Source organism: Schistocerca piceifrons, chromosome X, assembly GCF_021461385.2.
Source record: "Schistocerca piceifrons isolate TAMUIC-IGC-003096 chromosome X, iqSchPice1.1, whole genome shotgun sequence".
NCBI lineage: Eukaryota > Metazoa > Arthropoda > Insecta > Orthoptera > Acrididae > Schistocerca > Schistocerca piceifrons.
The window spans coordinates 326,726,785-326,798,873 of NC_060149.1; positions in this window are offsets into that span (position 1 = coordinate 326,726,785).

Consider the following 72,089-nt stretch of genomic DNA (forward strand, 5'->3'; position numbering starts at 1 on the left):
GCTACGGGCTCCTCTTTCTACCGGTGAACGCTTACTGGGTTGCAATGCTCTCGGCAACAAAATTGACGGGAGAGGCCCTTTCGTCCTCACTTGCTTGCAGTTGTTAGGACGACGGTTCAAAACGGTGTCCAGCCATCCAGTTTTAGGTTTCTTACGGTTTCCCTAAATCGCTTCAGGCAAACGCCGGAAAGGTTCCTTCTAAAGGGCAAAGCCCATTTCCTTACCCATCCTACCCAAATCCGGGGTTATACTCCATCTCTAATGACCTCGTTGTCGATGGGACGTTAAACTCTAATCTCGTCCTGTTCGTCAATGGCTGTACGAGTAAACAGAACGCTCGTTTATATTGCACGATTATGGCCTTTGTGCTGTCCTGCAACAAGACTTTTCTGTGTCAGGCACGTGTTATTCCTAAGTGAGCAGTATCCGATATTTTGATTGTTTTTTTTTTGTGGTTTTCGGGCGCACAACTTCAGTGGTCATTAGCGCCCTGACTACTCTAAGAATGCACCGCGAGGCACAAGTTGACAACAACAACTAAAAGGGAAAACACAATAAAAGACAGACTGACAGGCATAGGACTAAAAAACATCATCAAATGTCCTTAGCGAAGTTTGTCAAATTGATAAAACAAAGAACACGAGCAGCTGCTCGTGGGTCATCCGCTAAAATGGCATCTAAAGTATTAGGCAGGTTAAGATCGAGGCGCAGTGTGTTAAGATCTGGACAGGACATTAAAATGTGTCTAACCGTCAGCAAGTGCCCACATGGGCAGAACGGCGCCGGCGCAGCCGTCAGCAGATGGCGATGGCTGAACCGGCAGTGTCCAATTCGTAACCTTGCTAAAACGACCTCCTCCCGCCGAGAAGGGCGTGAGGAGGACGTCCAAGCCACGGGAAGAGGTTTTAAGGCCCGAAGCTTGTTGTCGGTAAGTGCAGCCCAATCGGCATGCCACAGCGACACAACGCGCCGACAAATGACCCTGCTAAAATCGGACGAAGGGACACAACAAGAAGCTGTCCGAGGCTGGAGGACCGCAGTCTTGGCCGCGGCATCTGCAGCTTCGTTCCCAGGGATACCGACATGGCCAGGAACCCACATAAAGCTAACCGGCGTACCGACGTCCACCAGCTGCTGAAGAGAGCGTTGGATCCGGTGTACGAAAGGGTGAACCGGCTACGGATCACTGAGGCTCTGGATGGCGCTCAGGGAATCTGAGCAGATGACATAAGCAGAATGTCGGTGGCGGCAGATGTAAAGAACAGCCTGGTAGAGGGCAAAGAGCTCAGCTGTGAAGACCGAACAATGGCCATGGAGCCGGTATTGGAAACTTTGTGCCCCAACAATAAAGGAACACCCGACCCCGTCATTGGTCTTAGAGCCATCTGTATAAATTAAAGTCATGTCGATGAACTTCGAACGAAGTTCCAAAAAACGGGAGTGGTAGACCGAACTGGGGGTGACCTCTTTTGGGAGCGAGCTGAGGTCGAGGTGAACGCGGACCTGAGCCTGGAGCCAAGGTGGCGTGCGGCTCTCGCCCACTCGAAAGGTTGCAGGGAGTGAAAAATGAAGGTGTTGAAGGAGGCGACGAAAGCGAACTCCAGGGGGTAGCAGGGCAGAGACATACAACCCGTATTGAAGGTCAAGATAGTCGTCAAAAAAGGAACGATAAGACGGATGGTCGGGCATTGACAGTAGCCGACAGGCATACCGACAAAGCAGTATATCGCGCCGGTAGGTGAGTGGCAATTCGCCAGCGTCAGCATGAAGACTCTCTACGGGACTGGTATAAAATGCTCCGATCGCAAGTCGTAAACCCCGATGTTGTATGGAGTTGAGGCGGCGTAACATGGATGGCCGTGCAGAGGAGTATACGAAGCTCCCATAATCCAGCTTGGAGTGGACGATCGACCGATATAGACGAAGTAGGACGGTTCGATCCGCTCCCCACGACATACCACTGAGAACACGGAGGACATTTAAAGAACGGGTACAACGGGCGGCCAAATATGACACATGTGGAGACCAGCTAAGTTTCCTGTCAAAGGTAAGGCCTAAAAATTTGATTGTCTCCACGATTGGGAGAGCAACGGGACCGAGTCGTAAGGACGGTGGGAGAAACTCTTTGTAGCGCCAGAAGTTAATACAGACCGTCTTCTCGGCAGAAAAACGGAAGCCATTGGCGACACTCCAGGAGTAAAGACGGTCAAGAGAACGCTGAAGACAGAGCTCCAGGACACGTGTACACTGCGCGCTGCAGTAGATGGTAAAATCGTCCACGAAAAGGGAGCCTGATACATCAGCTGGGAGGCAATCCATTATTGGATTGATCGCGATGGCGAAGAGAGCGACGCTCAAAACTGAGCCCTGTGGCACCCCATTCTCCTGGCGAAAGGTGTCGGACAGGACAGATCCCACACGTACCCGAAACTGTCGATCCAGTAAAAAGGAACGAATAAAAAGAGGGAGGCGACCGCGAAGGCCCCATGTATGCATGGTGCGGAGAATGCCCGCCCTCCAACAGGTGTCATAAGCCTTCTCCAAATCAAAGAACACAGCCGCGGTCGGGCGCTTCCGCAAGAAGTTATTCATAATGAAGGTCGACAAGGTAACCAGATGGTCAACAGCAGAGCGGCGCCTACGAAATCCACATTGTACATTGGTAAGTAGGCGTCGAGACTCGAGCAGCCAAACCAATCGAGAGTTAACCATTCGCTCCATCACTTTACAGACACAGCTGGTAAGCGAGATAGGTCGATAACTGGAAGGCAAGTGCTTGTCCTTCCCCGGCTTAGGAATCGGGACAACGATAGACTCGCGCCAGCATGCGGGAACATGTCCCTCAATCCAGATGCGATTGTATGTACGAAGAAGAAAACCTTTACCCGCAGGAGAAAGGTTCTTCAGCATCTGAATATGAATAGAATCAGGCCCTGGAGTGGAGGACCGTGATCGGCCAAGTGCGGTTTCGAGTTCCCGCATGGTGAATGGGGCATTATAACTTTCACAATTCGAGGAGCGGAAGTCAGGTGGCCTAGCCTCCTCTGCCTGTTTGCGGGGGAGGAAGGCAGGGTGGTAATGAGCGGAGCTCGAAACCTCGGCGAAAAAGCGGCCGAAGGCATTGGAGACAGCCTCAGGGGCCACAAGGACGTCATTCGCGACCTTCAAGCCAGAAACTGGGGAGTGGACCTTAGTGCCAGATAGCCGGCGCAGGCTACCCCAGACAACAGAAGGAGGAGTAAAACTGTTGAAGGTGCTTGTGAAAGCAGCCCAGCTGGCTTTCTTGCTTTCTTTAATAATACGACGACACTGAGCACGTAATCGTTTATAATTAATACAATTCGCCACTGTAGGGTGGCGTTTAAAGGTGCGTAAAGCACGTCGACGAGCACGTAAAGCGTCTCTACATGCTGCGGTCCACCAGGGGACCGGTACGCGACGTGGAGAAGAAGTAGAGTGAGGGATGGAATATTCAGCAGCAGCGAGAATGACTTCCGTGAGGTGTGCGACCTGACGATCGCAGCTTGTGAAGGTTTGATCCTGAAAGGTCGCCCTGGAAGAGAAGAGCCCCCAGTCTGCCTTGGAGATGGCCCAACTAGAGGAGCACGGAGAGGGAGTACGCTGCAGGAGATGGATAACACACGGGAAGTGGTCGCTCGAATATGTATCAGCAAGTGCATACCACTCAAACCGGTGTGCAAGTTGGGGAGTACATATAGAGAGGTCTAAATGGGAATAGGTGTGAGATGTGTCCGAAAGAAAAGTAGGGGCGCCAGTATTGAGGCAGACAAGATTGAGCTGGGTGAAAAGGTCTGCTAACAAGGAGCCCCTCGGGCAGGATGCTGGAGAGCCCCAAAGGGGATGGTGGGCATTGAAGTCTCCAGTTAACAAAAATGGTGCAGGTAGCTGAGCAATAAGTTGCATCACGTCTGCCCTGGCAACGGCAGATGACGATGGAGTGTAAACGGTACAAAAGGAAAACGTAAAAGTGGGGAGAGTAATGCGGATGGCAACTGCCTGCAGGCCGGTGTGCAACGTGATGGGATCGTAGTAAATATCATCCCGGACCAGCAACATAACCCCTCCATGAGCTGGGATACCTACCACAGGGGGTAGGTCAAAACGCACAGAGGTGTAGTGTGCCAAGGCAATTTGATCGCATGGGCGTAGCTTCGTTTCCTGGAGGGCTACGACAAGCGGACGGTGCAAGCCGAGAAGCAACTTCAAGTCCTCTCGGTTGGAGCGAATGCTGCGAATATTCCAGTGAATAAGTGCCATCGTAAGAAAAGAAAGATGAGAGAAGTGGTCACCTCGAAGGCCGCTTAGGGCCTGGCTTCGAGCGAGCACTGCCGCCGCTATCAGTAGGCGGACAGTCATCGTCCATTGGGTCTATAGGGTCATCGGCCATCTCGGGAGGATGGCCGGGAGGGGGAGCTTCCTCCGCCAGTGAACGGCCAGATGTACGGCGACCAGCTGTGCGGCCAGGCGAAACGGATGACGGCCTGGGGCGGCAGCCGCTGGGTGGCGCAAGAGAAGAAATGCGCCGTGGCGGGGAAGGAGAACTGTGCTTCCTATGCGCCTTTTTGGAAGGACGTGTAGTGGAAGTACCGGTCGAAGGCTGTGAGGTCGAGGTACGGAGGTAGTCTGCACGGGATGGTTCCTTCTTGAAGGCCCGTGCATCTGACTTCGGTGTCTTCGTCTTAGCAGAAGCTGAAGAAGGTGCTCGTGTCTGTGGGGTGATGGGAGGAAGAGGAGACGTCGACCGCGCGATCTTAGCACTGGCCGAACGGACGACCGTGGTGCTGAAGGTCAGATATTTTGATTGTAACAGACTACGTTGCTTTTCTGTGTGCGTGCTTATGTAAATATGTGCAATATCGTATGAGATCTGTCCGACTTCTGGTCTACAGAATTCCCGTGTTGCCTTCCACAACGATTTAATTAATAATCCGAAACCTTGCTAGAAGTGATGAATTCTGCTTCTGGCTACAGACAAGACAGTAGAAGATTAGCAGTTAAAGTTAAATGTACCTGTCGACTGGACACCGGAAGTAAAGCAGCATTTTAAGTTCTACTACCCCTGTCGCCGTGTTCGTTCTTTTAAAAGAGAACCGACGGAAGCCGCAACATCTACAAGTGCTGGTCCCTTGGGATTTAGTTTCTCTGACAGTTCCCTTAAGGGTCGAGTCCACTACAGATGTGCCTACCATATGACACTGATCTGCCTCCATTTTCAGAGTTAATCTAATAGCGCACCGGCGTTAACGGCTCGCAGCACCTGAAGGTAAAGCAAAAACCGCCCGGTCACAACAATACAGAGGTTGCTAAAGCCACAGTTTTTGCTGTTTCTGTGGACATTACTAAATCTACAGTCTAGTAAAATCGCAGAAACTCACTGCTAAAAATGCATGAGAATTTTCTAATGAATAAAGAACTCTATACCTGTCAGATATCAAGGGGGTTGCATACATCCCGTATTGCCCCTTACCCCCTACCCTCCGTGCCACACACACACACACACACGTGTGGATGCGGGACACACACTGCCAGACACCTATCAGACATACGGACCAACTGAATCTCAGACACACAGACTATGGTGCAATTGAGGACAAATGTTTCGTTTTGATTTCATTCCTTAAATTATGTTCATTTCGAAGCATTTCTTTACTTTGGGGAAACCATGCAATTTTTGGAGCTTCATGACATTGTAAAAGGTGTAAGTGAAGCGAGATTTTTTGTGATACAATGGTCAGATCCCTCGGTGACTTCAAATGTTCCCCTAGCACCTGCAGGGCGCACACGTATTTATTCACCTACGCTATAACACTAGTACTGACGGCAGTTTGACGCAGAACAACGCCTCCAAGCATGTATACTGTCACTGCTAGTCTAAAAAAAGGTTTCATTCATAAAGATTATCTGTTTCCCTGTTGTAACAGCCCAGCTTTCTTAACACCACCGCCAACGTTGTTGCTGTTGTGGTCTTGAGTCCGAAGACTGGTTTGATGCAGCTCTCCAAGCTACTCTATCGAGAGCAAGACTCTTCATCCCCGACGAACTATGGCAACCTCTATCCTACCGAATGTCCTTGCTGTACAATCACTTGGTCACCCTCTTCGATTTTTAACTCCCACACTTCCCTCCAGTACCAAACTGGTGATCCCTTGGTGTCTCAGAATGTGACCTACCAACCGATCACTTTTCGAGTCGGGTTGTGCAACAAATTTCTTCGTTCTCAAATTCTATTCAGTACTTCCTCATTAGTTACGTGATGTAACCACCTAATCTTCAGCACTCTTCTGCAGAACCAATATGGATGTCAATAGAAAGATATGTAACTGTTTCTGGAATGCTAAAGTTCCTTTTGACAAATGCGTGGCAGTTGTATGGATAGAATAGTTTCGCTTTCAGTGCGTTGATGGTACACAGGGAAGTAGTTACATTCATATCAATTTCCTGAGAGATAAGCCAATGCTCTACTCTGATGATCGAGAGTCGAGTTACCATGCATCAGTACCGTTACGCATCCACTCTCACTTCAGAGGCTGGTTTGAGCTCCCTATATGCTGGGAAAGGCGCCGATTGACTAGCCTACCGAGTGCAGTGCACTGATGAACTTATTCAAAAAAAATTGATGGTTACAAGCTACAAGCCCACAGTCTCTGAAAAAAAAAAAAAAAAAAAAAAAAAAAAAAAAAAAAAAAAAACTAAGATTCTGCAAAGATCGAGCGAAACTGGTTGAATACCTGTGCGAAATGCGAAATGTGACCCCATGCAGTCTTTAGCAGCAAACGCATCACTCGGTTTTTCAACTATGTTTGCGTCTAGCTGGAGAACTTACTTCGAACCAACATTTGGTGTTAATATTCAAACCACTAATGGATTTTCACTTGAGCCTGGGGATTCCAATGTTGCAGCAACATCATTAGACTAAGATGAAAAGTTCACAGTCCCGTGACAAGGAATTAATAATAAATCCGTTTCTTTTTCAGATTTTATGTAAAATGTCAGTTACAGAGAAGATACTCGTACACAAACACCCAGTGCTCTGCATTTTGCAACCGAAGTTCATGAGAAACAAATTTCTTAGCAATCGTAAATAATAACCGAACTGTTACTTTAATTACTTTATTTATTTACTAATTCTTCACTCAGGCCTCATTTATGATATTAAATGATTTATCAATGTGGCAGAATGAAAGTAAACAGCTGAAAAATTCACATACACACAGAATATATAACTATGCCGTTGGAGGATAGTAAAAGTAGTCGGCTGAGCTCTAATGAAGGAAATACATCCGCATTTACCTGAAATTGTTTAGGAAACCCTCGGAAAACCTAAATAAGTATGGATAGACAAAGCAAACTACATCCTTCCGAGTATGAGCTTAGCGCTTTAACAACAGCACTGCCTCGTTCAGTTGTTCCCTATTCCTCTATATTCTTTGTTATAAAAATCGCTTTTCTCTTCATCGCTGCACATATCAAGGACATCCGTTGGTGACTCCGGAACCACAAACTTCTTGATGTGCCTTACGCACTAACTCCAGTCGGTTCAGAAGGTTGACTGCACGGCCGTAAACATGCCGTTATTCCACAAGCACGTCTCATGCTCTACTGTCACGCCATTTGGAAACTGAATCAGCTTCCCCTCATGAAGAGTGATATATTGAACTCAAGAGAATGGCAACACATTACTGTCATACACTACAGATCTGGCGAATTATTTTCTTGCAAAAGCATTACAATATGGTGATATGACAAGCAGTTTGTTTCACTAGTAGCAACTATTCTCAAGTAATGTCTGATTATGTACGAGTAGTATTCATTGTACATGATGAACGTTTTAATTGCCTTTTTAAATAGATGCATTTTAGTAATCCTTACCGTCTGCTTTGGAAATTCATTGTAAAATTTTATTCTTTGCTGTTTGGAACTTTTTTATTATTTTTCCTAGCTAAATATGAGCCCAAACTGGCTCTTGTCCCATGATTATGGGTAAACTATTAGTGAAGTACATAGAAATGCTTACCCTGATATGGAGATCAGATTGGTAAATGTACTCACTTTGTGCAATAAAGATACAATTTTGACAATGAGCCTGACCATTAGTTACTATTATTACGGCGATTTTCTGCAGTTTAAAATTTGTATCCGTGTTTTGTGCCTTCGTTCCTCAGGAAAGAGTCTCATAGCTAAGAACAGAGCGTACATAGGAATAATATGTCACCGAAAGACAGTGACTGGTACAAATTTATGATCGGGATCTAAGAGAAAAACACACTGATAACATACATTCTGCCACCATCCTTAAGTGCTCATTTCGTGTCACTCGACAATTAATATTTCTCTCTAAATGCTGTTTGTTTGTTACACAATGTAAAAATTTATCGTTTATGCTTAATGCGACAGAAATGTGTTCCTTTTTACGCTGCAGTGCATACTGTTTGCTTTCTTTGTATTATACGTTAATTTGTTATATACTTCCCAATCGCAAACATCCTTTAGAGTAGCTTTTGCTTTCTGTAGTAAAAGTTCCGGGGTTCCATCAGTGACTACGGTATTACCGTCAACAGCAACAAGTAAATTTTCCTTATGACTAATAATGTCTCGAAAGTAATTGATGTACAGAGTGATTCAGCTGCCCCTACCTATGTCGTTTTATACAACTCGCAATGTTATGTCTAGCCGTCAAAAAGCACACGCGAGGTTTTCATATTCTCTCAGCTCGCTAGGTGCAAAGCATTAGTCCTACAGAAAAAAGAAGTGGGACGTGGACCTGTTTTGGTCTTCATTGATTGGTCTCACAGTCTTTATCAAACATTTACAAATCGTGAAATTGTTATTTTGGTAAATTTTACATAAGATTTTTTTTAAATTTTAACAGCATAAAATAATCAATTACGTCGTTGTATTAGTCAGGCCTTCTAACTACGGAACTACCGTGCTTTCAAGGGTTTAGTTGGGCTGAATTGTCAACTTAATTAGTTTTCGCATAACGTTCACGAAAATCTTTTTTCATTCTTTACTCTCAGGGCCATTTTTAAATTAATAATGTTAGCGAAATAGCCGATTATGCTAGTGGCGTAATACGCCAGTCAATAAAGACCAAAAGAGTCGAATATCGGCAATAGTTCATGTAGTCGGAAATTTTCGTACGGAGGTAAGAGGGAATGCCATGAGTGACATACTACAAATACTGGCCGGTAACGGCTGGGTATGGGAGTGGGGTCTGAAATTTATTTTTGTACGTCTTTCTTGAATAACTCGAAAACAACGGCATCTGGAGTTTTTCGTGAGCAAGTTGAACACTACGGCCTTACGCGAGAGCGTATACGAGTAAAAAAATTAGCCACATTATATTTCCTATAATAAAGATCATGTTAATTTTTTTCCGTATGACTAATAGTTTGCGCGCAGCGAGCGAGAGAATATGAAAAATCTCGCACGTGATTTTTGAAGTAAGACGTTACATTTCGGGTTGTACAAAACGGCATCGGTAGTGGCAGTTGAGCCACTGTGTATATTAAGGAAAGAATTAGATTCAATCGACGCACTTGAAGAACGCTTTTATTTATATAATTCTTGTTTGTGTCGCAAAAAATTTCTCATCTGCGAATGAGTAAGCTACCTCTGCCGTTTTCCAAGTAAGGATGGAATCACTCGTCTGATGTTCTTCTTACATCTACTGCTTCTAGTTTGTTTGGTAATATTTTATGGTCAACAGTATCAAAAGCCTTTGACAAGTCTACGAATACGCCAGTAACACAGTCACTGTTGTCAAGAGCTTCTGGTAACACTCTTGTAAACACTTTAATGGCGATGTTGTACCTCTCCCATTATGGAAACCAAACTCTGGTTCATTAAAAAGTTTGCATTAGTTAATGTAACTGATTTGTCTACTTACTATGATTGGTTGAAATATTTTTGAGAATGCACACAGTAGTGAACCTAGCCTATGGTTTTCAATACTTTCTGCACTAAGTTTCTTTAGTAATTGCACAACTGAATTAACGGACTTATTTTTTATGTTTATTAGTTGGTTTTGAAAGCCGTCTAAGGACGGCTTCAGAACAGAGACTGTTATCTCATTAATAAAGGCTGATATCTTATTTCTTAATTTCTGCATTGTCTTCCGGACTTCAAGTTCTACCGTACGGAACTACACCATTCTGCTTGCTGCACAAGCCATTGTGGATGCTACATATATTTTAGGAAGATTATGTTGCAATTCTCTGCAATATCAGAGAAATAGTTGTTTCAGAAATTTGCCAGCTCCTGAGGGTTTCTATTATTCTATCATCATCTTTGATTAGTATATTACTGTATTTGCGTCTGCCTTTTCCAGTCACATGTTGTATGACATCCCGACCATTTCTGCATTTATTCTCTGCATAACTTAATATTTTGTTACTGAATAGCTTTCTTACAGCAAGCATTACCCTCCTGTACAATTTATATATGTGTCATAGTAATCTAGGAACTATGGATAAGTATACTGTTTTTGTAATGAACTGAGAAATTTAATTGACTGCGAGGACTTTCCAACACCCGCAGTTATCCATTTACTTACCTTAGCTGCTGCTGTAGTGGTAGCTTATTTGGAAATGTCTCCGGAAGAATTAATTTAAACAGTTTGCAAAATTAGACACTTTAGCATTCTTATTGTCTTTCATATACATTTCATCCCAAGTTTGATTTGTCAACGTCCTAGAAAACTCATGTATTTTATGTTCTGAAAAGAATTTTCTGTAGGCGTGCAATTTTGTGGGTTTTACCAAGCCTGTCATTAGCTTTATTATCTTACAGTAATGATAAGACAGGTCAAGATGTCTTGTTAATACTTTACAATTTTCCCTGTCAATATCTGTGAGTATATTGCCTAATACTGATGCTGAAATCTCTGATATCCTAGTAGCAGTGCTTTCAATTTGTCCCATGCCGAAAGTTCTCATAACACATGTGTCAATTGTTAACTAGGTGTCAAAGTAATGTTATGTTAGTTTCGGGGACTTCAATTAATTTCTTTCAGAAACTTTCTACATTACCACTACGTGAGCGGCACACACACACATAATGTCTAACCTCTTGCAAATGTCCAGCTTTGTTAGTTCAAAATGTTTACCTACATCGATTTTGATTGCATATTCTCTAGTTTTCAAACGTGTGCCACGTCTGATATAAGTACATGATACGTTAATTCTGCAGTAACAACTTCCACATTCATGAGACGATGACTGTAAACACTGTATACCATTACCTCTGCACTGGAGCTAGTAACGCATACCGTCATGCTGTTCAAAGACTGAAATTCAGCTTCAAGCTCGTGTATTATATTTTTAACAGAGACTGCATTTTTATGAAGAATAGGTAATTACGTGCAAATTTCTGTGGTATTTGAGTGAAGAGATCTCTATTCTGGTTGAGATCCTTTTAAGGGAAGAGAGCCTCTTGTCATGGTTTATCCTAAAGAAGGCCTAGGTTTCCTACCCATGACAACAGCTACATTTGACAAAATCATGTCACTTGCCAATAAAACTTTGAGATTTCAATCAAGTAAATTGATGCAAAACCCGATTCTACATTCTTTGCCAATCACAACCTTTAGTAAGAGTCAGACTTTTTGTTATACCTTTGTAAGTTAATAGTATAGGGAGACATCCAAAACCGGCATACCAACAATTTTATAAGATTGAAAAGTGTTTCAATGGCAGACAATATAGATTACGAATAATGTTAGATGTGTAAGGGTCGTCAGCTCAGACTGATTCTTATAAACAAATATTAGGTACTATTTTCACTCTCTACAATTTAAATTCTCGCTTTATTTAAATATTTTCTGCAATATGTGTCTAAAGCATTTGGACAGCATGACGATTTCTATCAACGAAGGTCTGTATACAGGCTTCGTACAACGGTGACAGAGTTACACTAATTAGTAACAACTGCCAGATCATTTATTGACGTAACACAGAAATTTTACTTGTCGGACCACGTGAGGTGGCGCAGTGGGGAGACACTGGACTCGTATTTGGGAGGACTGCAGTCGAAATCTCCGTCTGGCCATACTGATTTATGTTCTTCCATGAATTACCTTAACCATTTGAGACAAAGGCTGGTATGGTTCCTTTGAAAAGAGACGGTATATTTCCTTCTCCACGCTTTCGCAATCCGAGCTTGTGCTCTGTCTTTTACGATCTCCTTGTCGACGGGACGTTAAACCCCAAATTTTTTCTTTCTTTCCTACTTTCTACTTCTCGGGGAATGTCTCGCTGTCTGTACCAATACTTTCTGGTAACCATTTGTTTAACTGTTACGCTGAAAGATTAAATAAATGGGTCAGTAAATACTGGTAGTGTTTATTCACGAATAGAGATCGCAGATTGCAAGCTCCCGCAACGCAAATTCATCAAATCAAAATACCTTATCGTAATTTTTTTTCAAACTAGCCAAATTTTCGATTTTATTGTTAATGTTGGCAGCCATTCGTCCTCAGTTGCTACATCGATGCCGTCTATTTATGAATAACAGTTACTGTTTTGCATTGTTTCCAACTTAGTTTTTGATGTTATGAACAGCAGTATTAAGCGCACTGCAGAACAAGGTTACGAAGTGAGTTGATTAACAACTGCTTACGCAAGAACTTACAGTAGTTATTGCACCCACGACTGTTAAAATTACAGATCTTCTGTCTTTTCCTTTAATTTCAATAAAATAAGAATCCACCGATGATGACACAGATGGATGAGATATTTGGGCAAGAAAACTGAAGTATGAATAAACTGTGACTTGCAAAACAGGCGAAACCAATCTGATAGTGCCATTTTTATACTCGGCTGCAACTCAAAGTACATACAAGGAATATTTTCAGGCAGCAAGTGACCTACCTGGGTTATCTCTTCTGTAGTGGTCAATCCAAGGATTGGTTTGCAACAGCTACAATGGCAGCTTGTCTCCATTCTGTGCGTCTTTCAGCTTTCCTCTTCATTTCTTTATAGGTGTTACATCCCACATCTTTCATGATTTGATCCATGTACCTCAGTCGTGGTATTCTTCTTGGTCTTTTTCCCTCGACATATCCCTCTATGATTGTGTTCAGGAATCCTTTATGTCTTAATAGATGGCCTGTAAATTTCACTCTTCTTTTAATAATGAAACCCCAGAAGCTTCTCTTCTCACCTGCTCTTTCCAGAACCACTTCGTTTGTGACCTTGTTGATCCATTTTATTTTGAGCATGCGTCTATAGCACCAAATTTCAAAAGAATTTAGCTTCTGGTCTTCCTCTGTCCCGAGAGTCCATGTTTCACACCCATAGCATGCCACACTCCACACACATGATTTCAAAAACCTTTTCCTGATTTCAAGGCTGATGCTCTTAGATGTTAATATGTTTTTCTTCATGTTAAAAGCAGCCTTTGCTTGAGCTATTCTACCTCTCACTTCTGCCTTGCTCCTTCCATCCCTGGTAATATTACTGCCCAGATAAGTAAATTTATCAGCTTGTTCAAACAGTTCATTGCCTACATGAACCTGTGTTAATTCACTATCCTGACATAGGTCTTTATTCAACAAGCAGAACTATCAACCAAGCGCATCTAGTCACTTGTGAGATTTGTGACTGAAAACAAGGATTTATGTCAAAGGAACAGCAGGATGCAATCTCAAGCTTTCGATATCAGGTTGAATTCCGCTCTCCACACAAAACCGCTCTATTCCCTTCAGTAACTCCTCAGGTTCCACAAAATTTTTTAGGTGAATGTAATTCATTGAAATGAATCAACGTGAAAAATATTGTATACTTTAATGAATACTCATGTCAGTTTGATGGTGCTGAATTCCTTATATTTCACTAAACTGAATACGAATAGGATAAAATACTGTTTATTTGAAAAGAACAAAGAAAATGTTTCCTGTTCATCCCCTTCTGATTTGAACTTCAGTATGGTTTTCCCAAAACATTACAGGAAAGTGGCAGTATAATTCCCGCTGAGAGGCGCTGACCGATATCATCCCATTTCTTTGGATATTGTTAAGCTTTGCAAGAATGAAAATACCTTAAGCTGAGAATTCGATATTATTATTAATTTGTTCTAGTAGATACTATCATTTTCGCATTAGGTAATTCAGAATTTCATTATTCTGGTATTACTCTTTTTCTAAGGCTAGGATATAAAATGACGTATTATATGGCCAGTTCTTTCTGTTACTGCGATGCAATGTAGTTGAATAAATAACATAAGCTTCAATTATTTCATAACTGCGTCATTTAGCTGCTCAGTAAAACAAGAGTAAAATTCACATTTCAGTTCATATTTTCTGCGTTTTTATTGAATGTAGGGTAGAAGTTATTCATTGGCTTAAGTCAGAAATTAAGCTTTTAAATGCCATCCCTGATGACGTATTCATATGGGCAGTTACAGTGAACACAACAAGCAACTCGTAAGCTGACTAGCGTGCTTAGGATCGTAGCTCCTCACCTCTTGCGTCATTTACGAGTTTATATGGAGAACGACAGGAACTCATTGGAATGTCACGTGCGGAAACGTCAGGGTCTTCACAAAGTCGGTGATTCAGAAACGAGCAGTTCCGCTGCTGCATATCTGGGCCCGGGTAGCTTGGGCTAACACGGCCGAATGACTTCATTCTGTGAACTGCGCGGCTTCCGCTGTTCCGCTGCCTGCTACGTCACTCAGTCATTTGGCTGCCGTGAGACGTCCTGTCACGTTCGTCCTATCAACCTCACTGATCTTTAGAAGTAGCTATTGAGTTGGTGCATAAGTTCGTAGCGTTTCTTCATGACATAAACACAACAGATACCCATAACAGACATTTTAGTCGTCAATAATATATTCCCCTTCACTATTTGTAAAGAGTAATTTTTCAATTCTGCGACTGTGGGAATCACGTGGTTTTGAGACGAAGAGGTCGTGCAGCCACGATCGGAAGTCATTTTCATCCGGAAAGGGAGTTCCTCGAAGGCTGTTCAATGGAGAGCGGGGAAGATTAAAATCTGAGGGCACAAGATCAGGTGAAGTAGGTGGGTACGGAATGAGTTCCAACCCAGCTCCTGTATAATGTTTAGTTGTCACTCTGGCAAATTGCGGGCGGGCATTATCGTGGAGTAGCATCACTTCACGCAGTCTTCCTGGTTGTTGTTTCTTTACTGCGTCTGCATGACGTCTCAGTTGTTGACAATAAATGTTAGCAGTGATGGTTACATGCCGGGGAAGCAGTTCGTAATACACCACACCGTCGCTGTTCCACCAGATGTATAACATTGTCTTTTGTGGATATGCGCAGGAATTTTGGGCCTTTCTTTTCCGTATGTTAACATAAAGATACCACTTCCGGTCGCCAGTAACAATATAGGATAGGAAGGTCGGTGGTGTTCAGGAAACAATTTGTGACAAGCAAACAGAGATGCACATACGACCACCCGCAGATTTTTGTGATTTTGGATTGGAGCACCCAATTTTTGAACCTTCCCCATTGCATGCAAACGTCGCACAACGGTGGAAGATCACAGTTCATCACATTTGCCAGTTCCCGTGTACACTGACGTGGATCATTGGGGATTAATGAGTTTAAGCGCCGTTCATCAAACAACCTAGGTCTTCCTGAACATGAAGAGTCACTAATGTCAAAACGAGAAAACAATTTTCTTTCCATGCTCTGTCCAGTGGTATTATCCCTGTACACGGTGCAAATGTTTCTGCGTACCTCTGCTACTGTGACCCCTCTACTGATCTCAAACAGAAGCACATGTCGAAAATGTTCCGATTTCTCTACTTGGCAATCCACAACTCCACTCATTGTCTCCAAATGAGAAAATGACAATATGTAAATTCAGGCAGCAACAATGAACTACAAACACAAAAATGACAATCCATAAATACACCCACAGCAACCGGAATACCATTACGCAAAACAAAAACTCTACTAACTTAGGCATCAGACTAATGATTTCTCATACAAGCAGGATATGAGAACTCATTTTTGAGGCATGGGCTGCAGAAGGCAACTGTTAGGCGAGGATTGCGAGGGTTGTCGTAATGCAATAGGATAGCGCTGTGATTATGGCGGGATTTGGCTGTTGTAGGACAGAGCAATTTTCTCGATAGTTAGTAGCAGTTCAAATACACTATGCAATCTGCAAGGAAATAAGTAACGAGAGCCATTTTGAGAGTTTAAGGCTGTGAAATTTAAGCGGACTACAGAATGGGCGGCCATTACTCAAGTGAGTCGCTTCTTGTAAAGGCTGTTCAAAGGAGAGAAGATAGTATATTCAGTTTTGGGAGTTTCTGGGGAAGAATTATACATCGATGAGGGGAAAGATAGATGCAGTGCAGCCCGTGGTGCTGGAGTTCGTAAAATCGCGTTGTGTTGTCTGCTCCTTGTATGTGACACGCAGGCAGCCAGCCACGCATTTTAGGACAATGTCTGAGTGAACACAGTAAACTAGAATTCGTTCCTGTATACATTTGGATCTAATGGTGGCAATACTTTCCTCTCTGTATCCATCGGGAGGTAGTAACTATTCATTTCTGGTGGTTTTATTAGCAATTCTGCAGTCATAAATTTTACGATTATGTTCCAGATGAACACAGTTAAATGAATACCAACCAAAAATAAAGATAACATCACAACAGCTGCATGAGATTACCCTACGTGCCTTTTCGCTGCGTCATGTTGGGTGACTGGTTGGATGGTGCACAGGTTGTGCTGAACAAAGTTATCTCCCTTTCTTTCTCTTCCAGGAGCTTGACTGTAAGTAGTGTATCGCACGATGAGAACGACAGTGTAATTCGTAATGTAAGTATGACGATGATATTTGCCACTTAATTCGTGTTGATGAAACGTCACAATATATGTGATGGTATTTCTTCCAAACCATCTAAAGACACATTTTTGAGAGACAGTCAACAGTTTGACTATAGATTTACAAGTTTACCGACCGTATTTTGTTCTTAGACAGGTTGTAATCTTCAATATTTCAGTAACTGTAGTGATATGTTTGCTGCTACAGAGGAAGACTGAATAGAAACTATATAATAGCCTAGCATGCAGTCTCAATCTAAACAACTACTTTTTTGCTGATATGCTTGAGAGGTTTCATTTCGATGACAATCAGAAATCATAGTTACGTCTCCATCTCACCAACTGTGAAGCCAAACAGCTTAACTGTTGGGCATATAAAAATTGAAGATATTTTTCTCAGTGTAAAGTGCCATTACTACGACTGTTTTGGTGCACACCTCAGTTCTCAGTTTGGACGTGGAAGTTGAGGCTTCAGGACACAGTGAGAGGCTGTTTGGTGGAGGAGACCAAACTGCGAGGTCATCGGTCTCATCGGATTAGGGAAGGATGGGGAAGAAAGTCCGCCGCACCCTTGCTAAGGAACCATCCCGGAATTTGCCTGAAACGATTTAGAGAAATCACGGAAAACCTAAATCAGGATGCCCGGACTCGGGATTGAACCGCTGTCCTCCCGAATGCGAGTCCAGAGTGCTAAACACTGTGCCACCTCGCTCGGTCAGGAAACAGTGCTGGGATTTTTGACATGACGACATAATCCAAGATGGCAGGAAATTTAAAACTCCAGGATGGTGATGGAGGGGAAGTTAAAAAATGCAGGAGATCAAAATGGTTCAAATGGCTCTGAGCACTATGGGACTTAACTTCTGAGGTCATCAGTCTCCTAGAACTTAGAACTAATTAAACCTAACTAACCTAAGGACATCACACACATCCATGCCCGAGGCAGGTTTCGAACTTGCGACCGTAGTGGTAGCTCGGTTCCAGACTGTAGCGCCCAGAACCGCACGGCCACTCCGCCCGGCCGGGTTGATAACATGGAGAAAGAAGGTAGGAGGAAGAGATGGACAGACAGAGAGGGGGTCGGAGGAGATCGACACAGGTATGAGAAAGGTGGAGATGGACTGACAAGGAAAGAGGAGATTGATTGAGAGAGGGGGAGGAGACGGACTTATAGAACTGGAATAAATAGTTATCTAGGCAGCACCAGGTACAACCATCAGGCTACAGTCACGTATTCATAATACCTACACAAGATCCAGTTTTCAGTTTCAGCTTCATAATACATTTTCAACATGTGCCTTACACTCTCAGTTTACATCTTTTATGTATCTACTACATTTAGCTTACGTCCACTGTTTATATCTTTTCTATATTTACAACATGCATAAGCTGTGCTTTACAATCATATTTCTTGAAACATCCACAACATACAGAACACAATTTCAGTTTCTCCTCTGCTATTACTTTATAAAGTACAAATACAGTTTCCGAAATTAACGCGATAACAACCATTACTTTTATCATCATCTATGCTTGTAACACGTAAATTGTATGTGTTCTCACTCCACAATCGGTAATGCATTGAAAGTCATGGAAGGGTTCACACGATCACTGAATACATGCCTCAAATTATGTTCATCTTGTTGGAAATGATTAGATTTGCACTGTATGTAATTAAGTGGTTTGGAATTTTGCTATATATTTCACATAGACAAAAGCTGTATAGACCATAACGGTAACCCGTGGAGAAGTATACCCTTATACGGCTTCGTTTGTCACAGGCAATGCCACAAAAAATAAATATCGAGAACGATGGCGCCCTACTAGGTGGTATTACATCCTCCTCCTTTGAAAATTTGGAAACCACTTAGGTTAAAAAATACTTGTACTAGAAATTTATGCTTGCGTTGCTGAAGCGATATGGAATAGAGTGAGAGACGTAAGAGCACATCAATGGGAACTAATCACTGTGTTCCTCGAACCACTCACTCACACTCCTGGTCTTGTGACATGGCGTATTATCTTGTTGAAAAATACCACTGCCTTCGGGAAACATGATTGTCACGAAGGGGTGCACGTGGTCTGCAAACAGTGCACGGTATTCCTTGGCCGTCATGGTACCTTGCTCGACCTCCAATTGACCCATGGGTGCCCACGCGAATGTTCCCCAGAGCACAATGGATCGGCCGCCAGCTTGTCTCCATTCCGCAGTACAGGTGTCAAGGAGCGGCTCCCCTGGAAGACGAAGAGTATGTGCCTTCCCATCGGCATGATGATGAAGGTGTCGGGATTCGTTAGGAGTGTTCTGCGAACGGTGCGTACTATGCCCAGCATTAAAGTCGGGTTTTATTTCGTCACAGTTCGCCGCCTGTCCTGTTTTACCAGTCTGCCCAGCCTACGACGTCCGACATATGTAACGAGGGATGGTCGCCCATCCCCACGACGTCTGGACGTGGTTTCTCCGTAGTTCTGCTACGTGTTGAAGACACTCACTGCAGCACTCCTCGAACACCCGACAAGTAGTTCAGTTTCCGAAATGCTCGTGCCGAGCCTCTGGGCCATCAAAATATGCTCTTGCTCAGACTCATTTAAATCTACACACGGACAGCACGCTTACTATATACACCATGCATCTGTGTCAGTAGCAGTCATTCTTCGCCAGGTGACGCCGCTATCGCCTTGTCTGGTTTATATCGATAGTTGATCGGTGGTGACATTGATTTGGTGGATCAGTGTATATCATCAAGTGTTTCAGAATGTCCTCATTAAACACCACAATGGAAACTTACTATTAGCTGACCGAAGAGCGGTCACTTCCAGGTGTAATACTATTGTGGCCGACTTATACCTGTGGGGTCACACGAAATCCTTCGTTTACGAGGCCCCTCTGGCACCAGAGGAAAACCTACTGACGTATTTTATGGCTGTGGTGGATGCTCGAGAGCCAGAGATTTGTGATTTTGTGTACCAGAAGATGAGACGGGGGTACTGTATATATGCTGACACCGGTGGTCGTCGCATCGGACCCTTCTTGTAAGTCGGTCCAGACGACAAGGAGCAGGAGTTAGAGAATAACGTGTATTGCGATTTTTGTGTGTGTCGGGAAATAGACACGTTTCTGGACATGATTTCCTTTTTAAATGAAGCTGAGATATCAAGCAACAGTCGTCCAAAGCAGTTTCTGGACATGATTTCCTTTTTAAGTGAAGCTGAGATATCAAACAACAGTCGTCCAAAGCAGTTCCCTGCAACTCTCAAAAATTCTTCAGAAAATCGACTTTTTAGTGTTCTAAATTTCTTAAGTACACGAAAGCAAGATAGTCTTCTTGCAGCCCTATGCAGCTGTTTGACAGAATCTCTGCCTCCCTCGTGAGTAAGGTGGGCTCAATTTCCAGCCAGACTGATTTTTTTAAACAAGGCTGCATGTTCTACGAGCAATTCCGTGACGCGTAAAATACTTAGAGATAAAAAGGAAATTTAATCTTTTAATTGTTTTTAATGTGAGCAAGTTTCATTAACAATATTTTATAAGAGATCAATAATAGTATATATATATTTGGAATGAAAACCGGATTTTTATGTGGAATATATAACTAAAAATAGGAGGACGTTCCTCACTCATGAAAATAACAAACTGATACTTATATATAAATTAGAATATATCTGAGCAATTTTGTATTTAAAATGGTGTTTTAGAACTTTACGAAAAGAATAATGATGGGGATGAGACTCGTCCAGTTATTACCAGTCTCGTGCGTTATAGAATTTTTTTTTTCACTTTCCTGTATTTTACGCTTCATAGAAACCCTCGTAGAACATGTACCTTTGTTTAAAAGTTTGCATCCGCCAGGAATTGAGCCCAAGCCCAGCAAATGGCTACCACAGAACGGTACTACTTACTGAAAATTCGTTTTTCGCTTAGAGTAATAACCCTATGGAACGCCTTGTCCACGCACTGAGTAGCTGTGAGTGGTCACTTCTTTGGCGTTTTCAATCAGCCTGCGTCTGCAAATGCCGGTAGTCCACCGCAGCGGGCACTCCCTACTGGTGATGTGTCCTGCATACATTTAGAGCTTCATGACTAACTGAAAACGCCAAAGAGGCCACTACTGTTAAAAGCTGTCCACAGCAGTGATAATGGTGCACCGAAGGGTTAAAGCCGATCAGAAATTTTCAGAGTCGACTTTCTCGAGAATGCCTGGGAATTGGATCGAACTGCTTTGGAATTCAGTTACCATACATCTAAAAATTACAAACATTCGATTTCAGTGCGGTCTCCTTCTAAGATGCAACCTCATTTTCTGCTTTTACTTGGCCCTACTGTGATCGGCTAATTTCATGCCACTCCCGAATAATTACATACTCTGCCAACCTTAACTACTTATCAGTTCTGTGCGCCGTAGCAATACGCAACGTAGCGAATACAGTGTTAATCCGTTTGCGGTGTTCTGCGTAGTGATTGTTCACATCATTTACAGAAATGAGCAAAGAAGGTACACTGTGCCTGGTCCTTCTAGCGACTCGCCTTCGACTCGAGTCACTTCTGCGACACTTTAATCCACTGTACGTGCGTTTCTTTTATAAGCTACACTGAAAAGCCAAAGAAACTGGTAATGGCATGCGTACTGATATACAAAGATATGTAGAGAGCCAGAATACGGCGCTGCGCTCCGCAACGCCTACATAAGTCAACAAGTGCTTGGCGAAGTTGTTAGATCGGTTACTGCTGCTACAATAGCAGGTTATCAATATTTAAGGGGGGTAAGACGTCAAACGGGCCGACTTGGAGCAGGAGAGTCACCACAGGACATTTTAATTTCCACTGTCTATACCTTTACAAGTAAATTCATGAAATTTTGTCAGCATGACCAGGAAGGATTCAGGATTCACACTGGTAGCAGCGAAAGTTGAAAAACATAACAAAATAATTTTTTTTTACATGTGAAGTTTCATCAATTTTTCACCTACTATTGGCTGCATTTGTTGCTATAGGTACACTTTTCTTCAGAAGTAAGAGAGACTGTTCGATGAATTTTGCACAGAATACAAACCATACTTACAGGTGTCTGAAACTCTAGAATCAATTTAATTTATGAAAAATGAGTTAGCGGTTACGTTTTAAACTTCATGTTTAGAAAATAAATCAAATTTTGTAGGAATTATCTCAATTTTTACCACAGTTTTTAATAGATTTGTAAAATTCTAGAGTTTCATACACCTGTAAGTATGGTTTGTATGCTGTGCAAAATTCATCAAAGAATCTCTCTTACTTGTGAAGAAAAATGTACCTATACCAACAAATGCAGTTAACAGTAAGTGAAAAAATGATGAAATTTAATATCTAAAAAAAATTTATTTTGTAATGTTTTTGCACTTCCACTGCTATGAGTGTGTATCCTGAATCCTTCCTGGTAATGCTGACAAAGTTTTACGAATTTATTTGTAAAAGTATAGACAGTAGAAAATAAAATGTCCTGTGGTGCTTCTCCTGCTCCAAGTCGGCCCGTTTGACGTCGTACCCCTCTTAAGAGAGGCTGACCGTTATGTTATAGACGGCGCATCAGCGATGGGACACAGCGCCTCCGAAGTAACGATGAAGCGGGGATTTTCCACTACGACCATTTCACTAGTGTACTGTGAATATGAGGAATCGAGTAAAATATCAAATCTCGGACATCGTAGCGGCCGGAAAAAGATCCTGAAAGAACTGGACCAACGACGACTGAAGAGAATCGTTCTACGTGATAGAAGTATAACCCGTCTAATTGATACAGGTTTCGATGCTGCACCATCTGCGAGTGTCAGCGTGCGAACCATTCAACGAAACATCATAGACATGGACTTTCGGAGGCGAAGGGCCACTCGTGAACACTTGATGACTGCACGACACAAAGCTTTACGCCTCACCTGGACCCGCCAACACCGACATTGTACTGTTGATGACTGGGAAAATGTTGCCTGGTCGGAAGAGTCTCGTTTCAAATTGTATCGAGCGGATGGACGTGTACGTGTATGGAGACAACTTCATGTCTCCATGGACCCTGCATGTCAGCAGGGGACTGTTCAAGCTGGTGGAGGGTCTGTAATGATGTAGGGCGTCTGCAGTTGGAGTGATATGGGACTCCTGATACGTCCAGATACGACTGACAGGTGACACGTACGGAAGTGTCCTGTCCGATCACCTGCAACCTTCCATGTCTGTTGTGCACTCCGACTGGCAGTTCCAGCACGACAAAGCGCGCTACGGTCACAGTTTCGAATCCTGCCTCGGGCATGGATGCGTGTGATGTCCTTAGGTTAGTTAGGTTTAAGTAGTTCAGGTTCTAGGGGACTGATGACCTCAGATGTTAAGTCCCATAGTGCTCAGTGACATTTGAACCATTAGAACGACAATGCGACACCCCACGCATTCGGAATTGCTACAGAGTGGCTGCAGGAACACATTTCTGTTTGATTTTAAACATTTCTGCTGGCCACCAAACTCCCCAGGCGTGAAAACTATGGAGCAAATCTGGGATACCTTGCAACTTGCTGTTTGGAAGAGATCTCCAGCCCCTCGTACTCTTATGGATTTATGGACAGCTCTGCAGGACTCATGGTGTCATTCCCTCCCCCCCCCTCCCCACCACTACTTCGACCTTTGTGGATTGTGTATTGAACTGGGGACCTAGACACGACGGAGAGGCTTCGTCCCCGCTGTAGCCTCAGTGGTACACAACCCCACAACAGGCTACAGCAGTCCACTCACCCCTCCGCTGCCCCACACCGAACCCACGGTTATAGTGCGTTTCGCGGCCCCCAGCGGAACCCCCCCCCCCCCCCCCCCCTCCACGGGACGTATCACACCAGACGAGTGTAATACCAATATTTGCGTGGTAGAGTAATTATGGTGTACGCGTACGCGGGGAATGTGTTTGCGCAGTAATCGCCGACATTGTGTAACTGAGGCGGAATAAGAGGAAACAGCCCGCATTCACCGAAGGAGATGGAAAACCGCCTTAAAAACCATCCACAGACTGGCCGGCACACCGGACGTCTACACTTATCCGCCGGGCGGATTCGTGCCGGCGGAAAGCAGAGCGTTAGACCGCACAGTTACCCGGACGGGCTACTTCGGACATTTGTCGAGTCCATGCCACGTCGTGCTGCTGCACTTCTGCGTGCTCCCGGGGACCTTACAGTATATTAGGCAGGTGTACCAGTTTCTCTATACACAAATCAAATAAAGTTTTGCATCACCTTGGTTCCGACAGTTCCGGGACATGTACAAAAAACTGGAATAGGGAACAACATAAACATCATTTCCGCCCTTTTTATTGCTCATGAAAACCACATATTGCATGTTGTACCAGCATACAGCGAGACCTTCAGAGGTGATGGTCCAGGTTACTGTACGTATGCTCTACTACCCAGTAGCACGCCCTCTTGCATTGATGCATGCCTGTATTCATCGTGGCATACTATCCACAAGTTCATCAAAGCACTGCTGGTCCTAATTGTCCCATTCCTCAACGGCGATTTCGCGTAGATCCCTCAGAGTGGTTAGTGGCTCACCTCGTCCATAAACAGGCCTTTTCAATCTATCCCAGGCATGCTCGATTAGATTCATGTCTGGACAACATGCTAGCCACTCTAGCCGAGCGATGTTGATATCCTGAGGGAAGTCATTCATGAGATGTGCACGATGGAGGCGCGTATTGTCGTCCATGAAGACGTATGTCTCGCCAATATGTTGCCGATATGGTTGCACTATCGGTCAGAGGATGGCATTCACGTATCATAATGCCGTTACAGTGCCTTCCATCACGACCAAAAGAGTACATCGGCCCCACATAATGCCACCCCAAAACAGCAGCGAACCTCCACCTAGCTGCACTCGCTGGACAGTGAGTCTAAGGCGTTAAGCTTGGACGGGTTGCCTCCAAACACTTCTCTGACAACTGTCTGGTTGAAGTCATATGTGATACTCATTGGTGAAGAGAACGTGATGCCAATCCTGAACAGACCGTTCGGCATGTTGCTGGGTCCATCTGTACCGCGCTGCGTAGTGTCGTGGTGGCAAAGATGGCCCTCGCAATGGACGTCAGAAGTGAAGCTGTGAATTATGCAGTTTGCTGCGAACAGTTAGAGTCGTAATATGACCTCCTGTGGCTACACGAAAAGCATTATTCAACGTAGTGGCTTTACTATCAGGGTTCCTCCAAGACATAATATTTAGGTAGGGGTCGTCCACTGCAGTAGCAGCCCTTGGGCGGCCTGAGCGAGGCATGCCATCCACAGTTCCTGTCTCTCTGTATCTCCTCCGTGTCCTAACAACATCCTTTTGGTTCACTCCGAGACGTCTGGACACTTCCCTTGTTGAGACCCCTTCCTTGCACAAAGTAAAAAGTGGTTCAAATGGCTCTGAGCACTATGAGACTTAACTTCTGAGGTCATCAGTCCCCTAGAACTTAGAACTACTTAAACCTAACTAACCTAAGGACATGACACACATCCGTGCGAGCAAGAAATTGTAAAGCAAAGGATATTGCTGAGACATGGCTTAGCCACAGCCTGGGGGCTCCTTTCTTTCAGGAGTGCTAGTTCTGCAAGGTTCGCAGGAGAGCTTCTGTAAAGTTTGGAAGGTAGGAGACGAGTTACTAGCAGAAGTAAAGCTGTGAGAACGGGGCGTGTGTCGTTCTTGGGTAGCTCAGTCGGTAGAGCACTTGCCCGCAAAAGGCAAAGGTCCCGAGTTCGAGTGTCGGTCCGGCACACAGTTTTAATCTGCCAGGAAGTTTCATTAAACAATGCTCTCAAACAAACAGAGTCCCAATATGCAGACATGACTTTGTATGTTCCAATGATACAATGCACCTTGGCGCTATTTATTTCTGAAATAATTTGTTTTTGATACCAGTATTTAGTCACGTAAGTGTTAACTCTAATGCTGAGCGAATGTGTTGTCCTCGTCCCACCCGTCAGATTTATAATATTGTATTGCTTTCAACTAACGTATAAATTCTGATGATCTTCAAAATTTCTGTATATTTCAATGTGTGTGCATATGTGTCTATTCTATTGTAGGAAATCTTATGGTCTTTTAATATTTCCTTAAAATTTCCGCTGCCAGTTGTTGGAAAAATAAAACCTGCTTAAAACAATTTGTCCTGTAGTCCTTTGTTAATAAGTTTATTCTTAGAGTACAAGCATTTTTTGTTACTGTCATGCTGCACATCCCATATACGGTCCTTGCTTAGTTTACATCAACAGGGATGAATTATATCTTTACATATTTGCTTAATAAATACTCTCTGCATTGTAAAGCAAAAGTTGGATTTAAGCGTATGTGAGAAGCTCAAACTGACGTTAAGAATGCTATGAAGTGTGCCACAGTAATATGAGAAGGAAAATGGGTGATGTTTGCAATAAATCAGCATATACATCGTTCTAGAAAACTGTAAGGACCACAACAAAACAATTCGCCGCACGCTAGAAAATATGTAATTTTATACAACTGTTTCACCTTATATCTAACTAATTGGAGGCACATTAGTATATTTCAGTAATGAAACAACATACAAAGTGGCTCTAAATATTCGAAAGTCCTATTGAAGTGCAGAAGCAGACGACAGAATGCTGGTCAAAATATCAATGTGACAGGTGGTGTTAGTCATCCGAAGATAAGCATTATAGCCCAAAACCTGTTATGGCATCGATATAAAGCATTTCAAAAGTTAGACTTTCTGGCAGATTAAAACTGTGTGCCCGACCGAGACTCGAACTCGAGACCTTTGCCTTTCGCGGGCAAGTACTCTACCATCTGAGTTACCGAAGCACGACTCACGCCCGGTCCTCACAGCTTTACATCTGCCAGTATCTCGGCTCCTACCTTCCAAACTTTACAGAAGCTGTCCTCCGAACCATACGGAACTAGCACTCCTGAAAGAAAGGATACTGCGGAGACATGGCTTAGCCACAGCCTGGGGGATGTTTCCAGAATTGGTTATTCACTCTGCAGCGGAGTGTGCGCTGATATGAAACTTCCTGGCAGATTAAAACTGTGTGTCCGACCGAGACTCGAACTCGGGACCTTTGCCTTTCGCGGGCACACTCCGCTGCATAGTCAATATCTCATTCTGGAGGCATTTTAAAAGTATTTGTGGCTTGTTCAGTTATTGACCAATTGGAAGCGGAGTTCACAAGATCCCACGAGGATGAAGTAACAACTTTCTACTTCTCGCCGTAAATCGCAACTCTTCGGAACACGTCAACAGTTACTGACTCAGCACGAAAACTGGTATAAAAACGTAGCAAAAATTAGCAGAAGTTACCGCCAAAATGCTTTTTATCGTATTTTGTCACTACTTCACAGGCAAAGCGATCAGCATTTTCACTGAGAAGAGTAACTTATAGCTCACAAGTAAGGGGTCGTTTCCTGTTATTTTACTTCTATTAACGTCCACGGTCACTGAGGTAAACACATTTTAAGTGCCAGTCGACTCTAATACCCAATGCGTGGCGATAAATCGACCACCGTAGTAAAAGTACACGTAAATGAACGTTCGCACACATTCTGTTTGATATCAGAGGTCCTAATACATTATTTTATTATTTAGTTATATTTTAATTTTTAGGGTCGAAAATGTGGACTTTAACAGATTTTGTCAGTTGCATCCATTATACAGGTTCATGCTCTTCAATTTAAGGGAAAATATTTAATTAAGTCCCATACACAAAATTACGTCAACCTACACTCAACATTATCACAACTATTAATGAACTAACTAACTAATACAATAACTTGCCCGCCCGGTTGGCCGTGCGGTCTAACTTACGGCTTTCCGGTCGGGAAGGAGCGCCTGGTCACCGGCATAAATCCACCCGGCGGATTTGTGTCGAGGTCCAGTGAACAGGCCAGTATGTGGATGGTTTTTAGGCGGTTTTCCATCTGCCTCGGTGAATGCGGGCTGGTTCCCCTTATTCCGCCTCAGTTACACTATGTCGGCGATTGCTGCGCAAACAAGTTCTCCACGTAAGCGTACACCACCATTACTCTACCACGCAAACATAGGGGTTACACTCGTCTGGTGTGAGACATTCCCTGGGGGGTCCACCGGGGGCCGAACTGCACAGTAACCGTGGGTTCGGTGTGGGGCAGCAGAGGGGTGAAGTGGACTGCGGTAGTCGTCGTGGTGTTGTTGACCACTGCGGCTGCGGCGGGGACGGAGCCTCTCCGTCGTTTATAGGTCCCCAGTTAACATACAATACGATACAATACAATACAACAACTTTGACAAATGAGGTAAATGTTTTTCACATCTCTGTAAGTGCCTAATTAATGTCATAGCCCTGGATATTTACAGCAAATTTTAAAACTCCCTGTTCCTCCAGGAGCACTTAGATTATATTCTTTATGATCATAGTCAGCAAGGCTCGCATACTTTGTCTCAGGATATCTGAAATGGCATCCAACACAGTTTCTAATGAGACGACCTTCAAGCCCTTCTCCAGGAACTATTTCCTCAATGCAACCAACATAAAATCTATCGGTATTTTAATTGTAAACTTCACTAAAAGTCAATCCCATCGGTTAGGGTAATTGACATTGTCATCTTTGTTTTCTTCCTTTTTAACCCATTCACTCGACGAACCTTTAATGAAATAGGTTGTGTCTTCATCTCTGTCACACGAATCGTGAGGCGCCAACTGACTTCTTTTCGTGTTGGTTCTCCTGTCTTCTCTTTTCCTTAGTTTCTCAGCTGACACAGAATGAGAGACCTTTTCGTTTAGCTGAGATGATCTGCCTTCAGTACTGGTACTGACAACACTTCTTCCTGACTCAGTTTTTAATTTTCTTTTCAATTTTGCTCCTTGTGATTTTTCGTACTTCATGCCCTGTAGTACTTTTATGACTGTTTCTCCCACCACTGCCAGTGTGGACTGCGATTTTGGAGGCTCTGCCGTACCAGATTGTGCTAATGGTGGTTTATTAAAGACTTCATGTGGCTCGAATGGAGGAATTTTCCAAGCCTGGAATCCAGACTTTAGGCAGAGAAAATTTTCCTTGGAACTTAACTCACTCCTCTCTCTGTTTCGTGGCGCTATTTTATCTGTTCTGATATCCTTGCCATTTTAAGCGGTATGTAAAATGCCATGTCTTGAGGTTGTAACACATGTGTGGCATTCAGAGGGCAGTCAATGGATTTAATTTTGTGCTCCTTACACATTTTTAGCACGTCGGATGAAAAATTGTGTGACAGGCTGTCACCCTGCATTGCCTTCATTCCTTCCTGTTTCCTGACCCGAGGTATTACTGTAGCCTGGAACCAATCTTTGAACGTGACTTCATTGAACCACCCAGACTTCGACCTGGTTTCTGGGAGCTCTCCTTGTGGCCAAGTAACCCACACACGTTCAGATTTACATCGATATTCCAGCCAGGAGTTTGCCGTTGGCTGTAGAGGAAACATCATAGTGGTGGCTGATTTAGAAGAGTTCAAACCACTTCCTTGCCTTTTGGAAGGCGGCCAAGGTTCTGATGTTCAGGAAGCCAGGGAAAGACCATTCCCTCCCACAAAGGTACCGACGCATCAAAAATGGTTCAAATGGCTCTGAGCACTATGGAACTTAACATCTTAGGTCATCAGTCCCCTAGAACTTAGAACTACTTGAACCTAACTAACCTAAGGACATCACACTCATTCATGCCCGAGCCAGGATTCGAACCTGCAACCGTAGCGGTCGCGCGGTTCCAGGTTGTAGCGCCTAGAACCGCTCGGCCACCCCGGCCGGCTTTAGAGGAGTTCATTATTAGCTCCTGGTACTTGGTTCCACGTTTGTAAATACACTCATTTCGACCAGGTTCATCAGCTAAATTCGTTTCATCGTAATTTCGGATGTCAGAAGGGCTGATGCCTTCTACAGTCATTTCAAGGACTGCAAAATAGTCCTTAATGTCAATATCAGTCTGAAACAGGGATAGCAAAAAATAATAATTTGGAACTGAGAAAATAAAAATGTCCTCTATAAATTAGAAAACAACATAAAATCAATTGTGTCACTAACTATTCAAAACTACGGTACCTTTTCTCTCTCAGCAGGGATATTTCTTGAAATTCTCGTTGACAGCATGGCGTGTTGACGAATAAAACAGTCTACCCACGCTTCTCCGGGGAAATTGTCTTTGAACACCTTTTCATTCCAGCCACTTTTGTTACGTTAAAGTTTTGCTTATAACCGAACGTTTAATTCCGAGAATGAGAAGTCCCACCCAGAAACAGTAACCAGATATTCTCCAATGATTTTTTCTTCCTCTACATGAAACAGTTTCTTTTTCGTGCTTTGCTTCATGCCTTCCCATTACATGGTCTCTCAAGGTAGTTCATGGAATTCCATACTTCTTTTCAGTATTGCTTATCAATAACGCATTTCACTTTATATCTTCAGGTGCTTTAGCAAAGTCTTGATATTTAGAAAACATGTCTATCGCCTGCTACATTACAGACAAGACGAAGAATTAAAGTATAAAAATCTCTGCAAGATAACAATGGATTTCGCGCAAGTACAAAATAACGACGTAGCCAGTGCAGGTGTTGCACCTTGTGAGATGTCTGGTCGTCTCTATACTGGAATACTATTTCAGCTTGTGGCAACTTTCAATGCCATGGAAAACTTATTTAAGTTGTAATATTTTGTTGAGCTGAAAATTATGTTATAGAAATACGATTATTTTGTATTTCAGTACAGCTTAAAAGGGCTAAACAGATCAAAGTTCGACACAGTACTTTTCTTCCTATTTTCGCTTATAAATCATCAGGGACACAGGTTCCACGCTGCCTTGCGAGGTTAATGGAAGATCTTATCAGTCAGCTAGAAGTCAGCAACGGCAGCTAGTAACTAATTAAGTTGGCATAAACACGCGAGTTTAGAAAGTGCACGTAGTGATGGAATGTAGACCTCCAGATCCATTCCAGATGGTTCTACGGTACTCATTGTGGTTGCTGCCGCTGCTGCTGTCCTGTGTGTTGCATAATAGAAATAGAAAAATGGAAGTCCAATGCGCGCTAGTAGTACCACTTATAATTTTTATTTTTTTTGCTTATAATTATCAGATTTCTATAATTCAAGAAAACAGCGATTCCTCTGCTTTTATATTACAGTTTCTACATCTACATGATTACTCTGCAATTCACATTTAAGTGCTTGGCAGAGGGTTCATCGAACCACAATCATACTATCTCTCTACCATTCCACTCCCGAACAGCGCACGGGAAAAACGAACGCCTAAACCTTTCTGTTCGAGCTCTGATTTCTCTTATTTTAGTTTGATGATCATTCCTACCTATGTAGGCTTGGCTCAACAAAATATTTTCGCATTCGGAAGAGAAAGTTGGTGATTGAAATTTCGTAAATAGATCTCGCCGCAACGAAAAACGTCTTTGCCGTAATGACTTCCATCCCAACTCGCCTATCATATCTGCCACACTCTCTCCCCTATTACGTGATAATACAAAACGAGCTGCCCATTTTTGCACCCTTTCGATGTCCTCCGTCAATCCCACCTGGTAAGGATCCCACACCGCGCAGCAATATTCTAACAGAGGACGAACGAGTGTAGTGTAAGCTGTCTCTTTAGTGGACTTGTTGCATCTTCTAAGTGTCCTGCCAATGAAACGCAACCTTTGGCTCGCCTTCCCCACAATATTATCTATGTGGTCTTTCCAACTAAAGCTGTTCGTAATTTTAACACCCAGGTACTTAGTTGAATTGACAGCCTTGAGAATTCTACTATTTATCGAGTAATCGAATTCCAACGGATTTATTTTGGAACTCATGTGGATCTCCTCACACTTTTCATTATTTAGCGTCAACTGCCACCTGCCACACCAAACAGCAATCTTTTCTAAATCGCTTTGCAACCGATACTGGTCTTCGGATGACCTTACTAGACGGTAAATTACAGCATCATCTGCGAACAAGCTAAGAGAACTGCTCACATTGTCACCCAGGTCATTTATATAGATCAGGAACAGCAGAGGTCCCAAGACGCTTCCCTGGGGAACACCTGATATCACTTCAGTTTTACTCGATGATTTGCCGTCTATTACTACGAACTGCGACCTTCCTCACGGGAAATCACGAATCCAGTCGTACAACTGAGACGATACCCCATAGGCCCTCAGCTTGATTAGAATTCGCTTGTGAGGAACGGTGTCAAGCCTTCCGGAAATCTAGAAATACGGAATCAACTTTGGATCCCCTGTCGATAGCGGCCATTACTTCGTGCGAATAAAGAGCTAGCTGCGTTGCACAAGAACGATGTTTTCTGAAACCATGCTGATTACGTATCAATAGATCGTTCCCTTCGAGGTGATTCATAATGTTTGAATACAGTATATGCTCCAAAAGCCTACTGCAAACCGATGTCAGTTATATAGGTCTGTAGTTCGGTGGATTACTCCTACTACCCTTCTTAAACACTGGTGCGACCTGCGCAATTTTCCAATCTGTAGGTACAGATCTATCGGTGAGCGAGCGGTTGTATATGATTGCTAAGTAAGGAGCTATTATATCAGCGTAATCTGAAAGGAACCTAATCGGTATTCAATCTGGACCTGAAGACTTGCCCGTATCAAGTGATTTGAGTTGCTTCGCAACCCCTAAGGTATCTACTTCTAAGAAACTCATGCTAGCAGCTATTCGTGTTTCAAATTCTGGAATATTCCATTCGTCTTCCCTGGTGAAGGAAATTCGGAAAACTGCGTTCAATAACTCCGCTTTAGCGGCACAGTCGTCGGTAACAGTACCATCGGCACTGCGCAGCGAAGGTATTGACTGCGTCTTGACGCTTGTGTACTTTACATACGACCAGAATTTCTTCGGATTTTCTACCAGATTTCGAGACAATGTTTCGTTGTGGAACCTATTAAAGGCATCTCGCATTGAAGTCCGTGCCAAATTTCGCGCGTCTGTAAATTTTAGCCAATCTTCGAGATTTCGCGTTCTTCTGAACTTTTGTAGCATCTAGATGACAGTGGACGTGCAACCTGCGGAACATAGCAAACAGATGCATCAGTGCGAAATTTGGAGCAGCAGTGCTGGTTTATTTAAAGAACTTCAACTATTAGTGACAGGGTAGCTTGACTTCTTCAGCAGCAGCGCTGTGTACATTATTTATCATGATAACGTTGTGAGGCGTTGGACTGTGCCAGGCTGTCTTCTCACGTTACTCTGATTTATATAGTGATTTACACACGTTGTTCCATTCACCTCTCTCGTCAAGCAGCTGAAATTCCTGTAATCGATCGATCTGATTGCTGCACTGGGTTACCATGTCTACGCGATGCCGCAGTACGTTGTGTTGCTGCAAGCGCTAATATTGAATGGCGTGGAGCAGGTTGTTGTAACTGCGGGGTGTATCCACAATCCCAGACACAATTGCGAGAAACATATCTAGGCCTCGAGAACTGATAAATCAAACTCTGAAGACTTGGCATAAGGCAAAGTCCGCGGAGTCTCCATCCATCTTCTAGAGTCCTCCTCCAGAAAAACTCCTCAGTTCCCTTCAAACCACGGTATCTCCGCTTGGCGCGCTTCATTCGGCCAATTACCGAATTCGTCTAAATGTCCCACCAATGAAGGAGCGGCATCGAGCCCCCTGTCTCCCACCAACCACCAGTCTCTTTCCGTAACATGCGTTTCACGCAACTGACTGCATATATTTCTCTTTTCTTGTCGTATTAAACTCAGGGAAAAATTGTAACTAACCACCACTCATGTATCACCTTTAAAATTATTAATAATTTCTCTGAGTTCATGCTGATATGGTGCCTTCCTTCTTCTTGTGTTCGTAGAGACGTAGACATTAATTCAGCCAGTATATTCCAGAAATGCGCTGGTGGAGACACTAGTCTATTTTTCTACATAATTCGATCGTTGATTTGTGTTATTAAGTCAATATTTAAAAAATGTAACTGTTATGTGTTATTCATGGATCAATAAATATATATTATTGGAAGACCAAACTCGATTATTCAAGATATACATGTTGTTGTTGTTGTGGTCTTCAGTCCTGAGACTGGTTTGATGCAGCTCTCCATGCTACTCTATCCTGTGCAAGCTTTTTCATCTCCCAGTACCTACTGCAACCTACATCCTTCTGAATCTGCTTAGTGTATTCATCTCTTGGTCTCCCTCTACGATTTTTACCCTCCACGCTGCCCTCCAATACTAAATTGGTGATCCCTTGATGCCTCAGAACATGTCCTACCAACCGATCCCTTCTTCTGGTCAAGTTGTGCCACAAACTTCTCTTCTCCCCAATCCTATTCAATACTTCCTCATTAGTTATGTGATCTACCCATCTAATCTTCAGCATTCTTCTGTAGCACCACATTTCGAAAGCTTCTATTCTCTTCTTGTCCAAACTATTTATCGTCCATGTTTCACTTCCATACATGGCTACACTCCATACAAATACTTTCAGAAATGACTTCCTGACACTTAAATCAATACTGGATGTTAACAAATTTCTCTTCTTCAGAAACGCTTTCCTTGCCATTGCCAGCCTACATTTTATATCCTCTCTACTTCGACCATCATCAGTTATTTTGCTCCCCAAATAGCAAAACTCCTTTACTACTTTAAGTGCCTCATTTCCTAATCTAATTCCCTCAGCATCACCCGACTTAATTAGACTACATTCCATTATCCTTGTTTTGCTTTTGTTGATGTTCATCTTATATCCTCCTTTCAAGACACTGTCCATTCCATTCACCTGCTCTTCCAAGTCCTTTGCCGTCTCTGACAGAATTACAATGTCATCGGCGAACCTCAAAGTTTTTATTTCTTCTCCATGAATTTTAATACCTACTCCGAATTTTTCTTTTGTTTCCTTTACTGCTTGCTCAATATACAGATTGAACAACATCGGGGAGAGGCTACAACCCTGTCTTACTCCCTTCCCAACCACTGCTTCCCTTTCATGTCCCTCGACTCTTATAACTGCCATCTGGTTTCTGTACAAATTGTAAATAGCTTTTCGCTCCCTGTATTTTACCCCTGCCACCTTTAGAATTTGAAAGAGAGTATTCCAGTCAACATTGTCAAAAGCTTTCTCCAAGTCTGCAAATGCTAGAAACGTAGGTTTGCCTTTCCTTAATCTTTCTTCTAAGATAAGTCGTAAGGTCAGTATTGCCTCACGTGTTCCAGTGTTTCTACGGAATCCAAACTGATCTTCCCCGAGGTTGGCTTCTACTAGTTTTTCCATTCGTCTGTAAAGAATTCGTGTTAGTATTTTGCAGCTGTGACTTATTAGGCTGATAGTTCGGTAATTTTCACATCTGTCAACACCTGCTTTCTTTGGGATTGGAATTATTATATTCTTCTTGAAGTCTGAGGGTATTTCGCCTGTTTCATACATCTTGCTCACCAGGTGGTAGAGTTTTGTCAGGACTGGCTCTCCCACGGCCGTCAGTAGTTCCAATGGAATATTGTCTACTCCGGGGGCCTTGTTTCGACTCAGGTCTTTCAGTGCTCTGTCAAACTCTTCACGCAGTATCATACCTCCCATTTCATCTTCATCTACATCCTCTTCCATTTCCATAATATTGTCCTCAAGTACATCGCCCTTGTATAGACCCTCTATATACTCCTTCCACCTTTCTGCTTTCCCTTCTTTGCTTAGAACTGGGTTTCCATCTGAGCTCTTGATATTCATACAAGTCGTTCTCTTATCTCCAAAGGTCTCTTTAATTTTCCTGTAGGCGGTATCTATCTTACCCCTAGTGAGATAGGCCTCTACATCCTTAGACTTGTCCTCTAGCCATCCCTGCTTAGCCATTTTGCACTTCCTGACGATCTCATTTTTGAGACGTTTGTATTCCTTTTTGCCTATTTCACTTACTGCATTTTTATATTTTCTCCTTTCATCAATTAAATTCAATATTTCTTCTGTTACCCAAGGATTTCTACTAGCCCTCGTCTTTTTACCTACTTGATCCTCTGCTGCCTTCACTACTTCATCCCTCAAAGCTACCCATTCTTCTTCTACTGTATTTATTTCCCCCATTCCTGTCAATTGCTCCCTTATGCTCTCCCTGAATCTCTGTACAACCTCTGGTTCTTTTAGTTTATCCAGGTCCCATCTCCTTAAATTCCCACCTTTTTGCAGTTTCTTCAGTTTTAATCTACAGGTCATAACCAATAGATTGTGGTCAGAGTCCACATCTGCCCCTGGAAATGTCTTACAATTTAAAACCTGGTTCCTAAATCTCTGTCTTACCATTATATAATCTATCTGATACCTTTTAGTATCTCCAGGGTTCTTCCATGTATACAACCTTCTTTCATGATTCTTAAACCAAGTGTTAGTTATGATTATGTTGTGCTCTGTGCAAAATTCGACCAGGCGGCTTCCTCTTTCATTTCTGTCCCCCAATCCATATTCACCTACTATGTTTCCTTCTCTCCCTTTTCCTACACTCGAATTCCAGTCACCCATGACTATTAAATTTTCGTCTCCCTTCACAATCTGAATAATTTCTTTTATTTCATCATACATTTCTTCAATTTCTTCGTCATCTGCAGAGCTAGTTGGCATATAAACTTGTATTACTGTAGTAGGCGTGGGCTTCGTATCTATCTTGGCCACAATAATGCGTTCACTATGCTGTTTGTAGTAGCTTACCCGCATTCCTATTTTCCTATTCATTATTAAACCTACTCCTGCATTACCCCTATTTGATTTTGTGTTTATAACCCTGTAGTCACCTGACCAGAAGTCTTGTTCCTCCTGCCACCGAACTTCACTAATTCCCACTATATCTAACTTCAACCTATCCATTTCCCTTTTTAAATTTTCTAACCTACCTGCCCGATTAAGGGATCTGACATTCCACGCTCCGATCCGTAGAACGCCAGTTTTCTTTCTCCTGATAACGACATCCTCTTGAGTAGTCCCCGCCCGGAGATCCGAATGGGGGACTATTTTACCTCCGGAGTATTTTACCCAAGAGGACGCCATCATCATGTAATCATACAGTAAAGCTGCATGCCCTCGGGAAAAATTACGGCTGTAGTTTCCCCTTGCTTTCAGCCGTTCGCAGTACCAGCACAGCAAGGCCGTTTTGGTTATTGTTACAAGGCCAGATCAGTCAATCATCCAGACTGTTGTCCTTGCAACTACTGAAAAGGCTGCTGCCCCTCTTCAGGAACCACACGTTTGTCTGGCCTCTCAACAGATACCCCTCAGTTGTGGTTGCACCTACGGTACGGCTATCTGTATCGCTGAGGCACGCAAGCCTCCCCACCAACGGCAAGGTCCATGGTTCATGGGGAGAAGATATACATCACCGTTATAATTAAATTGCCAACGCTATCCAACCATAAACACTTAACTGAGACCCACTGATGAATTCAGGATTTACATTAAATTTTATAGTAAGCGCCACGGTTACAATAACTCTAAGTGTTCCATGGGGATATGCTGCTACTTACTGTTCTGCGACGATAGTACTGGCAACTGGATTCATTCACTTATCCACGGAGGTTCGTAGCAAATTGCCGCTAGTATTTCCGAATACGACCACTCCTGCACACTTGGCAAACCTGCCAGTCGTTTTCCATCAAGATATCGGATGCGAATTTGTTTTCTTTTGATCGGATGGCAGAATCTACTTTCCATGGAACACAGCTGATTAGCTATAGTGCAGTGCTATACGGATTATGCATTGCTTTGCAACCTGTGGTTCCGGTCCACATGTTAATTAATTTTTGTTGACGCGATTTTCGGAGTTACTAGTAAACGGAACATGAGTGTATTCAGTACGTGGAACGTCTTATGGGTAGGAAGGTATAACGTCTGGTAACAAGAATAGGAGGCAAACGAGACAGAGGGGAAGATATGGAAACAGTAGCATTGGTGAAAGCAGAGGCAAAACGTGCCGTTGAGGAAAACTGAATGCGTGCTGAAGATGAACAGTTGCAGGGGGAAGAGACCGAGTCCATTAAAGAACTCTACTTGGTACAGGAGCAGAGCAATTAGCCACAGTAGACGTCAGTCAGCAGGAAATGATTGATTAGGCGGAACAGACCGCACACAGTGCGACAGCTCAGTTGCATCAGCCAGCGAGGATACTCACTTCCGCGGCAGATACAACATAAGGATTAGAGAACACAATGCGTATGCTCCGATCACTCAAGGATGCAGATGCAGAGAGAGAGAGAGAGAGAGAGAGAGAGAGGGAAGGAATGGAGAGAAAAGGCGTTTAAGAAAGAAACTGTCGAAGAAAATAGAGCAGAAATACGGGGCCACAGTAGCGGCACTCTGAAATGGTTCAAATGGCTCTGAGCACTATGGGACTCAACGGCTGTGGTCATCGGTCCCCTAGAACTTACAACTACTTAAACCTAACTAACCTAAGGACATCACACACATCCATGCCCGAGGCAAGATTCTAACCTGCGACCGTAGTGGTCGCGCGGTTCCAGACTGTAGCGCCTAGATCCGCTCGGCCAACACTGCCGGCGCGGCACTCTTCTACATCTACATCTATACTCCGCGAGCCACCTTACGGTGTGTGGCGGAGGGTACTTATTGTACCACTATCTGATCCCCCCTTCCCTGTTCCATTCACGAATTGTGCGTGGGAAGAACGACTGCTTGTAAGTCTCCGTATTTGCTCTAATTTCTCGGATCTTTTCGTTGTGATCATTACGCGAGATATATGTGGGCGGTAGTAATATGTTGCCCATCTCTTCCCGGAATGTGCTCTCTCGTAATTTCGATAATAAACCTCTCCGTATTGCGTAACGCCTTTCTTGAAGTGTCCGCCACTGGAGCTTGTTCAGCATCTCCGTAACGCTCTCGCGCTGACTAAATGTCCCCATGACGAATCGCGCTGCTTTTCGCTGGATCATGTCTATCTCTTCTATTAATCCAACCTGGTAAGGGTCCCATACTGATGAGCAATACTCAAGAATCGGACGAACAAGCGTTTTGTAAGCTACTTCTTTCGTCGATGAGTCACATTTTCTTAGAATTCTTCCTATGAATCTCAACCTGGCGCCTGCTTTTCCCACTATTTGTTTTATGTGATCATTCCACTTCAGATCGCTCTGGATAGTAACTCCTAAGTATTTTACGGTCGTTACCGCTTCCAATGATTTACCACCTATGGCATAATCGTACTGGAATGGATTTCTGCCCCTATGTATGCGCATTATATTACATTTATCTACGTTTAGGGAAAGCTGCCAGCTGTCGCACCATGCATTAATCCTCTGCAGGTCTTCCTGGAGTACGTACGAGTCTTCTGATGTTGCTACTTTCTTGTAGACAACCGTGTCATCTGCAAATAGCCTCACGGAGCTACCGATGTTGTCAACTAAGTCATTTATGTATATTGTAAACAATAAAGGTCCTATCACGCTTCCTTGCGGTACTCCCGAAATTACCTCTACATCTGCAGATTTTGAACCGTTAAGAATGACATGTTGTGTTCTTTCTTCTAGGAAATCCTGAATCCAATCACAAACCTGGTCCGATATTCCGTAAGCTCGTATTTTTTTCACTAAACGTAAGTGCGGAACCGTATCAAATGCCTTCCTGAAGTCCAGGAATACGGCATCAATCTGCTCGCCAGTGTCTACGGCACTGTGAATTTCTTGGGCAAATAGGGCGAGCTGAGTTTCACATGATCTCTGTTTGCGGAATCCATGTTGGTTATGATGAAGGAGATTTGTATTATCTAAGAACGTCATAATACGAGAACACAAAACATGTTCCATTATTCTACAACAGATTGACGTAATCGAAATAGGCCTATAATTATTCGCATCTGATTTATGACCCTTCTTGAAAATGGGAACGACCTGCGCTTTCTTCCAGTCGCTAGGTACTTTACGTTCTTCCAGCGATCTACGATAAATTGCTGATAGAAAGGGGGCAAGTTCTTTAGCATAATCACTGTAGAATCTTAAGGGTATCTCGTCTGGTCCGGATGCTTTTTCGCTACTAAGTGATAGCAGTTGTTTTTCAATTCCGATATCGTTTATTTCAATATTTTCCATTTTGGCGTCCGTGCGACGGCTGAAGTCAGGGACCGTGTTACGATTTTCCGCAATGAAACAGTTTCGGAACACTGAATTCAGTATTTCTGCCTTTCTTCGGTCGTCCTCTGTTTCGGTGCCATCGTGGTCAACGAGTGACTGAATAGGGGATTTAGATCCGCTTACCGATTTTACATATGACCAAAACGTTTTAGGGGTCTTGTTTAGATTGTTTGCCAATGTTTTATGTTCGAATTCGTTGAATGCTTCTCTCATTGCTCTCTTTACTCTTGACAATAGTTAAGCACAATACGAAAGAGATTGAGGAACTCAAAGAAAATAACGACATGTTCCAGAGCAATTTGTTGGAAACAAACAAACAAGCTTTGGCGGCGTTGCTTAGCTACGACTCACGTGTAAAATAGAGAGAGGAAGTAATGTGGGAATTCCTACAGAAATAAAATAATCGATTTGCAAAAGCAGTGTCTAATGTGGCCATTAGCTAGGATAAGGTCTCTTCTCCACTGGCAGCTTTCTCGGAGGAGATACAGGAACTCATCAGATTAAATGAGACTCAGGAAAAGTGAAATAAAGTATGAAATCAGAGAGAACACACGTTGTCTCGGGAATTGAGTAGCTTACGCGTAAAAATACCACAGGCGTAAGGCGCGCAAGGAGACGCCAGAGCGATAGATGATCATTTACCATCCACACTTGGCAGCAATAGCCCAGATCAGTTTCTGGAGAGCAGTAGGAGTGTTCCGCTGCGGTCTGAGTGGAGAATACTTCGTGCCGCGCTGGACTTCCCATGAGACCTAGAGGTCAACAGAAAAACGAGTATCTTACCATCACTTTTTTACTGCAGAAAACTCTACTTTTCCGTGAACATAAAAGAAATCTTCACCCGAAGGTTTGGTAGAACAGTTCGACTATTCCGTGCCTTCCACGTCGCCTGTCCGGTATGGGTTAGATTTTATCTGCAGTTTCATCGAGGGGGAAGTCCAAAATAAAATGAAGACAGCAAACCTGTAGTTCCTGCAGAGAGTTCAGAGACAAGTCCCTAGCAACATACTGGTCAAAGAGCTCTAAGGCTCCTGTGAATGAAGAAATGATTTTAGGTAAGAGCTTTGCTAACTCGGGAATGTGGAATCCCGTCAAGCTTTTCTAGAGAATGGTGAAAAAAAAAACTGTTCCTAGATCAGAAGCTTGCAGTGAAGGACTTAATTAACATGTGTTACGTCAAATCCTGCAGTTGTATCAGCTACACTATGTGATCAAAAGTATCTGGACACCCCAAAAAATATAAGTTTTTCATATTAGGTGAATTGTGCTGCCAGGTACGCCATATCAGAGACCACAGTAGTATTTAGACATCATGAGAGAGCAGAATGTGGCACTCCGCTGAACTCACGGACTTGGAACGACGTCAGGCGATTGTGTTTCACTTGTGTCTTACGTCTGTACGCGATATTTCCAAACTCCACAACATCCATAGGTCCATGGTTTCCGATGTGATAGTCAAGTGGAAACGTGAAGGGCACGTACAGCACAAAAACGTACAGGCCGACCACGTCTGTTGACTGACAGATAGAACCGACAGTTGAATAGGGGTCGTAATGTGTAATAGGCAGACATCTATCCATACATCACAGAGGAATTCCGAACTGCATCACGATCCATTGCAAGTACTATGACAGTTAGGCGGAAGGTGAGAAAACTTGGATTTAATGGTCGAGCGGCTGCTCATAAGCCACACATCACGCCAGTAAGTGCCAAACGATGCCTCTCTTAGTGTACGGAGCGTAAACACTGGACGATTGAACAGTGGAAAAACGTTGTGTGGAGTGAAGAATCACGGTACACAATGTGGCCATCCGGCGGCAGGGTGTGGGTATGGCGAATGCCCGCCGAACGTTATTTGCCTGTGTGAGTAGTGCCAACAGTAAAATTCGGAGGCGGTGGTGTTAAGGTGTGGTCGTGTTTTTCATGGATGGGGCTTGCACCCCTTGTTGTTTTGCGTGGCCGGCCGGTGTTGCCGTGCGGTTCTAGGCACTTCAGTCTGCAACCGCGTGAACGCTACGGTCGCAGTTTCGAATCCTGCCTCGGGCATGGATGTGTGTGTTGTCCTTAGGTTAGTTAGGTTCAAGTAGTGCTAAGTCCTTGGGGACTGATGATCTCAGATGTTAAGTCCAATAGTGCTCAGAGCCATTTGAAACATTTTTTGTTTTGCGTGGCACTATACCAGCACGGGCCTATATTAAAGTTTTTAGCACCTTCTTGCTTCCCACTGTTGTAGAGCAATTCGGGGATGGCGATTGCATCTTTCATCACGATCGAGCACCTGTTCTTAATGCACGGCCTGTGGCGGAGTGGCTACACGACAATACCATCCCTGTAATGGACTGGCCTGCACAGAGTCCTGACCTCAATCCTATAGAACACCTTTGGGATGTTTTGGAAATAAGACTTCGTGCCGCCTGCCCGACCGCCATTCCCTAAGAAACTTTCCACCACCAGATTGAACGTATGCCTGCGAGAGTGGAAGCTGTCATCAAGGCTAAGGGTGGGCCGACAACATATTGAATTCCATCATTACCGATGGAGGGCGCCACGAACTTGTAAGTCATTTTCAGCCAGGTGCCCGGGTACTTTTGATCACATAGTGTATGTTCGGTAGGTCACCGTGGGGAGACTCAGGACGACCTCACATCACCACTGCTAGGATTGGAGAATATTAACGAGAGTGGGAACAGCGCATATCATTACAGCAACGATCAACCTCCAACGAGACCACAACGAAACTATAATGAGAGACAAGACGACAAATTCAGACTTCGTACGTTAACCAGCAGAACCAGAATAGTTGGAGTAACAGTAATGACGACAGGAACAATTTCGACTGCAGAGACGAGCTGCCACATAGTTGCAACAAGGATAAGTAGTGTTCGCAAACAATGGAAATCAGGGTCCCAAATCACAGGCCCGAAGAGCCACGAACTCACGATACCCGTCAGTGTCATACATGAACTCACGAACTGATGTGAAAACCTTTGGGTGTGGGGAACTATGTTGAGGTTCTAGTTTTTATGTTTGGATTTTTAGAAGTATTCTCTTTGTCTGTGCTGATCAAGTCCTTGTTTTGATTACAATGTTAATGGTGGATTGTGGTGATATATCTCTTTTGAGGGTAATTATGAATTTTAGGTAACTTAGGACGTCTTCTTTTAAGAAACAATTGTGGGTTGATTCCATCAAGTTTATGTTGAGCATGTAATCAACTCGACGCTTCAAAATGAAGTTATGAATTTTTGATGAGTATGGAGGGTGAGAGGATTCTTGATGGCGCTTTGATGCGCGCATTTTCAGTTGGAGTCAAGTATGCGGAGTATAGTATTTTGGCGGGAGTGTGCGCAGGCATACGCCCACATAGATGAAAGCAGCACGAATAATGGTCGCACTGCATTTCAGCGAAGCATATGAAAGGTTGAGTGATCGCACTCTGAAAAACTGCTCCAGGGGTAGATAAACAATTGAGGGAAGAGCGCAGTACAGAAAAGAGGCGGAGGTTTGAACACGTGTTTAGTAAGGAAGTTTTGATTTCCATGTAAGTGTGCCCGCGTTGCAAATAACATCTGCCTCACAATTTGTGGTATTTGAAGGAGATTTCTCCGCGTCAATGTACGCCAGGATCATAAATCTAGGGACGATTTTTTAGATGCGTCCGCACAAGAGACTTTTGAGACACCAAACAATAATGAAGAGTTAGGGACGCATACTGCGGCTAAATGACCTGATTTCACAGGGAGAAATGGGCAAAGTTTAGTCCTAAGTCGCATTTTTCCAGATCACAACACTTTACCTAGCCAAGGGACAAAACAGTAACGTATGGATAATACTGACAGCATACCGAAGAAGCGTTTCTAAATAACGTTTCGGAAGTGTGTCACAAATTAACGTCATAAAAAAAGCAGAGTCGGGCCACAGCATTTAATGGAAGACATCAGGTGATGGAGAAGAAGCCGTAGTGGAAGATAAATGGAGATCCTTCACATATCCGAAGACGCATCGTTTGCAGTAAAAGACGACAGTCGACGACACTGACAGCACCACAGACAATAGCGGTGTACTCCGCTAATTTATAGCTTTGCCATTTCAGCATTTCAACATTGTACCCATAATCTAACATGTAAATAATTTGATTTATGTGATTTTGTGCAGATGACCTGAACAGTTATGTGTATGTTTTCTGATTCAACAGTTTTTATCACCTCCATGTAGTCTGTATCTGTTTCCAGCATGTCTTGTCAGTTGTTATCTGTAATTATAACATACAGCCGTGTGCCGCGTGTTTTTTGTTTACATTACAGGATTAGTAACGGAGAGAGAGAGAACTATGAACTCCACCGAAGAGTGGAGCTCCACAGATATTCAAGAACAGTCATGGTAATGGACACTGGTGTTAGCGTCTTCGTGCTAGCACTGGATATACTGGTGCGAGTTTCTTATCAAGCTTAAGGGTATAGGCTTCAAGTAATTTACACTGAAGTGCCGAAGAAACTAGTGTAGGCATGCGTATTCAAATACAGAGGTATGGCTCAAATGGTTCAAATGGCTTTGAGCACTATGGGACTCAACTGCTGAGGTCATAAGTCCCCTAGAACATAGAACTACTTAAACCTAACTAACCTAAGGACATCACACACATCCATGCCCGAGGCAGGATTCGAACCTGCGACCGTAGCAGTCGCGCGGTTCCAGACTGTAGCGCCTAGAGCCGCTCGGCCACTCCGGCCGTCAGAGGTATGTGAACAGGCAGAATACGGCGCTGCGGTCGGCAACGCCTACATAAACAAGTGTCTTGCTCAGCTGTTGGATCGGTTACTGCTGCTGCACTAGCAGGAAATAAATATTTAAGTGAGTTTCAATGTGGTATTATAGTCGGCGCCCTAGCAATAGGACACATCATCTCTGAGGTAGCGATGAAATGGGGATTTTTCCGTAAGACCATTTCACGAGTGTACCGTGAATATCAGGAATCCGGGAAAACATCAAATCTCCGACATCAATGCGGCCGGAAAAAGATCCTGTAAGAACGGGACCAACGACGACTGAACGACTGAAGAGAATCGTTCAACGTGATAGAACAACAACCCTTCCGCAGATTGCTGCAGATTTCGATGCTGGACCATCAACAAGTGTCAGAGTGCGAACCATTCAATGAAACATCATAAACATGGGCTTTCTGAGCCGAAGGCCCACTCGTGTACTTGCCACAGACACGTAGTTTTAATGTGTGGTCGTAACGTTACGAAACGATATGAAACGAAATGAACATGTGAGGACTGTGGTAGGGAAGGAGAATGGTAGACTTCGGTTTATTGGGAGAATTTTTTGGAAAGTGTAGTTCATCTGTAAAGGAGACCGCGTATAGGACGCAGGTGTCACCTATTCTTGAGTACTGCTCTTGTGTTCGGGGTCCATATCAGTTTGGATTGAAGGAAGACATCGAAAAAAATCAGAGCCCTGCGTTACCGGTAGATTCGAACAGAACGTAAGTGTTACGGACGTGCTTCGGGCACTTAAATGGGAATCCCTGCGGGGAAGCAGACATTCTTTTCGAGGAATACTAGTGAGAAAATTTAGAGAACCGGCATTGGAAGCTGACTTACGAACGATTCTGCTGTCGCCGGCATATATTGCGCATAATGGCCTCGAAGATAAGATACGAGAAATTAGCGCTCATACGGAGGCATATAGACAGTCGTTTTACCTTCGCTTTATTTGCGAGTGGAACAAGAAAGGAACTCACTTGTAGTGGTGCAGGGCACCCCCCCTCCACGCACCGTACTGTGGCTTGCGCAGTATCTAAGCAGGTGGAGATGAAGCCGGCGGCAGGTCACGCGCCTAAGACCTTTCACTGTTCCTGATTCACAACAAAAGGCAAAGAAACCTCTACCTTCAACCAGTCAACTACAGTTGAAACAAAACCACTACGGTAACCAGGTTACCGCACGATGCAAACACACTCGTGTAACTCGTCATGCACAGCGGCGAGGCACCATTTCCAATTAGTATGGTTAGCTTTTATCGTAAGAGAAAGAACAATGTGAATACTAGTTTGCCAGCGCATGTAGTATCTTACAACACCATGTTTGTCTCCCGGCGAGACCTGTGTTAGTAGTTATGCGTTGTGATTTACATTCACATGCTTGAACATACAAAAACAGCCTATAACACATACCCTCAGTTTCTGTTAACTGTGCATATATGATCATGCCCTCTTTGCTGCCACATATTCAGGGCACGCATAAAAGATGCCACGCAACAACCGATGCCTTTGTCGGAGGAGAGGCATTTGAACGCTTCAACGGTGCCATCACGAGATGCAGCCATTATGACGACCCGAGCCTCTCGAGCCTTTTTTCCAAAAACACTGTTTCTGAACGTTCCACGCACCGTCATCAACTGTGCAGTGTGCATGTGTTGTTTCAAATCAAACCTGCCTTCATCGCAAAACAAATATAACTTCTTACAGGTCTACATTTTTATTATACACGTCTAAAATTCTGTTTCAAAATACATACTATTGCACAGTCTCCTAGATTTTTCAGTGACCCTTATGTTTTTGTATATTTTGAGTTGTTTCCCATATCCGTTGTTAATATTGTATTCATATCTCAAATATATTTTTTGTTATGTTTGTAACATATTTCACTCTCATATGCACATACATGTCACTCGTATCATTGTAATGTTCTGTATGTATTTTGATTTTCTTCGCATTGTACAATGCACCTCTCATGTTTTATACGTAGTTAATGGCTAGTACATAATCTGAGTTTGCTCGTTTTGTGCTACACATTCCAAATAATTGAAGGTGATGTCTACTGTACATTTTGTTCTGACACGTGATGGCACTTCTCTACAGTGAACACCACGAACACGTAGAAACTGTTCTTGTGTGGTTTATTTTGTAGTAATGATTCGGAACATTTGATATCGCAAAGATGTCATGGACGTTTTACGATTATGTAAACACAACGTGTTTATGCTCACCCTTAGAGAGCTGTAGACGACACAATTTATAAATATAACGCTGGCCGGAGTGGCCGAGCGCTTCTAGGCGCTACAGTCAGGAACCGCGCGACCGCTACGGTCGCAGGTTCGAATCCTGCCTCGGGCATGGATGTGTGTGATGTCCTTAGGTTAGTTAGGTTTAAGTAGGTCTAAGTTCTAGGGGACTGATGACCTCAGAAGTTAAGTCCCATAGTGCTCAGAGCCATATTTTTATAGATGTAACTATCAAGTCAAATGTTTGTTATTCTGTACATTTATGTCATTTCTAATACATATTCTTGCCAATTCTATTTATACGTTTGTCACTTCGGTTATCTACATGTTGTCAAGCAAGTGATAGTAACTTTACAGTTACAACATTTTAAAACAGACGCCCTCTAAATAGTTCATACATTTTGCACACACATTTTCATGTGCAATTTATTGTTTGGTGTCAGTAATCCTAGTTTATTGTTTAGGTGAATCTTGTTTTTGTAACTTAATTTTATAACCATAACGTAGGTAATTGTTAGGTGGAATGATTGTTGGCAAATTCACTGAAACAGTATTTTAATGTTTTACTTTTCTCTATAACGTCTTTAGTGAAAGATGTAATGTGGAAGATGTAGTTGGATCAATAAGTCAGTTTTGCAGGTGGGTTGGTTGGTTGGTTTAAAGGCGGGAGAAGGAACCAAACTATGAGGATACCAGCCCCTTGTTCCTAATAAAACAATGCCACAAGGGTGAGAGTAAAAAGGACGAACATATAACACAAAACGGAAAGAAAGGAAAAGCCACAAGAACAAAGGGAAGGCAACGAACACTAACAGGAACAAAAGAAAACAAGAAAACAACAGATAGGCGCTAGAAACAGAAGAGGGTAAAACATGAAAGCAGATTACAGTGGCTGGCCAACCACGAGAATAAAAATGGAAAGCCAGCCACTCTGCAACACATTAAAACCTCCACCCTAAAAGCACTAGGGTGAAGGACACAGAGGGACAAAGGATATGCTCTAAAACCTAACGGATAAATCTAAAACTACAGCTGCTGTGGAGACATTGTCGCCCAAAACCGAAGGCAGGGTTCTGGGAAAGTTAAAAGTCTGCCGCAGAGCGGCTAAAAGTGGGCCGTCCAGCAAGGGGTTGACGACTGTCATTTGCGAGCCACAGCGACACTGAGGTGGGTCCTCAGGACGGAGTAGGTAACCATGGGTTAGCCACCTATGGCCAATGTGGAGCCGGCAGAGGACAACTGATTCCCTGCGAGAGACCTGCATGTAAGGCTTCCACACATTCATAGTCTCCTTAATGACACGCAGTTGGTTGTGCGTGCTGTTATACCATTCCGTCTCCCAAAGCTGAAAACCCTGCGGTGTAAGACAGAACGTAGGTCAGCTTCGGAGATGCCTACCACCAGAAGCGGTTTCCGCGTCGCCTGTTTGCCAGCCTGTCGGCAAGTTCGTTGCCGGGGTTTCCGACGTGTCCTTGGGTCCACACAAACGCCACGGAACGGCGGGACTGTTTCAAGACATAGATGGACTCCTGAATGGACGCTACCAGAGGGTGGCGAGGGTAGCACTGGTCGATAGCTTGTAGGCTGCTCAATGAGTCAGTACACAGGAGAAATGACCCGCCAGGGCATGAGCGGATGTATTCATGAGCACGAGATATGGCCGCCAGCTCTGCAGTGAAAACACTGCAGCCAACTGGCAAGGAGTGCTGCTCAATATGTCCTCCATGAACGTATGCGAAGTCTACGTGACCATCAGCTACTGAGCCGTCGGTGTAAACCGCGTTAGAGGCCTGGAACACGTCAAGAATCGAGAGGAAGCGACAGCGGAGAGCGGTGGGGTTAATGGAGTCCTTAGGGTATGCAGAAGGTCCAGACGAAGTTGCGGCTTAGGCGTACACCATGGAGGCGTACATGAACGGACCGCAAGTAGAGGTGGTAAAGGGAAGGACTCCAGTTCGAGAGAAGGCACCGCACGCGAACCGCAATCATTAGCCCTCATCTGGGCCGCCTATGCGGGAGATGGACTGCCGTGGGCGGGAAAGGAGACGGTAATTCGGATGCTCAGGGGAACTATGAATGTATGCTGCGTAACTGGCGAGCAGTTGCGCACGTCTGATCTGCAGTGGTGGGGCACCATCCTCCTCCAGTACGCTGGTCACCGGACTCGTCCTGAAAGCTGCTGTCGCTAATCGAACCCCATACTGGTGCGCAGGGTCGCTTAAATGCAATGTTGAAGGCGCTGCCGAACCATAAACCACACTCCAACAGTCAATTCTGGATTGGACAAGGGCTGTGTAGAGCAGCAGTAGCGTACAGCGATCTGCACCCTAATTGGTATTGCTCATGCAACAGAGGGCACTGAGGTGCTGCCAGCACTTCTGCTTAAGCTAACGAAAATGAGGGAGCCAAGTCAATCGAGCGTCGAAAATCAGTCCTAGGAATTAATATGTCTCCAATACAATGATTGGTTCGTCATTAAGGTAAAGTTCGGGTTCCGGATGAACGGTACGACTCCGACAGAAGTGCATGAGACACGACTTTGCGGCTGAAAACTCGAAGCCGTGGGCTAGAGCCCATGACTGCGCTTTGTGGATGGCTCCCTGGAGGCGCCGCTCAGCAACAACAGTACTGGAGCAGCAGTACAAAATACAGAAGTCGTCTGCACACAGAGAAGGTGGGACGGAGGGCCTGACAGCTGCTGCTGGACCGTTAATGGCCACTAAAAATAGAGAGACACTCAATACAGAGCCCTGCGGTACTCCATTCTCCTGGATATGGATGGAACTATGGGAGTCGCCAACTTGGACACGGAATGTACGGAGCGACAGGAAGTTTTGGATTAAAATCGGGAGTGGTCCCCGAAGACCCCACTCATACAATGTGGCAAGGATATGACGTCGCCAATTCGTGTCGTATGCTTTACGTAAGTCAAAAAAGACTGCAATCAGACGTTGCTGTCTGGAAAAGACTGTTCGGATGGCAGACTCGATGGACACAAGATTATCAGTGGTAGAGTGACCCTGGCGGAAGTAGCCCTGACATGGAGCCAGCAAGCCACGTGACTCCAGGACCCAACCCAACCGCCGACATACCATACGTTCCAGCAGCTTACAAAGAACGTTGGTGAAGCTGATGGGCGAATAGCTATCCACGTCAAGCGGGTTTTTACCGGGTTTGAGCACCGGAATGATGGTGCTCTCCCACCATTGCGATGGAAAGACGCCATTGCACCAGATCTCTTGAAGATGACGAGAAGATGTCACTTGTAGTCAGATGAGAGCGGTTTAATAATCTGGCTGTGGATGCGATCAGGCCCAGGAGCTGTGTCGGGGCAATGTGCAAGGACACTGACGAGCTCCCACTCTGGAAAAGGGGCGTTACAGGATTCACTGCAGCGTGTAGTGAATCAGAGGACGTTCCCTTCCAGCCGCCGTTTGAGTGTGTGAAGGGCTGGGGGGGGGGGGGGGGGCAATTCTCCGACGCAGAGGCTCGAGCAAAGTGCTCGGAAATCGCGATTGCATCGGTACATAACTCGCCATTTATAGTAACACCGGGGACAGCTGTTGGGGCCTGGTTCCCGAAAAGACGTTTGATCTTTGGCCAGACTCGGGGAGGTGACGTGTGGTACCCAATGGTGGAAACGTATCTCCCCCAACACTCCTTCTTCTGTTGTTTGATAAGGTAGCGTACACGCTGGAAGTACAGCGGGAAGACATATGGCTGAACTTCCAGCACTTAAAGCATCGCATCAATGAGAGATATAGGGCTTTACATCACACCGGTAGACCATCACCTTGACCTTCTCGGGCAACGTATCACCCTCGAAGGCCAAGATGAAGGCAATGGTGGCAACCTGATTATCCTTCGGACCCCGGTGGACACGCCAGACGAAATGTACACCTCACCACTCTAAACTGGCGAGCAGCTCATCGTCGGACTTCGAAAGAAGGTCTCTGTGAAATATGATACCCTGGACCATATTTAAGCTCATATGGGGCGTGATGGTTACAGAAACGTCCCCCCGCTTGTCACAAGCGAGTAACGCCCAAGACTGGGCAGAGGATGCTGTTTTGATTACGACTGACCCAGATTTCATTTTGGACAAGCCCTCCACCTCAACGAACTTGGCCTCTAAATGCTCAACAAAGCACTGAGGCTTCATCGTCATGAAAGATTCCCCATCAGCTCTCGAACATACTGGAGCGAAAAGATCTGCTGCCATCCTTAGCCTGACATTCTTCCCATGGTGTGGCCAGGGAGGGGAAAGATCTGAGGTCATACTTCTATGCGTTGAATTGAGCTCGTAAACCCTTAGAGACCGCTGGTGTTTCACCACCAGCAAGAGATGATGGACTACGCTTCATCACGTGTCATCTGCCCTGATGCCACCCACTCCAACCAGGGGACCTCCCCACAGGCGCCACCAAGCCGCAGCAAAGGCCACCTGGCAGGATGGCCATTACCTGGAGTCCCCATGCCCCAGGGGGATGGGCATCTACTCCTTGGCATACTTGGTGAGTTATCGGCGCAGGCATGAGCAGAGGGATCCCTGTGTGGTCAAGGTGCTACAACCAACAGGTCACATGGTGGCCCCGCCAGAACGGACTGGCTACCCTGCTGGATATCAGGTGCAAAGGAATCCATGGTCATCGTCGACGCAGAAATCGACACTGCATTATGCATGGTGGAAACGCACTCAGGAAGGTGTCCTCGCCCAAGAGATGGAGAATGGGCATGACTGCAATGCGACGACGAGAAAGTGGGTTAAAGATCTCAATGCACGATGGACACAATGTACCTTGTAAGGCGCCCTTCCCCAATTGGCTCGCTATTCGGGAATATTTTGAAGAATGGAGGTCAAACCCTACAGGGGACCATCACATAAACGTGTGAAAGTCCTTTTAGTCGCACCATACGACAGGCAGGCATACCTGTGGCCTATTCTACCCCCACCTGCCAATCCCCCACCCCCTGCCCCCACCCACAGGGCGAAATTTGCTGGGACACAAAAATTTTCCATCTATATTCTCCTTATCTTTTCGGGTTTTATTCTCGTCTGTTGATTTCTGGGTTGGGGAAAGTTATTTGGCAAATGTTTCATCAAAATTCTTGAAGAAACGTCTTCTGGTGACAGCTTTAAGAGAGAGTACGATGTGAGACTTGTCCCAGTGCTAGCACTGCTTCCCGCATTTTTTTCCCTATTTCTTCAGTCGTCGGTATACCTCTTACCTGTCACCTTCATTCTTTCGTTCGATATTTACTTTCCTTGATGAAAATGTTTTTACGCATAACTACATGAGTGGTCAGGGGCAGCAATGCACTTTTATTCCAACTCTATTCTGATACTGAGGAAACCTGATTTTCCTTGAGATTTAAAACCCTTATCTACCTTGTTGCTTTCGGTTCACTGGAAACTTCATACTTCGAAGAAGAACAAGCCTTTCCCATGGGCAATGAACGCTTCAGGCAGCTCAGAAAGAGTTCACCCCAACGGAAGGAGTAAACACGCGTGGGCCATGCCAGCCTATTCAGCCACTCGAGCAGGACGAAAGCTTTACACTGGGCAGGTGGACTGAGCGTCCAGTTCAGACAATAAGGAATGGAAACCTTTGGAATATGGAGAGGCAAAGCCTCTGAATTACTAAAGCGCCTCAGAGTCCGGGCGACCAGTTGCTGAAACTACCGTTTCGTGCTGTTACTGGATAGCCTTCCAGATTCTGATATATTACCACAGCTGTACCCGACAAAATTTGCACTTCAGTTTTCCGTGGGAAGAACAGTCCGGAAAATACCTAAATTCACAAGAAATCGCATAATATGCAGAGAAGGTGGTTTTGGGCCTTTTCTGGTTACGATATCATGTTTCTGATTGGCTTTCTGGTATCTAAATTTTTGGCGAGAGACAGTTTGATCGATGCAACTCCTCTCATTGGAGAGGCAGTTGAAACTTTTCGGAGATTGGCCGAGTGAATTGTGCCAAGCGGACACACCGAGGGTTGAAAGGACCTGATTGGCTTTTCTGGAGAGAGATTCTGGGAGTTTCATGGAGACCTCGCGCTGGACACTACTCTGAGGACTGCAGTGACTTTGATAATCCGATTTGGACTTGGGCCTTATGCTAAGTCATCAGAGTTTAATTTATCAGTTCTCGAGATTTAGATACAGCTCTCGCTGTCGCGTCTGAGAACGCGGGTACACCCAGCTGCAAGAGCCTGCTCCATTCCAGTCAGTACGAGCGCTTGCACCGGAACACGAAGTACATCACGCACAATAATTACAGCAGTCATAAGCCCGCAGAGTAACGCAGTCGATTAATGACAGGAATTTTGACTGTTTTAGCTATCGCTTATCTCTTTCCGTAATATGCGCTTCACACAACTGACTGTCTACTTCTTTCTTTTTCTGTCATGTTAAATGCAGGGAAATATGATAACTAACCACCACCATCGCCTTTAACATGACTAATAATTTCTGTCAGATCATGTTGATATGGTGACTTCCTTCTTATCATGGTCATAGAAACGTTGTGCACTCAGTACTCATTCTTGTTTTTACTTCAATGTTTTGAAGATAAAACAGTCGAATTAAACTGCTGTCTCAAACAGTAATTAAACATTTATTCAACCAATATTACCCACAAGACGTATCTGGCGGAACTAGTCTTTTTTAAAAAAAATGGCTCTGAGCACTATGGGACTTAACATCTATGGTCATCAGTCCCCTAGAACTTCGAACTACTTAAACCTAACTAACCTAAGGACATCACAGAACACCCAGTCATCACGAGGCAAAGAAGTCTGTATTTTAAAATAATTCGTTCTTTGACTTGTGTTATTAAGTCAGTGTTTAAAAAATATAATTTTCATGTGTTACTCATGGACCAATAGATATATGTTATTAGAAGATCAAAGTCGATGATTCAAGATTTACATCACTGTTATAATTAACGCCTCCCAACCGTAAACACTTAAATGATTAATTCAGGACTTAGACTAGCGTGTACTGCAAGCACCACAGTTATATTAATAATCACTCTTAGTATTCCATGGGGATATGCGCCACTTTCTGATTTGTGATGGTAGAACTGACAACTGAGTTTATTCAACTACCGACGGAGGTTCGTAACAAGTTGGCGGTTGTGTTTCCGAATACACCCAACTTCTGGCAGAGGGAATAGCATGGAAACAGTTTCTTACAAAAATATCTGTATGAAACAAAGCACTTTTTGCATATGGGCGTGGTATTAACTGTGTATTTAAAATGTCAGTTCCTCTTTATAAAGTAGCACGAGGTAAAACTGTAAGGAAAATTAATGTTCACTCTCTAAACGATGACTGTTGTGGCACAAACGACGTTGTTAGTTTTGAGTATAATCTAAACACCATTTAGGAAGTAAGTTTCTAAATGACAGTAGGTCAAGAAATAGAACAACAGAGGTTATGAAGACTTTGTTACATTGGAATTGTGTGTTAAATATGAAAGTATTTTTTCAATGGATTGTTTCGAAATCGGTACAACAAACTGAGTGATAGTTACATAAAAGCAATACCATTTATATCGTATAATGTTTGCAGACAAAACTCAGTTCGGTGTCAGTGTGATTTTATTAAGTCACATACAGCTGTTAAAACCTGGTTAGCTGTTGCAGATGATTCACAGACTTTTTTGAATTGGAACCACCTAATGTTTTTAATATATGATATTTTAATAAGTATTAAAGGTGAATAACTAACTTTCGTTGTGTGATGAACAAAGGAATTAATATAACGTTTATGTAATAAATTTCTAACTAGAATGTCTTTGTTTGTTTTCTATGTTTTTCCGTTACCTTTGTAATATATTTTATTACTGTGATCAGCATATAATTTTTGCGTGCTCCACACATGTATGAGCTGCCTCTCTAAGACATTAAAACTGACAGAGGTTGCAGATCTACTTAGAGTGATATACAGGAGAAGTAGTCGGGTTATGAATCGGTTACAAACGGGCTTAGGTAGGAATCTTTTCAGAAAGGTATTGCAGACTCATTATCCATCAGTGATATATTAAAGGGAGAGAGATCGAATTTACTGACACAGTACTGAAGTATTTGACATTAATGTTTTTTCGTGAGTGTATAACACAGAAAGAGATGGAATTTACTAAAGAGGCAGATATGGGAATATTATATGCGACTTTCTGACTCTCTGTGATCATATTATGTGAGATTGAAATCAATGGTATGAAAATAGGGAGGGAGGGAGAGAGAGAGAGAGAGAGAGAGAGAGAGAGAGAGAGAGAGAGCATGCTCTTATGTAATTTGTAATACAAATCAATTTGTTCGAATAAAGTAGAACATGGTGGAAATTTACACAATGTGAGTTTGGAAATAATGTTTTATAATGAATATTTTTGATAATTAATTGGATACTTCTGAACGTGGCAGTTACATAGTGATTGGCGGTTTCATTTTAATGGCAACCGTTAAAATACAGTGCTGTGGTTTCACTTTAATGAATGATAAAAGAATTCCTATATTCTCCGACTGTGATACCCCTTTTTTTTGTGAATTTCCCACCTTCGCCATCTTGGATTTTTAAATTTCCTGCCAACGTCATCTTGGAGTGCTACGTCATGGCAAAAATGCCATCATCCAATTCTATTGCCAAAACCTGAAGAGCCGAATCAAAGGCTGAAGTGTCATCCAGAACATAAATAAAACACCACTCACAATGTCCAGATAAATTAGTACTATAATCAGTTCAGTAGATGTGTATACACATTGCGCACCTCTAGGGTCTTTTAGATATGCAATAACTGCAATGGTCAACACAGTGACTGAAAGCTGATGTCCAGGGGCGATTAATTGCTTTTCTCCTAGACATTTTCCGGAACGAGGGATGGCGTTTAGTAATACAGTGACATCGAGGCCATTCAAAACAGAACAACATCAGAGTAGGGATGGAAAGAGAGGTGATGGGTAACTAAATTGCAGAAGGAATCGTTTCATTATTCGCCTAAATTTAGGGTACCACGGAAAACTTCTAGTGCGATGACCAAAAAACAGGCTGAAGTTCATTGTCTCCAAATACTGGTTCAGCTGTATCAACCCTGAGCCTGGAATCCAAGTGGATCTAAAGACGGTGGAGTGGGAAGTTGTACAATGGTCGGGTAGTGCTCTGCACGTATAACATCTCATATAGTATATTTACTAGTTTTATTTAGAGAAACTTAACTCGTGTTAGCACATGGTCTGCACAAGCTGCCCAATTTCGTTGCTTGGATACGTTTGATGTAGATTTATTTTATGAGAACTGATCGTGCAGTATATCCAACGTATGAAACAAAACAGCTCTCTGCACCAGTGATAAGGACTGCTGTTCGCCTGAGGGCACACTTCTTGGACAAAAGAATTGGAGTTCTTCGGAAAATAAAGCTCTTGAAGTATTGACCCTTCCAAGAATTTTAAATAGAACTAAGTTCAACGTGCTCTTTTACAGTGAATCATCACGTGATGTTGCAGTGTGAATATTCACATGCACTTGCAAATAGCTGCGTTCTTTTGAGCGTAAAGCGAGCCGTTGCGTCGGTTAAATTTAAATTCTTTTTTTTTTAATATTTAAGTTATTATAAGTAAATTGAAGTTTTGTTGGGGAAAAAGACTATTATTGTTAAACTCGCTGCAAAATGCTGTCTCGATTCAGTCGGTATAAAATTCTTAAGCGATTATTAATTATTGCGTTGAACAAAGACACGCTGACAAACGATATTCAAGTCTTTGATTAGCGGTGGTCCTCAGTAATACAGAGCACCATTATTGTCGACAGTCATTGTAACTCAATTACTTCTGGGTTACATTATTTTGGAATACAGCGATGGTTGTTATGGAAACGTCCAATGTCGACGGAGCAGCTAAAATGTATGTGGACACCAAGCGAGAAACTGAGCGTATGTCTGAAAAATTTGCAGTATACAACCGAACCCAAAGAATTCAAAACATGCATTGATACATCTTCTACACAAAAAGGATGGTAAGACGAACACGAGCAACTACAGAAGTATACTTCTTGTAGTCGTCAGATATAGCGCCTTGTCTAAAGATCAACAGACATTATGATTCACTTAGTAGATTCACGAAAGGGAGAAAGTTAATATGGGTCCGAAAAAGGAAGATCTTTTCCATAACAGATTTGGACTTTATAATCAATAAGAAAAGACATAGCTATGTGAAATAAAAACCTCGCGATAACATTTATCTTTGAAAAACTCAGTGGAAATAAATGTGTTAAGTCAACTTAACATGCAGCATTGAAGTTAATGAAGAGACACTCACAGATCCAAAAACTGAAGTGAAATCATGGGAGAGATCAATGGAATATTTTGTGTAAGGACAAGTGTCGGCTTTTGTTAACTATGTTCTGGAGAAATTAATAAGAGTGTAGAAAAACTTGAGAAAAAACGTTATGACATGGAAAGACAACGATTGTCTGTATTCAAGGGAGAGGGAAAAAATTATCAAGTTTGTTCGGTTAATTTTATTACGCGACTTGAACATGTGGACTCCAGAAAAAGTCACGCAACAGTTAAATGTCCGGTGAGAAAACCAAATTCAACAACAACATATGAATGTGACTTAAGCTACGAGTAATAAAACGAGTAAAACTGAATATTTTGTATACTTAGACCAAAATGTGGAAGTCAGTGGATTAGATGAAGAACTAAATGAAGCAATATAGGCGAAACTTTGACTGCTATTTACCAAAGACTACTACTACAAAAATCCTCCCATAAGTAACAAAAGATACTATAATACGTGACTGGAAACGTGAATTTGTTTCAAAGAAACAGCAGCATGCATTGTGAGAATTTCATATAGGGAAACTACCTTTATGGTGCGAGCATGTCCTAAAGTACTGAACAAAAATGTGTTCAGTTCTCTACAACATTCAGTTTCAAAAGGTTTCCACAAAATGAAGGCTGCTACGGACAAGATCATGCTTTAAAACTCTAGTTGAACGCCTTAAACACTACAAAATTCTTGTGTTACCTTTAGTACTACTTAAGAACGCGTAAATTTCATTATGTGAATGTAATTCACTGAAATAAACGGAAGTAAAATTATTGTCTGTATGTGAAGACTCATATCCGGTAGATTTCGTTAAACACTGTGCATTTAACTAAACTGAATTAAACGTAGGAAAAAAAGCTTCTCAAGCGAATAAAGATTCTATTATTTAATTAGGCCTACTTAATTCTGATTTGAACTTTTAGATACTTTCACAGATTATTCCAGTAAAATGACAGTATAGTAACTATTGATAGACGATGATAGATACCATCGCCATCCCTTGTTTTGGAAAATATCTTAAGGTGCACATTTAATATGATTATTAATTTGTTCTCATTGTAATTATCGTTTGGGCAGTAAGTAATTTAAAATTATTCTGATGTTTTTTATATGTTCATGATACCGAATGACATATTCTATGACCATTTCCTACTGACACTGATATCCAGCGGAAAAAAGCAAAACGAGTTTCAGTCGTCTTATAATTACTTCGTAACATAGTTACACAGACTGCAACAACAAACTCGTCAGCTCAAAAGCGTGATTAAGATGTCTTCATCATTTATAAGTAAATATGGAAAACGACGGGCACTCAAAGAATTCTTTGGAATGTCATGTACAGTGACAATGACATCAGTGGTTCTACAGCTTCGATGATTCACAACTCAGCTTTTCAGGAACTGTGTATTACCGCCGGGGCGGGCGTAGCTTGGGCCGATACGGCGGCAGAATGATTCATTCTGTGAAATGTGTGGCTTCCACTGTTCCGCTCTCTGCTCTGTCACTGTGTCGTTTGGCTGCCGTGAAATTCCTGCTATCTCAGCACGATCAAACACAGTGGCCTTTGGAAGTAACTATGTTTTCAGACAGAATGACGAAATGCGAGAGAAGCACTTATTAATTGCTTTGTTACTACGTCCGAAACCAATAAAACTTTCAATAATGGCATGGCGTGACTAACCTTGAAAGAAAAGAAGTAAAATCCAGTGATGGTGAGCCGCGCTCGGCCACTGATCCTGGAGGGCGGAGGGGGGGGGGGGGGGGGGGGGGCGCTCCAGCGATTTTGGAAGCCCCACGAGAACCAAACAATTTTTAATCACATTCCAAACAAGTCTAAAATATGTTTAGTAACGAAGAGGCAGTTTGGCGTTTGCGCTATCATATGGCACAATATCTCCTGATATAACCTGGAGACGGAAATCATGTCGAAATAGTCCTATTGAAATGAAAATTTAATTGAACATAGCAGCGTCTTGGTCTCATAGCATAATATATAATGTCGTTGTATGACATTTATGGTGTAGTGGACCCAGTTAGCAAAAAAAAGAACGTACTGCAGTTATAGACATTGCTGTTACTTTTGGCACCAAAAGAAATGCGTCGATGTACTGGGTGAACCAGCTCATGACGCCAAGTTATCGAATCAAGAAGAATTTCTCCAGTGAACGTCATAACGATACACGGACATAAAAGAAATCGCCAAATTTTCCAGATTGTTGAAAGAAAATTTATGCTTGAAGCTTCTGATGGCACTCTGGCTGTAGCACTGGGGAATCTGATAGAAAGTTTGATGGGTTTGATAAGGAGCATTTGCTGCAAGAAACAAAAAGGCATCTTAGGTACCTGAGTGCAACCGATACGAGCGTGGTCGTTGTTGCTAGATGGATAGCCCAAGGAATACTTCAGTTTATAGTTAAATGGGACTTCACTGAATCATTACCCTATACTCCACGTATAGTGCAGTACTTCTTGGCCATTTGTGTCTGAGTTACACTATGTGAGAGAACTTCCTTTAAACTGAAACTAATAAAAAACTATGTTCACCCTACAGTTACTCAAGACAGACTATCCATCCTGTTCATTCAACTGAAAGAAATGTTCCAAAATGAAATAGATTTCGACGACACTATTAAGTACAATAAAGGGACGAAAACATGTATTATAATCCGTGCCAAGACAAAAAGGACGCACCACGAACAAGTTTTTTAAATTGGTTACAAACTGATATTCATATAGTTATCTACGAAAAATGCCAAATTGTAAACTTTTTCGGCCGATAGATGAATGTGTAACGCTGCAGCGCAACTTCACCGCGCCTCTGGCAAGGACAGTTAACAGGGGACATGTCGATACCAGGACATAAACTTTCTGCAAATTTCATTCTGTGTACTCATTTGGAAAATAGTTGTGCCTCGCAGACAGGTGCGTGAACAATATACCCAGATGTCAGCATTTGAGAGAGGACGTATACTGCAGCTCGGAAAAGATAGTTGGAGTAATCGGCGAATCGCTGGACATTTGATTTGGAGCGATGCCACTACTCGATGATGATGTTAGGAATGGCTGAATTGAGGCTGATTATAGCGTCAAGAGGGAAGCGGTCGACCTGTAGAGACGGCATAATTTGAAGACTGAGCAATTGTCATAGAGGCCCTGGATTCATCGTTATCATGGATCCGACGTGCAATTGGTGCCTCAGTGACCACAAGGACCATTAATAGGCGTCTTACTGAAAGGGGGCTCATCTCACGACGATCCATTCGTCGACTGCCATTGGCCTCTGTACGTCAACAAGCCCGTCTGCAGTGGAGTCGGGTACTTCGGCCTGGAATCTCACTCACTGAAGTAGGATTGTCTTCATTGCTGAGTTCCGCTTCGAACTGAGCCCCAATGACCAGCGAAGACGTGTCTGGAGATGCCTGGCCAGAGATGGGTACAATCCTGTCTGTTGCCCGCCATACGGCACGATAACCAGGAGTTACTGTCTTGGGTGTCATTTCATTTCATAGCAGGACGATTTTGATCAGTAGGTAGTTGATATTTTACCCTCCGTTCTCTTGCCCTTCATCGCAAGCCATCCTGGGTTTACATTTGAGCAAGATAATACCCGCCCGCACAGGAAGAGGGTTTCTACTGCTTTTTCTTTACGCTTGCCAAACCCTACCTTCGCCAGCAAGTTCGCAGGCTCTATCTCCCATTAAGAACGTTTGGAGCATTATAGATAGGGCCCTCCAACTAGCTCTGAAAACTGACACTCTAAAGCGCCAGTTGGATAGAATTTGGCACGATATCCATCAGGAGGACATCCAACAACTCTATCAATCAATGCCAAGCCGAATAACTGCTTGCATAAGGGCCAGAGATGGACCAACAAGTCACGGACTTGCTTAACTTGTGAACCTCTTTCTCTTTAATAAATCATCCAATTTCTCTGAAACTGTAATCAATTGTTTGTCTGCTTGGATACACCACGCTACTGAATTCCGTCCCATTCAGAGAATTCCTTCATAGTACGTTGTTTTTTATTGTCTTTGAATGTAATATCAATAATAACTTCTATATCGTGCTGAGACTACGAAACTGTACAAACTCTGTTTGCAGACATACAGAATAGAAGATAGTTACGTTATTCTCTTCTGTAATATTTTTTTCCACGCTCTTTGATGGCTGCTGTGCTCAGTACTGATACGTGTTCTAAGTTTCTTACCTATATATTTAAGTATTTACACTGACGAAAAAAGTGCTAGACCCACAAGGACAAGTTCATTTTATTGGCAAGTGAGGTGACATGTAGCTCATAATTGTAGGACTAAATGATAAATTCAGGCCAAATGAAAAACACATCCCACATTAAAGGGTGCTGAGACAATCTCATCAATGCACAGTGAACCCCCTGTGGCGAAAACGCAGGCATGTATTCTCGCATGCTAAACATCATCTAGATGCCAAATGGCATCCAGCGACAGATTGTCCCAAGTACGAGGGTTGTCCAGAAAGTAAGTTACGATCGGTCGGGATATGGAAACCACAGTGAAAACTAGAAATATTTTATTTGCAACAGTTAGGTACACATTCCACCTACTCCTCTACATAGTCGCCGCTACAACTTCGAGTATTGTCATAGTGTTGTATCAACTTTAGAATATCCTCGCCATAGAAAGCAGTCACCTGTGCTTTCGGTCAGTTCTCTGCACTGGTCTCCAGCTCGTTGTCTGTGGAAAAAAAATTTTGTCTTCATAGTCACCGGTTCTTGTGAGCAGAGCTGAGACTCAGGGGTAGCCAATTATGGACTGTATTGTGGATGATCAAACACTTCTCATCGGATATGCTGCAGGAGCGTCTTCATTGCCCCTGCAGTGTGCGGCCGAGAATTGGCACGAGGGAGGAACTGCTCGCCAGTTGTGTTATGTGGGATACATGACACAGGCGAAATCTCTAACAAGGTCCTCATACCTGGCGGGACACACTATTCACTATGCATCTTTAACTGCTCACTGTGCACTCAACTGAAAACAGCAACGCGACACAATCGCCGGTCATACTAGAGACACTGTCCAACAACTGTGCTAAGCTTTACCGGATTTTCCCAGCGGTTTTGATTTAGCGACCGATCGGAACTTACTTTCTGGAGAAACCTCGTATCTTGCGCCTTTTATTGCAATTCGCAAATAGTTCTTGGAAACCATGGAAAACGATTAAGTTCCCGCTTCATCATGTCCCATACGTATTCAGTTGGCGAGAGAACTTGTGATACTGCTCTCCAGTAGCTACAACACGAAGAGCGCGTTGCGTAGCTACTGCCGTATGTGGATGTGCGTTGTCCTGCTGAAAAAGCACATCATCTTTCTGCCGCAGAGCTAGCAGGAGCACGGGGATAATTACCCTTGCAATTTATCGGGTACTGGTTATTTTACCTAGCAGGGACACCGAGTATGAGCGAAAGATGTAAGTGCTGACCTCCCACATCACGAACCCGAGGATGAGACTTGGGTGTCATGAGCGAATTATTCTGGAATAAGCACCTCGACAGGTCTACGCCATACTGCCACACACTTGTACGTCCATCCCTCGCATACAGACAAAACCAACTCTCATCACTGAAGACAACACAGCACCATTCCTCTACAATTTTACCGTACCATAGTAGCCATACTTGGCGGTGTCGTGGTGTCACTGGTAGTCTGGCCAGAGGCACACGTGATCTTAACCTTGTGGTGCAGTTGTCCATCGCTGTGGACAGTTGATAATGTCGCTCCTTTGACGGATTTGAGCAGGATGAAGGTTTCAAATGCGCGCAAGGCACCGCAGAAGTAGGTTGTATTCGCTCGATTGGATTGAGTGCAATTGTAGCCTCAGGACCGATTAAAAACGCGAAAGAAGAGACATTAACTACCGTCCACTGCAGTGGACAACTCCACAACAGTGTTAATCCCGCAGCAATTGGGTAGTTACCAACGATCGCTTTTGATACACCAGGTTCAACATATGCCCAGATTTCATCTGTGGATGATGTTCGGTCGGTCACCACGTCTTGCACCATGCGTCGATACCGACGTGTGTCTATACTACGCGGACGTCCAGAACTTTGTCTACAGTTGTGAAAGTGTTTCACATACCACTGCTGAAAGCAGCAACACACCGCCGATACCTGTACCTAACATGTGCTCCAATGTATCGATACGCCCATTCAGGTTCCCGCTGGCCCACAATGCGACTGCGTTCAAATGGCTGCAACTGTTCAGCAGAAGTACGTTCTCGTCGATGGGGCCTGGTTGCATACTTCAATGAATGTTGCAAACACTATCCATCTCTGATTCAGCATAGTTACTGCCTGCGAAGTAAAGGCGGAGGATGCACAGACTAGCCTCCTGAGCGCCATCTCATCGCCGATGACCATGACAAATGGATCACTGACCCTACAACCCCTCAGTATGCACATTCCCCGGTGCACCTGAACACAGTCCTTGTGGGTGTTGTACTTTTTCCAGCTGTGTGAGTGTAGAGTACATTAATTTTAAATATTTGATCATTTTGTCAGTCATTACATTTAGGTTGTTCATTTTTTTAAAATGTAAATAAAAAGACATATGTATCAAAGCAGGCCAGGGCTGCCTTTTAGCTTCGGCGCTCCGGGCTTCCAAGCGGCTTAGTACACCACTGGTAAAATAATAAAAACTTCCTCTGCTTCGCCTTTAACTTCTCTTTCTAACGAGGAGTGCTGACAGAAATATGGCTAAAAGTCAATTAATACTTAAAACACCGTAGTCATATACGGAACTTCAGTCATCTCTGGTATATGAAACTTCCGTAACAATGGTACTGGCATTTTTTCATCTGATTTATCGCATAATTTGAATAACAAGTGACAGTTAACGGAAAACGCTGCTTCCATTTCAACATGCAATGGAACTGGTGTTCTGCACCTTTGGTATTAATACGTCTTGGCTGCTAATGCAGAGGGTTGCAGTTAATAATACATGGTTGGCCACAAATACGGATGCACATAAAACACACCACATTAGCATGCGTAATACTGTGTAAGAACGGCATTTACATTCAATACAGGTCTTAAAGGGAATCTTATACCATTCTTCTTGCAAAATAGTGACGAGTTCAGGTAACGATGGTGGAGGCTGATAGAGGCTAGAAGCGCTTCCCTTCAAAGTAGACCACAAAGGCTCAATATTACTGAGATCTGATAACTGTGGTGGCCAGTGGAGAAGCGACTATTCATCGCCGTGCTCACAAAACGTGTCCTGGACGATGCGAGCTGTGTGAGCAGAGGGCCTGTCATCTCGGAACGCAGCATCACCACTGGGGAACAAACATTGTACCACAGATTGGACCGGATCAGCAAAAAAGCTCACATAAAAATTGGGAGTAATGCTGCGTTACAGATTAGCCATGGGATGCGTCGAATACCACGATATCGCTGAAGAAATCATCACCGTATTCCCGTCACGTTCCATTCGTGACAGCAAGCAGTCTGCATCATGAACTTCGGACTGCGTACGCCAGACGTAAACTCGGCCAGAGACTGGAAACAATGTGAAATAAAACTCATCCGACCAAATGACTTTCCTTCACTGCTGCATAGTCCAAGTTTTATAGCTTCGGCACCACGTTTGCCTGTTCCGGAGTTTTCATCACTATCGGGTGGTTTTGGAATTCTAGCTGGCCCTGCAGTTCCCTGTTCATGAACCTCCCTTCGTGTTGTTTTGGTGTTGTTTTGGTGTTGACAAGATTTGTGAGTGCAACATTCAGTTCTGCTGTGATTTGCCCAGCTGTCGTCCCTTTATTTCATGTCAAAATCCTCTTCAATGATCGTCTGTCAGAATCATTCGACACATACCTTCGCCCTTATTGTGATTTTCGGATGACGTTTTTCCGCTTTCCCTGTATGTGGCATAAATCTTAGAACGCCAAATACTTCGGCTGCGCTGGCTATAGAAGCACCCAATATACGAGCACCAATGATTTTCTTACGTTTGAATTCATTTAGCTCCCACATAATGCACTCTCAGCTACACGGTACAATGTAGTTATAATGACTGACACTTTCAACATATTGAGGGCACTGCAAATGTGCCATTCGTGGTCAAATACAACTGTGCCACCCGCAGGATTGGCTAAGAACCGCATTTATGTTCAAGCATACATTTCTTGCTGTGATTCCATATTTTTGTCGATACCCTGTTTACAAAATGTTCAAATATTCAATTGTGTGTGAATTCCTAAGGAACCAAACTGCTGAGGTCATCAGTCCCTAGACTGACAATACTTACACTAACTTATGCTAAGATCAGCACACACACACACACACACACACACACACACACACACACACACACGAGGGAGGACTCGAACCTCCGGCGGGAGGGGCCGCGCAAACCGTGACATGGCGTCTCAAACCGCGATGCCACTGCACGGCCGCTATTTACAGTATTCTTTCAGGAAAGACAGTCAACTCGACTGCTACCCTAATGGTTAGGCTTACCTAACATGGAATTTGCCCGATTTTTAGCTTTTTTTAAATTGCATATTAACTCATTTTCTTTTTATAAACCTTATCTCAGTCACATACATATGTGTGTGCGTGTGCGTGTGTGCTTATGTGTGGATGTGTGTATGTCCGAATTAACAGAAGTGGTTCTTGGCGATGCTCATTTTCCGAAATCCTCTTAAAAACGAAGTTTTGTGAAAACTTGTGTGCTTTTTACTTTTATATCACTAGACTATCTAAACACACTGAAAGAACAATACGAATATCTATTACAGTCACATGCAAGTTGTGTCACGTGAAAACTTATCTGACTATACATAGGAAAGGGACTACTCGCAGTCCATTATGTGCGTCCTTTTTTTCCCCGTTATTATCTTTCTTGCGCCTAAGGGATGGCCCGACATTGAGTACCACTCCTTGATGGATACACATTACTCTAATTAAATAACGAGTGTTAGTACATTCAAATACGATAAAATATGGCTTTCTTAGTTATGACCTCACAATCATATTGCAGTGATGGCGGTTTCATTTGCGACTGTCGCAATGTTCATGTTGTTGATGTAGTTGACAATGTTGACACTGGTTCTGCTGTTGGTCAGCCAGCTCTGTATAAAGTAAGTGTGTGGAATGAGGATGAGATAAAGATAGTGTCATTTGGGTGTGAGAAGACCTCTGACTGTAGGTGTATGGGTAACATTAGGGCAAGCACTTACGAGAGCTGTCGTAATCCAACACGGTGCTTCTGGGCTCATGATGGGGTTTGGATGCTGTACGATGGAATATGCTACCCATTATTTCGTGAGACTGGAATTACATTAGGGTATCTACGCAAGAGTAAGATATGAGAGTGGTTATGAGAGTATATGACGGTGGAATTTAAATGTATAATTTAAATGGACTAGGGAACGGGCGGCAACTGCGAATTGTTGGCCTGTACAGAATCGCTCAGTTGGGTCGCTGGTTTTAAGGAAGGTTCAAATAAAAGAGAGAAACACATTTATCGTTGTGAGTTCTTAGGGTGGAGCTGTGTTTCGATGGGAAGGATGAATACACATAGTGTCGCGCGTAGTGTCTGCGGTACTGATGTCACCTTGTGGCGTTCGCTACGTCTGCTCCTAAAAAATGGCATCATAGCCAGCCAGCTACGCGTTTGAGAATAATACCTGCTAAGAGCCCTTTAAGAATGAAGTCACTCCTGCTTAAATCCGTCTCAACTTGTGATCTCCCCCATGAACTGACGTCATTAATACAATAGTCTCTATAAGCATCTGCAGATTGAAGCCCTTGATTTCTTAAGTTTTTGTTAACAGTTCTGCTCTCAGAAACATGGAGTGATGCTCGAGATTGGCACAGTTACAGAAGCACGAAAAGGAAAAAAGATAAATTTATGCAGCTACCCGAGGATTTGCTAGATGCCCTCATGACAGGTGAGTGGTGGGTGGTCAGTGGCTGTGAGGGCGTGGACGGGCCCGTGAGGAGCTCCGTGACACCACAGACTTTACTTCTCTTCGCAAGTGGTTTAGAAGGTACATTGCATTGTGAATTCAGGCCAATTGGAACTCGTTTATCCAGTTGACTTAAATGAATATCGCGCTACCTGAACATCCATCTGAAAACATCTGCATATACATCAACATATATACTCCACAGGCCACGGTACGGTGCGTGGCGGAGGTTAGGCTATACTATTGCTAGTCATTCAATGATGTTGCATCCACCCTTAAAACTTTGAACGTTCTTAGCTTTCTAACTAAAATTGATAGAAACTTGATTTAAATTATTCTTTGTGCAGTTAAAAATGTCGTGTGACTAGGGCCTCCCGTCGGGTAGACCGTTCGCCGGGTGAAATTATTTCGATTTGACGCCACTTCGGCGACTTGCGCGTCGATGGGGATGAAATAATGATGATTAGGACAACAACACCCAGTCCCTAAGCGGAAAAAATCTCCGACACAGCCGCGAATCGAACCCGGGCCTTAGGATTGACATTGTGTCACGCTGACCATTTTTTTTTATCAGCTGCCAAAAGAAAATCAACAAATTAGTTCAAACACAAACAATTATTAAATTCTGAACGGGAAGACTAATCCATTATCCCACCCATCTTGTCAATTGTTTATGGACATGTGGAAGAGAAAAAGTGACAAAACAAAGCTACAAGGGAGGGGACTCAAGCTCAGGGAAGAAACAGGGATCATAGGGAGCTTAACCAACACCCTGACTGTTAAACACAGGAAAAAGCGTATTCGCAAAAAGCGTTCGATGTCGTGGCAACCGCTGCCATTTCCAAAGCTCAGTTGTCAGATAATGGTGAAAAACGCGGGGATCTGGGTCATTCGCGCCTTCAACGACATAGTGAACATAGTAACCCAAGAGCCAGATAATCGTGTTCGTTTTCGTCTGAAGAAAAAAGGATATGTCCGAATGCAGGAGAATGTCGTCTGGGAAAGCGGTTTCAGGCCCTCGAGTAATGATAGCTAATTGATGGCGGACTCAGAGCCAATGATACCGTCCGCAAGCAACAAGCCTGTGAAATAAGGTGTCAGTTTGATGACATTCCTCACACTCATCAGTCGGAGGAAGGCCAATACCTGAAAGACGATCACCAGTAGGTATCAGAGGGTGACCGACCTCATACCATGTCGAAGCAATCTCCATCGACACCGTTTTCCAAGACGTCGACGGGGAAGCAAGTTCAACAGAAGAAAGGGGACATGGTGTACCCCAACGGGATAATAGCATGTTGGTGTTAATATGCGTCATAGAAAGTATATCAGCACCTAGGAGACCAATAACTAGAAAGTATTCACGAATGTGCCGCAATATAGGATTAATCCGTCCAACATCAACAGGAGGGGTCAGACAGACCGGACGGAGAAGGGAAAGTAAACGAGAAGTAACTGAATGTGGAGCCCACATACTGGTTAAAACACTGCGGCAGGCAAATGAGATGGATGTCTTCATTTTGATATCAGAAAGACCCAGTCCTCCAAGCTTTCGAGGCCTGGCCACTACTTCATACCGGACACGAAAGATATGGCGGCGCCAAAGGAATCGACCAGACCGCTGTTTCAGTCTGCGGGCCATCATCGCGGGAAGCGGGAAAGCGGGAAGACCTCCACAACGCAATAGACTTCACTGAAGACATCGCTTTCTAAAACCCGTACCTTGTGAAGGAGGCTAATGGAACGGCGTTCATGTTCAAGGATCGACCCGTGAACACGACTCGTAAGCTCACGCCAATTTAGTGTCACCATTTTGATCGAATTGCGATCCACTAAGATCCCTGAAGTCTTATGGTGATTGACGACCGTTGCCAAGGAATGACGACATGATCGAAGCCTCTCAACGGCAGCAACGTGCATTTACGATCATTAATGCGAGTACCACCAAGACGACAAAATGAATCAAAGGTATCTTTAAGCCTCGGTATGTTCTCGGCATGCCATACTAAAACCATGACGTCATCGGCGTATGCACGGACCGAAAAAAGTTCCAATATTGTCCAGCCACGTAATTGCATGGCGAGGCGGCGAAGTAAGGGCTCTAAGAACAAGACAAAAAGAAGGCACATGGATATGGGGCTTCCCTGGGGTAAACCCCGTCTGATCGATATCCGGGGGGGGGGGGGGGGGGGAGGGGTGTAGAGTGACCGTTCACAATCACCGAGACACTGATACCGGTGAAAAGGTGAGTTAAGACCCGACGAGCATCATTATTAAAGCCGACAAAATCATGGCTGACACGATCAAACGCTTTTCGGAAATTAAGAAAAAGGATGGTTGGTTGGTTTAAAAGAGGGCGAAAGGGACCAAACTACGAGGTCATCGATCTCTCGTTCCTAATAAAACAATGCCACAAGTGTGGTGAATAAAGTAAACGAGACATGTCACACAGAAAGGAAAGACCACAAGAAAGAACGAAAGGCAACACTAAAACGAACAAAAGAGGACAAGAGAACAACAGAGAGATGTAAGAAACATTTAGAAGAGAGTAAAACAAGGAGTCAGATTACAGTTTTTGGCCGACCACGAAAATATAAAGGAAAAGCCAGCCACCCTGCAACACCTTAAAATCTCCTCCCTAAAAGCACTGGGGTGGAGGACACAGAGGGACAAAGTACAGACGCTGAAACTCAGATCGAATGATAAAACCCACCCTCACGGATGAAGCGTAAAACGAAAGCAGCCGATCAAGCGTTGTCTCCTAAAATCAATGATAACGAGACCGGCAACCGAAGATGAAGTCGCAGGGCAGCCAAAGGAGGACAGAGCAAAAGAATATGGGCCACTGTCAACCGGCCACCGCACCGACACTGAGGTGGGTCTTAACGGCGCAGGAGGTAGCCGTAGGCCGCCCAGGCATGGCCAATGTGGAGGCTCCAGAGAACCACGGAGTCCCTGCGAGAGGTCCTCGTCGAGGACTTCCACTCATTCATTCGTGGTCCGTGGTCCACTTAATGACTCGCAGTTTGATTTGAGTACTGAGATTTAGCCATTCCGTCTCCCGAAGCTGAAAAATCATGCGGCGTAATAATAAACGCTGATCATTTGCGGGGATGCCCATCTCCAGAAGTGGTTTCCGTGTAGCCTGTTTGGCCAGCCTGTGAGCAAGTTCATTTCCTGAGATTCCGACGTGACCAGGGTCCAGACTAACACCACTGAACGACTGGACCGTTCCAGGTCATAGATGGACTCCTGCATGGACAGTACCAAAGGATGACGAGCGTAGCACTGGTCGATAGTTTCCGGGCCGCTCAAGGTGTCAGTACATAAAAGAAAAAACTCCCTAGTGCATGAACGGAGATACTGAAGTGCACGAGAAATGGCCACGACCTCTGCAGAGAATACACTGCAGCCATCTGGTAAGGAATGCTGTTCAATATGGCCGCCGCCAAGAGAAAGTAAAGCCCCCTGGGATATTAGCGAATTCAAGGACAGAAGTCAGTATCATTCGTCCAGGCACACAGCTTTGGTGGGTGGCAATAATGGTATCGAGCAGTTTAGACGGACTGATATTAATTGCCCGAGCGACAATTTTATATTCGAAGTTAAGAAGAGTAATAGGGTGGAGGGATTGAATCGCAGGTCGGTCTGTGGATTTCGGGAGGAGGGCCAGTTTCCTTCCTGAAAAGGAGCAGGAAATGAGACTCCCCGCATCACTTCATTTACCATTGACGTTAAGATATCACCAATGAGTGGCCAAAATTGAACATAAATCTCCTTAGGAATACCGTCTAATCCAGGCGATTTGCGGGACTGAGATCCTGTAAAAACATCATATACGAGTATATCATCCTCGTGAAGGGACGCAGAAAGGCGTCATTTAATTGATGAATGATGACGCGATTCAGCAAGGATGTAAAGTCGTCGACAGAGTTTTCAGCCGGGACATGGGTATCGTACAGGTCAGCAAAATAGGTGTAAATAAAGTCGGAAATGTCACGGTGAGAAGTGAACATGCGGCCGCCAGTGGTAGTGAGGGATGCAAGGCACAAACGTTTCCGGCGCGACCGTGAACGGAGTAGATGGTATAGTGACGTCAATTCGTCTTGTAAAAGGGAACGTGGTTGAGACCTCGTCCGCAGTCCCTCCATTTGAATGCGTTTGAGCTGCAGCAATTTGACTTTGATGCGCTGTATATAAATTACCCGTAGGGGAGCATGCGTAGCCCTATCGTACACTTGGCGTAAGACTGAGTAGTAAAATTCTTGCGTTCGTCGATCGTCTGGCACCTTCGCAGCTCCAAAACGCATGGGAGCCCTACGGATTGGTGGTTTAACATGCAGTGTCCACCATGCTACAATAGACGAGTACCGGTCCATAGTACGAGAACAACCAACCAGTATGTCCTCCAGGACGACACCAAGAGAGGTATCTTGCAAATAGGCTATACGGAGCATCCAGGGAGGACGAAACAATTTTACGGGTTGCCGCTCGTAATTAAAAGTGACGTGTACGGCCCAATGATCAGTAAAACAGGCTGGTATCACATCAATATCCAGAAGTAGCCCACAGAACGAATCGGAGAGGTAAAAGCGATCGAGGCGACTGCTAGACGTGCGAGTAAAGTACGTATGTCGAACAAGTGTACGATAGCGAGAAACCCACACATCGCGCAGGCGCAAAGAGCGCACCAGGTCGCCGAGGTCTTTACTGAAATTAAAATTAGGAGACTGATCCACCGGCGGTAGAACACAATTGAAGTCTCCACCTAAGATAATCTTTGTTGGGGATTTACAAAGCAGGTAAATGATTTCTTCTTTATAGAAACTCGAATTTGGGGTAGTACGACCTGTGCCAGAAGGGGCATTAGGGAGGAGTAAACTGAGATCA